The 72,089-nt window shown below is 40.0% G+C and overlaps 4 protein-coding genes across 8 annotated transcripts; 2 read left to right on the forward strand and 2 right to left on the reverse strand.

Annotated features, from left to right (window-relative positions):
- Positions 1-8,162: 8,162 nt before the first annotated feature.
- On the reverse strand, positions 8,163-16,285 carry LOC130424431 (uncharacterized). Its single transcript, XM_056750076.1, has 8 exons — positions 16,270-16,285; positions 15,925-16,128; positions 15,755-15,807; positions 15,270-15,366; positions 15,097-15,152; positions 14,612-14,777; positions 14,442-14,494; positions 8,163-14,015 (listed from the first exon to the last, which is right to left on the reverse strand). The coding sequence occupies exons 1-8, from the start codon at positions 16,283-16,285 to the stop codon at positions 14,013-14,015; spliced, it is 648 nt and encodes a 215-aa protein (XP_056606054.1). The 3' UTR covers positions 8,163-14,012.
- A 3,712-nt stretch (positions 16,286-19,997) lies between these two features.
- als2b (alsin Rho guanine nucleotide exchange factor ALS2 b) lies at positions 19,998-39,199 on the reverse strand. Its single transcript, XM_056750378.1, has 37 exons — positions 38,658-39,199; positions 37,513-37,583; positions 37,262-37,434; positions 35,805-36,664; positions 35,657-35,767; positions 35,196-35,372; positions 34,880-35,069; positions 32,559-32,727; positions 32,360-32,456; positions 32,197-32,274; positions 31,928-32,119; positions 31,492-31,663; positions 30,535-30,724; positions 30,207-30,272; positions 29,602-29,764; positions 29,337-29,468; positions 29,079-29,207; positions 28,900-28,923; positions 27,207-27,277; positions 27,062-27,128; positions 26,788-26,990; positions 26,640-26,705; positions 26,453-26,551; positions 26,191-26,355; positions 26,006-26,117; positions 24,580-24,657; positions 24,364-24,497; positions 24,120-24,284; positions 23,921-24,038; positions 23,688-23,845; positions 23,490-23,597; positions 23,233-23,409; positions 23,104-23,149; positions 22,938-22,999; positions 22,692-22,841; positions 21,444-21,540; positions 19,998-21,361 (listed from the first exon to the last, which is right to left on the reverse strand). The coding sequence occupies exons 2-37, from the start codon at positions 37,527-37,529 to the stop codon at positions 21,323-21,325; spliced, it is 5,055 nt and encodes a 1,684-aa protein (XP_056606356.1). The 5' UTR covers positions 37,530-37,583; positions 38,658-39,199; the 3' UTR covers positions 19,998-21,322.
- Positions 39,200-39,259: 60 nt separating this feature from the next.
- cdk15 (cyclin-dependent kinase 15) lies at positions 39,260-55,175 on the forward strand. Of its 5 annotated transcripts, none has more exons than XM_056750375.1 (15): positions 39,260-39,576; positions 39,703-40,073; positions 45,418-45,449; positions 47,963-48,100; positions 48,746-48,840; positions 48,962-49,041; positions 49,918-50,012; positions 50,086-50,148; positions 50,233-50,356; positions 50,429-50,549; positions 50,927-51,020; positions 51,370-51,433; positions 53,142-53,190; positions 53,397-53,539; positions 53,782-55,175. In XM_056750375.1, exons 2-15 carry the CDS (start codon positions 40,028-40,030, stop codon positions 53,892-53,894), a joined length of 1,257 nt encoding a protein of 418 aa, XP_056606353.1. In that variant the 5' UTR covers positions 39,260-39,576; positions 39,703-40,027; the 3' UTR covers positions 53,895-55,175. The 5 variants fall into 5 exon arrangements, with proteins under 5 accessions (XP_056606353.1, XP_056606352.1, XP_056606355.1 ...); XM_056750374.1 differs by having other exon boundaries at positions 39,725-40,073; XM_056750377.1 differs by having other exon boundaries at positions 39,895-40,073.
- Positions 55,176-64,406: 9,231 nt separating this feature from the next.
- Positions 64,407-68,310, forward strand: fzd7b (frizzled class receptor 7b). The gene is made up of 2 exons (XM_056751253.1): positions 64,407-64,982; positions 65,236-68,310. The coding sequence occupies exon 2, from the start codon at positions 65,243-65,245 to the stop codon at positions 66,908-66,910; it is 1,668 nt and encodes a 555-aa protein (XP_056607231.1). The 5' UTR covers positions 64,407-64,982; positions 65,236-65,242; the 3' UTR covers positions 66,911-68,310.
- Positions 68,311-72,089: the final 3,779 nt, after the last annotated feature.

Consider the following 72,089-nt stretch of genomic DNA (forward strand, 5'->3'; position numbering starts at 1 on the left):
AGCGTCACTAGATGTTATCGATCATTTATTTGCAGCTTACACTGAGATCAACACACCCAGAAAGTTCTGCAGAGTGAAAAAAGTACAAAAGTGTCTTAAACAGACTCAAGAGCAAACATTTCACCTCATGATTTTGTCAATCCTGTGAGAATAATCAACAAACTCACTCTTTGGCAGACACAGCTACAGGGGTAATTGCTAAAGCCAGACTTTTGTTTTTATAATGGAGTACAAATAGAGAGAAAAAACACATTTAAATGTATAAAGTAATATAATAATTATATTTAAAAAATCTACATGTCAAATTATTTTAAACACCTTTCCATTCCATTTTCTACCGCTTATCCGAACTACCTCGGGTCACGGGGAGCCTGCGCCTTCAAGTTGATCAAAATGTGTTTAAATGTCTTTGTTCTGATGAACACAGAGAAAGATATTTGGAAGAATGCTTATAACCAAACAGATCTCAACCCCCATTGACTCCCATAGTAGGAAAAATAACGTTATCATTTTTTTTCTGTTGAACACAAAAGATGACATTTTGAAGAATGCAAGTTCTTTAGAAGCAAATAAAACAAAAAACAAAAGAATGCTCTCTCCATTTGGTGTCAATACGTCACTGCAATTGAGTATAAAACAAAGATTTTATACACATGCAATACAACTTTTCATTATCGAACTCAGAAATAATGTGAACTCTAAGATCTGGAAAAAACCGAAGACATTTCCCCATTTTTAATAAAATTATTCACAAAGTTTAAGAAAGATTGAGGAAAAGACTTTTTGAGATCCTTCATTAATCTTTCAACATGTCTTTCTGATCAAAGCCAAACCTTATCGGCAATTGATCTAACCGTATACCACTGACCATTTACAGAATCAATTAGATCTTTTACAGCTACTATTCCTGTATTTAAAAACCTATCGATTACTGAACTTGAAAATATAAAACTGGCTTTAAAAAGTGATTACAGAACAATGGTTCTAAAACACCATAATGTTCATCCTCTTGTCTAGATTTTTTTGAAACAATTGCCAAGTTTTTAAGACAGTCACATAAAAATTAAAAAAGCAACTGTCACAGTGCAGCACTGATACGTACACATACACACATACAGTGTTATTGTGAATATGTTTTGTTAATATTGTTTGCTTTATGAAAATAACCACAGACATCTTTTCATCAAATATCATTTATTGCAAATACAATAACATAGATTGTATACACTTGCCAGTTTTGTTAGGCAGAGCCAAACCTGTTTAATGTTCAACCTGGACTTTAATAAAAACACTGGCAGCCGTCTTCGGTGTGACATCAGCAGGGCCACAAACATAATACCTGCCAATATTGTTTGTTTTAAAGTTTATATGTTGAATGTTAAGATGCAGTTATGGAATGTATGTTATTTATTTTTGTAATATGCATGTTTGTTTCATTTGTGGTTAACAACTATGTGTATTATTACTCATGGGTTTTACCTCCAACATGGTATGATCCGGAGGTGGAGCCTAGGATATAAAAAGGCTCCCAAATCACCATGAGGGGAGGTTAGAACCCGCTCAGAATAAAGAGTAAAATCGGTTGGATTAGAATGTTGAATTAAGATTGGATATGTGCAAACAGATGCTGTTCAGAACTTTGTGTTTTAGCTGAATGGGCCAGTATATTGTACATTTTATTTATTTTGTTAGTTTGATAATTTGCCGTTGATGCATTTTGGCTGACTTTCTCATATTTGAGAAGAGAAAACAATAAAACTCTTCATCATACCTACAAGTTCTTATGTGTCACTTACTAACCCATTGCTCGAGTCATCCTGTCAACAGAAAAATTTACTTTTGAACCAAAAGAGTTTTCAATTAAGAACAATTGCTTTTCCAAACTGATTCCCCCAATATTTTGTAGAACATACAAGCGTAATGCAATCCAGAGGATTTTGTCTGTGCAGTACAATAGCTTTTTTAAAGTTTGAAGCCCCTTAATCCCTGCCCTCCTTCCATTACTGGAAGATATAAAACTCCAAGAGGAAGCCAATGATACCCGTTCTGCAAAAAATATACAAATGCTTTTTGGATTACAATCAGTAGCTCATCAGGAGGATCTAACACCGTTAATATGTGTCATAACATTGAAGCTGCTAAATTATTGACAATTAAACAATTTGAATCTCCCTCTATAAGATAACTTTGGGAGAATCAACCTCCATTTCTGTAATCTCCGGACCACTTTGTCAACTAGACCTTCCCCATTCTTTTTCATATAAATATCAGTTCCTAAATGAATTCCAAGAACTTTAAAACCATTCTTGACCCATTTACATTGTTGTGGTAGTTGAGGAGGGTCGATGTTTCTCCACTCACCCAGTAACAGGGATGTACACTTCTCCCAATTAATTTGAGCAGATGTGGCTTTTTGAAAAGTTTTCAGACTAGAAGTCAAGGCAGTCATGTCCTCAATAAAACAGATATATCATCAGCATAAGCTGTATATTTAATAGGTGGAATTTCTGGAAAACCAGGAACACTGAGTCCATGTAGTCGTTTCCTTAAATAAAACAGCAAAGGCTCAATAGAAATTGAATACAAAAGTCCCGAACGTCTTGAAAGATGACATCCTTGCCGTATGCCTCTTTTTACTTTGTAAGGCCTGGTTAAACAACCATAAATCCTGAGCATACTAAATGTATCATTATTTAATTTTAACAAAACTTTTATTACAAATCACAGAACAATTTTAAATTCACAACTTACAGAGACAAAAAATAAAATAAAATAAATAAATAATAATTGGGAAATACTTTCACGTGAAAGTAAAAACAGATCGGCTGCAAACAAAGAAGACAGAACACCCTTATAGCACCAAATATCTTCAAAAGTATCGAGATCATCCATATACTTATAATAATGATAATCAGTCATATCCTAGCTTGTACCATATTTTAAAATAAAACAACTATGTCACTATGTTCAACTTTCTTCTTCCTGCTTATATAAACCGCCAGCTTAGCCTTTTGTACTGCAAAAAGGGCATTTAACACCAATCTCTGGGTTCAAGATTGAAATTAAAGAATTGACAGCAATGGCACCGTGAAGGATCCTCCACTGCAAGTCACCTGAAAAAAAGAGAGGAAGAGAGAGAGAGAGAGAGAGAGAGAGGAAGAGAGAGAGGAAGAGAGAGTGAGAAAGAGAGGGAGAGAGAGAGAGGAAGAGAGAGTGAGAAAGAGAGGGAGAGAGAGAGAGAGAGGAAGAGAGCGTGAGAAAGAAAGAGAGAGAGAGAGAGAGAGAGAGGAAGAGAGAGAGAGAGAGAGAGAGAGGAAGAGAGAGTGAGAAAGAGAGAGGAAGAGAGAGGGAGAGAGAGAGAGAGAGAGAGAGAGAGAGAGAGAGAGAGAGAGAGAGGAAGAGAGAGTGAGAAAGAGAGGGAGAGAGAGAGAGAGAGAGAGAGAGAGAGAGAGAGGAAGAGAGAGTGAGAAAGAGAGAGAGGAAGAGAGAGTGAGAGAGTGAGAGAGAGAAAAAGAAAGAGAGAGAAAGAGAGGGAGAGACAGAGAGAGAGAGGGAGACTTTTGACTTTTAAACCCCCTTTTAATCGCTTATTTCAGGGTCATTTTCATTTACTAATTAAAATAGTTTATGGTAAATAAAAATAAAATAAAAAATTTTGACATAACATACATTCAAAATCACATTCATAAACAAAATAAAATAAATTACAAAACCAATCAAACAAAATACTTCACCAATTCAAAACTAAACTTCCACATTCATTAACAATCACTAATTCTTCTCTCGTACACCATCTCCATTCAAATAATTCAACATTATCCATATGTCGTAAGTATGTATATTCAATTTTTACTCTATATTCTACCAATGATTTAAACATGGCTACCAGATCAGTTTCCTTTCCTTCATTTTTGCATTGATGGGATTTCAAAACAGCCAACTTTGCTTCACCATTTAAAAAATTGGCAAGAACACATTGTTGCTGCTATGATCTTTATAAAGTTTATAAAGTACTCTCCATGATGGATAAACCCCTTCACATATAGAGAGCTTATCTCTCCATTTAGTATCTGTCCGCCCCTGCAATTGGCCAGCATGTACAGATTTGACACAAATACAATACAGAGTTTTCTTCCCCACATCATGAAAAAACAATTCTCCATATCCCTTCAATAAAGTACTAGGACTTAACTCACTCCCACTGTGATGATGAGCACAGAGGTCATCACATGAACGTCAGTTCACAGTACTAAGGTACAGAGAGGTGTAGGTGCAACTGAATCAAAGATACACATTGTGTTAAAGCATGTTTATTGACCCCTAAAGATGGTACGATCCATTAGTTTTGGGCGGGAAGTGTAAATGTGTATAGGTGAGGGTGAGACAAAGGAAAGGAAGGTTGGTTGAGCATGGTTGGGGTTAGAGAAAGACCCAAGCCTGCAAATGTCTTTCTATCTGTCAAGGCTAGCGTGATGTCTGGATGTGCTGCTCACAGCAACATGTTGTTTCAAAACAAGTTTCAATGTTTGTACAGTCAGTTTAAACAAATTTTTTATGTATTTTTTTTCTTTTTATTCTTATTGTGGGTAAAGTCTACGGATTCATTCACGTGTGAAGAGACAGCTGTCCGAAATAAAATCACTTGGATTGAAACAAGTTCCCACCTTGTGGTATGTTTTTGTACTCTCCCAGGCCTTATGGCAGTAAGACTACTCCGATTGTTTGAAACAATGGACCGTCCGACTAAAAACGGCGGCAACAATCCTCCTTAACCCACCTCCTTCAACTCTAGTTATCACCGTTAATTCTGGGAAATTTGGAGATGTAAAACCATTTACAAAGCCTGTATCAACGCTAGATATTATTACAGGGGGAATACCATCTTTGATACATTTGATTATCTTCTCCACGGTTCTCAGAGATTTTATTTGAACCTGTGCAGCAATTGATTGCACAGAACGCCACTGAGACAAGGTTACATCAATTAAATCCATTATTTTACTCACCCCAGCCTTTAAAAAAATGGGGATGAAACAGGACAAGGCGGATGAGAATTTTATAATGGAATTAAAAAACAAGGGTTCTAAAATTCCATAGTTCTCATCATCTCTTCTTAACAAACTTAACCATTTCCAGGATTTAATTAGAGAAGTATAAAAATTTGATATAAATATATGTACCTTTTCCTCAAAGGGTTTTTCAACTAAAAACAACTGTTTGTCAAGAGCTATTCCACCCAGATCCGCCAATATAGATGTGCCAATTACAATCCACTGTGGTGGATCAGAGCAATACAAAAGTCTTTGCAATGTTTTCAGTCTCATTGCTGATACTTTAGATTCAATGTGTATTAATCCTTGACCACTTTCTGCCACAGGAAGGTAAAGGATCCCATGGATGAGCCAATGATGACCATTCCAAAAGAATTTTACAAAAGCTTTTTGAATTGTAGTAAGCATTCCTTAGGGGGGTTTAATACGGTTACTCTATGCCATAGCATTAAAACATCAAAACTCTACCCCTAACAGAAAGGTTTTGGAAGAAGCCATTTCCATTTATTTAATCTACCATTCACTCGGTTTGCTAGTCCCTCACAGTTCTTTTCAGAGTATTTATCCGTCCCAAAGTAAACACCTAGTAATTTAAATCCATCCCGAGTCCATTGACATTGTTGTGGTAAACAAGGTGGCCCTAAATCCTCCCAGTCTCCCAACAAAAAGGATTCACATTTATCCCAGTTTATGTAGCTTTCTGGAACTTGTTCAGACAAGAAATAAGTTTAGTAACATCCTCATTATTCTTGATTATGACAGTTACATCATCCGCATAAGCAGTAAATTTAACTGGCCTTATTTCTGGGAATCCTGTCGAACCAATACCACTAAGCTCCTTTCTTAGCATAAGAGGTTCAATAGCAATTGAATACAGAAGCCCAGACAGAGGACAACCTTGTTTTATCTCCCTTGAAACAGACTATAAATATTATTGTACAGCAACCTGACTGATGAAACAAAATGTGGACCAAAACCAAAAGCCTCCAAAGTTTTAAACAAATTTTGATAGTCCACCCTGTCAAATGCTTTTTCTTGATCAAGGGACAGAAAACCAATATCTAGATTGTGTTTTTTTGCAACTGTGATAAAATCTCTCACCAAAAAGAGATTATCAAAAATTGTACGTTTTGGGTCACAAAAAGACTGCTCCTCATGTATTACACTTGCCATGCATTTTTTTAAGTCTATTAGTTATTGCTTTAGATAAAATCTTGAAATCGACACAAATTAAGGAGACAGGTCGCCAGTTCTTAAGTAAGGCAAGATCTCCTTTTTTTGGGATCAATGTTAAAATAGCCCTCCGGCAACTCAATGGAAGTATCCCTTTTTTGACACTTTCAAGAAAAACTGCATACAAGTCCTCTCCAATCAGTTTCCAAACGGAACGATAAAATTCAGAAGAAAGCCCGTCTAATCCTGGTGACTTTCCAGGATTTAATTCCTGAACAGCCGAAGAAAGTTCATCAATGGAAATGAAATTCTCAAGGTCTTTACAATCTTCTTCTGATAGTTGTGGTAGGTCACACAAAACTTGTTCAATGGCTGTATCATCACATTGTTCAGTGCAGTAGAGGTCCTCCTAAAAGGAAAGTGCATGAGTACGAATTTCAACGCACCCTTAAAAGTTTTCGAGATGTATCACCTCAAAATGTCCCATAGGTGCAATGGCCCATTGAAGAGTACTGTAAGATATGCCAAGTTCATGAGTCCATAACTTAAAAATGCTATAGGAAAAAATGTCTGCTTTTTGGCTAGATGGTAGTCAATAGTACTGGGTATAACACCTATGTGGAACTTTCAACGCACCCTTAAAAGTTTTCGAGATGTATCACCTCAAAATGTCCCATAAGTGCGAAGGCCCATTGAGCAGTACTGTGAGATATGCCAAGTTCATGAGTCCATAACTTAAACATGCTACAGTAAAAATGTCTGCTTTTTGGCTAGGTGGTAGTCAAGGATATTGGGTATAACACCTATGTGGAACTTTCAACACACCCTCAAAGAAAGTCGAGATATGGCACCCCAAATTGTCCCAATAACCCCAAAATGCTACAGTAAAACTGTCTGTTTTCCTGCATGACAGTAGACATCAAGACTACTGATATAACCTAGCTGTGGAACTTTTAACGCACCATCAAAGACATAATTGTACAAAAACACAGTTCTGACAATAGACATTTTCTGTACATACAACAAGTGACAATGTTTACATAAATCTATATACATGTAACTACAAAGCAGTAATATAATGTGTGTTTAACGCACAGGCTAAGACCAACAAGAGTATAATAAATTGTATAAGAGCAATGGATCAGAAAAAAATTTGAATAAGCTTTATTTTCCAATTGTGCACACACAGAGAAGCAACGTGTTGTGGTTTGAGGAGCTCAGAGTGAAAAAATACAGTATAGACAAAACACAGGAAATGGAAACATAAATATATAGAATAAAAATAAAATACATCAATGATGAAAATAATTTAATTAATTAAATAATTTACATAAGAGGTAAGAGGGACAGTTAATTATAGATATGCAAAGTATAACAAAACTATATAAAAAAAAACGTAAATACCTTATGCATAAACCGTATTGCATGCTCTACACTAGAATATTGCACTTTCAAATATGTAGGAAGTTACGTTTGGATTTGATTAATATTCATGGTGGAGATAGGCTGCCTAAAAACTGTTCTATCAAAGTAATATATAGAATGGTAAGGGGAGTGGGTGATGGAGGTTCCACGTCAAGTTCACGGTCATCTCAAGGGGCATTCAGCATGTCATGACTTAGAAAAGCAAGCAGCAGCCCATCCTCTGTGCACTCACACACACACCTGCGCACACCTACACACACACAAACACACACACACACACGTGCACACACACACGCGCGCGCACACAAATACACAAAAAGTTTTTTTTAAAAAAACATTACGAGCTAATTCACATTGTTTAATCTTATTTTGGCATGACAGAGCCCTCCAGTAGTAAAGCATGAAACATCCAGGACTGTTGTTCTCTCCTAGTGGGGTCTCACACAATGCATGCTGGGAACTGGAACAAGGTGTTGAATTATCTTGTGTAAATAAGGTACATTGGACAAGGAGCACAATATAGTTCAAAAATAAGTTTATTTACACAAGAGATTTGACACATGAACTTAAGTAAAAACATTAAATAAAATTGTGTTTAGTACTCACTCAACTTAACTGAACTTAACTTTTATTAAAATAGCGCTTTTTATAATTTTCATGAAGCAGCTTTACATGAAAACATTTTAACTATAACCGATACATTAAACCAGGGGTCTTCAACGTTTTTAAGGGCAAGGACCCCTTAGATGAGAGATGTATGGAGCAGGGACCCCCTTATACTAAATGTGTGAATAGAGCTATTTAAATAGAAACAACTCTTATTGTCACAGGTATATTATGTTCAGACATTACATTAGCACTATTATACATGTTATTGTTGGACAACCATACGTTTCTGTCTATTATTTTTATTATTAAAATAGATTGTTTGATTATTTTAAGGCATTTACAGCATGGACAGTTTACTTGTCCTGAACATTAGTTTTTATTAAGGCTTCGGTGAGATGACTGACCCTGGTTAATGGCACAAAGACTATTCTAGTGGAGGTAGAGGTTGTGTCTGGATGAGAAAGAAATCAGTGCAGATGTTATGCATGCTGTTGTCAAAGCAGATCGTTTTATTGAGTTTCATTCTCTTTTTCTTCGCTTCTCTGTGTGTTGCAGAACACAACGCTTTTTTATCATTCTGAGCTACGTTGTCTTTCTTGTGGATCATTAATGTCGCAGCTGTTACACGAAAAACTGTTCTTTCTGCAGAGCATCATATCAGACTAAGGAGAGCAACATGCAACATTTGATAGGAACAAAATTCTAAAGCTGATGTCAGCAGCCCCCCGGCGGGCAAAACAAGTGCAGCAAGTGTGCAAACAGTGGCGAGGAACCCAAAACTCCAGTGGAGAAAAAAACCTCGGGAGAACCCAGACCCAGCCAGGGGAACCAGTTCTCCTCTGGCACTACTGCTGCATCTCTACAAGCTAAATCTAGATGATAGATTTAATATTATCTATATCTTTATACTTTATATCTAAAAGTCTAATAGCTTATTGCAATATAATATAATAATACTATGCTGATGTCAAAACATCTAATGACGCTGATGGTTGATTTTTGTGTCGATTTTGCTGATTTTTTTTGACTATTGATGAAACGAAGGCTGATCGAGATGTTTTTAGGGCTTTCCTCTAAGTTCAAATTTTATTCTTCCATGCTCTGCGAAAAACCACTAATTTTGTTTTTTTAAAGTTACGCTCCATTTTACGGGCTGCTCTCTTGAGAGCGTGCGTGTGCTCATTATACCGCGGTGTTGGACTGATATCCTGAATTTTCTTAAAATTAATCATTGGGTGGATAAATAACTAGTAATCAGACCATTATATTCAAAGTGTTATTAAATTATTGTATCAAAATTGAATGAGATGTAGACGAGCGTATTAGATCGACCGTGTCAACCTGAAGGCTCTCACTTGCTACAATGCTTTGAGAATTGCATCATATTATATAGAATAATAAGATAATTTACTGCTACTATTACATGTTTAGCCCATTTATCTATCATCTATTAAGCGAACCAGCTATTTGCAATACTATTAGTAGCTAAGTTTGAGAGAAAAGAGAAGATAGAGAAAAAACAGAGAAAGGTCATCAGGGGGACATCCTCAGGCCGAACCGGAGCTGGATCTGTCAATCTCAGGCGTCGCCGGAAACCCGGAGATAAAACATGGACACAAAAGAAGATGATATTACTGTAGAGGACGCTCACGCACACATCAAAATAACTAATAGGGCTGTCAAAAAACTAATATTATTGACTATAGAGAGACCTAAACAGAGAAGATTGTCTTTAGCACTTAAACTAGGTATGAGCAAGTCTGGAAACAAAACTAGTCAACAACAAAAAACACAACAAGCTAATACTGTTCGCCCACAATCCAATCCGCAAGCCTCTGTCTGAGACAGCCCTCCCCTGGTCCCGCTTCTGAACAGACAAGAGCTGCTCAGAGCTAATGCTCTGTGTGCGGTCCAAGTAGAGGCGCAGTGCGCTGGACACAACATGTAGGAGGTTGGGTCTTCTCTCCCGGGAGGGAGCGCCTGCAGGTTCACCACCTGGACCCGGAAGGGAGTGTGGGAACCTTGGGCACGTAACCAGGCCGGTATCTCAGAAGACTACCGCCCAATTTCCAGGCACCCATGGGACACGAAGAATACTGGAGGTCCCTACCCTCTTGCAGAGGCAAGCGCCATCAAGAGCGGCCTTCATCGTAATAAGGACGAGAGGCGTCTCCGAGGGGCTCACATGCCCGAAGGCCATGTAGGACCTACGGTCCTAAGAGGGTACGGAGCGCGGCCGGAGTCGCGCTCCTGAGAACCTGGTGACGAGGTTATGTTAACCAAGAAACTTACCCTCCAGGCGATTGTGATGAGCGAGATGGATCGTGCGTAACGGCAGGTGCCGTGTTGCGAAACCCGAGGATGATCTGCTTCACCGTGCCAGGGAGGCTGGTTAGTGGCTGACAGAGCGGTCACCTTACACAGGGTGGGACCCCGGAGAGGTTTGACTTCTCTGCCTACTTACCTGCTAAGTGTTACCGCCGGCCGACGCAACGTCACGAGAAGATTGTGGAAGGCAGCTATATCACTGTGGGAAGCCCGGAGAGAGTGTGTACTCTCCATCGCTACGGCTCTCCTGTCAGGGCCCCTCTGAGGCGGTTACCCAACAGGGTAGAGGCCTCCTCCTGCGTGACGGGACATCCTTGGAGGGCCCAGTATCAGTGGGGCCACCGCGGGGAGGCGGGGCTGATGGAGGGCAGGCTGTGCGTAGGACCTCAGCATCCATAGATGATCGGGTCACGGAACAGTCTGCTTCTTCACCATAGAATATCTCCACAGTGTCACCATCCAGCCCAGCCTGCGCGGTGTCCAAGAAGGCGGACCTTCCGAGCTTCATCGTGCAAGGTTGAGCTACAGATCCTTGGACCACTATCGTGGACATCGTCCAACCCAGGGCACACACCCTGACCTTCGTCGCTCGAGGCGCGAGGCCTGTGGCGGTGCACAGCCGGGTCGACCTTCCCATCAACCAGATCCAAACGCTCTGGCATATGACCCAATGGGTCCCCAAAACGTTATGGACCCTATTGAAAAGCAGCTTGGGAGACTTTGTCGACTCCTCCAAGTGGCAGCATCCGTGGAGCACCAGGGCCGCTAGACCACCTGGGTGGTCAACATTGCCCTTAGCAACCTCACTGTCCAGGAAAGTAATAGCTCCCTGAGCCCTTCAGACAGGAGCACGCCGCAGACGGCATACCCAACGTCTAATGAGCTCCACGTGGATCTCCGGGGAAGTCCGGGGAAGCACGGCCCTCACTTTTGCGTTGCCTCCTGAGCTCGACCGCCCAGAGGCAGGAGCTCTAAGGGGCTTCGCATCGGACAGTAGCAAGCCACGAACGGCATACTCCACGTCTAGTGAGCTCAACGTGCATCTCCGGCCCGGGGAAGCACGGCCGTCATCTCAGCGATGCCTCCTCTTGAGCTCGACCTCCCGAAGGCGGGAGCTCCAAGGGGCTTCGCATCTGATGACTGGAGGTAGCTATCAGATGTTATGACAGAGCACGTTGTCGAGTCTTGTCCGATATGGGACGGTCACCACCGCCCATCGGGGACGAGCCAGGTGAGTGTGTCGGGGCATGAATGACCCACGAGCCGAAGCTGGCGGAATAACAAACACGGGAATCCCCGATCACCCCCGACGTTCACTGAAGCGTTCAACCTCGCCATGGCGGCGGTCACGCACAGGGAACAGACGGGGTTGCGGCAACATTCCGGAGAACGTAGCCGCTGTGACCGCCACACCTGAGGACAAACCATACGTGCAGTATAGGCGTCGTGCCCGTCAGACTCGAAGATGGGTCTGTCATACCCAAGAACACAGCTTGCAACATCTCATCATCACCACACACCGTTTCCGGCGCGTGGTGTAGGAACAAGACTGTGGGACCGTCTCTTGGGTAACGGTCAGACGAGGCGAGGTGCGAACGATCCGCCAGCCAGTGGCTGACGAAAGACGTTCACATGCCCACATCACCCTCGCCAGTTACCCAACAGGGTAGAGGCCTCCTCCTGCGTGGCTCCACATCGCTGACGGGCCATCCTTGGAGGGCCCAGTATCAGAGGGGCCACCGCGGGGTGGCGGGGCTGATGGAGGGCAGGCTGTGCGCAGGACCTCAGCATCCATAGATGATCGGGTCACGGAACAGTCTGCTTCTTCACCATAGAATATCTCCACAGTGTCACCATCCAGCGCAGCCTGCGCGGTGTCCAAGAAGGCCGATCTTCCGAGCTTCATCGTGCAAGGTTGAGCTACGGATCCTTGGACCACTAACGTGGACATCGTCCAACCCAGGGCACACACCCTGACCTTCGTCGCTCGAGGCGCGAGGCCTGTGGCGGTGCACAGCCGGGTTGACCTTCCCATCAACCAGATCCAAACGCTCTGGCATATGACCCAATGGGTCCCCAAAACATTTGGACCCTATTGACCGCCATAGCGTGGAGGGTGAAGGCAGCTTGGTATACTTTGTCGACTCCTCCAAGTGGCAGCATCCGTGGTGCACCAGGGCCGCTAGACCACCTGGGTGGTCAACATTGCCCTTAGCTACCTCACTGTCCAGGAAAGTAATAGCTCCCTGAGCCCTTCAGACAGGAGCACGCCGCGGACGGCATACCCGACGTCTAATGAGCTCCACGTGGATCTCCGGGGAAGTCCGGGGAAGCACGGCCCTCACTTTTGCGTTGCCTCCCGAGCTCGACCGCCCAGAGGCAGGAGCTCTAAGGGGCTTCGCATCAGACAGGAGCAAGCCGCGAACGGCATACAGCACGTCTAGTGAGCTCAACGTGCATCTCCGGCCCGGGGAAGCACGGCCGTCATCTCTGCTATGCCTCCTCTTGAGCTCGACCTCCCGAAGGCGGGAGCTCCAAGGGGCTTCGCATCTGATGACCGGAGGTAGCTATCAGATGTTATGACAGAGCACGTTGTCGAGTCTTGTCCGATATGGGACGGTCACCACCGCCCATCGGGGACGAGCCAGGTGAGCGTGTCGGGGCATGAATGACCAGCGAGCCGAAGCTGGCGGAATAACAAACACGGGAATCCCCGATCACCCCCGACGTTCGCTGAAGCGTTCAACCTCGCCGTGGCGGCGGTCACGCACAGGGAACAGATGGGGTTGCGGCAACATTCCGGAGAACGTAGCCGCTGTGACCGCCACACCTGGTGCCCGTCAGACTCGAAGATGGGTCTGTCATACCCAAGAACACAGCTTGCAACATCTCATCATCACCACACACCGTTTCCGGCGCGTGGTGTAGGAACAAGACGGTGGGACCGTCTCTTGGGGAACGGTCAGACGAGGCGAGAACGATCCGCCAGCCAGTGGCTGACGAAAGACGTTCACATGCCAACATCACCCTCGCCCCTCCCCGCCGCGGACGGCAGGGCCGTAGCCAATGCCGTCACGAAACGGGAAGCAGCGAGTTGGCGGCTGAGTCCCGTGGGATCACAGCCGCCTGTGACGCAACGTCTGAATCATACACCGCCCGCAGTGCAGACAGAACTGATCCACAATGGCCGCCCCAGATGCCGGAAGCCCAACACCCGGGGTAGCCGTTGTGTCCGTCCTCCCTCCTGGATGAGAGTGGAAACTGTGAGAATATTTGTCCTGAAAAAGACCTGCTTTTCTAAATCTATAGCTCGCTGCCGAGACGCCCAGGAGAAGTCTGCGCTTCTGAGGAGAAATCCGCCACTGAGGAAGAGTCCACTCACCGAGGGGGATCCGCCATCAGAAGGGAGAAGTCCGCTGCTCTGCGTCACTGCAATTGTATAGACAGGTACACCACCTTACTTGAGAGTACATTTGGGTGGTCTTAGTCAAATCAGACCACCAGCTGACGTAGATTTGTGGGGGTGTGGTTGCACAAGACGTTTAAGGCTGGTCTGGGTGAGCATTTGCTTTCGAATGCATCTTTTGTTCCAACGCTTACATTTTTGCAATTTTACCTGTCTAATACATCCAAGGGCAACTTATTACACACCAAAACACAGAAAAGCACGTATTCCCACCATGTGACCCATTTAACAAATATTACTGTTTTACAGGCAATATTAATCATTTACAAGCTATTAAACAGCTCAATATTATCATGAAGGAACAAAAGCTCATCACAGCACTAGAATTTACAAAGCAAAGTTTTCTTGTGAATTTAATATTAATGAAAATAAAAAGAAAGACATTTTACCTCCTCGGTGTCTTGTGTGTTATCTTCAACAAGTGACGTCAAGCTTGTCTGTGCTATATTTGAAAACAAGAGTATTCACTTAATAAACAGACATCGTTCTTCATTTAAATGTATTTTATACATTACTGTGCAGAATTGACATTAGAGACATATAGAGAAAAAGTTTATACCTGTGACGTACACCTCAGATTCTTCATCAATAATCTTGGACTTGATCTCAGAAGATTCTTTTAGCTTACACTCCTCACATGAGCAGTCGAGGATAACTGGCTCACAAAAGAAATCTTTGACCACTTTTAGCCTCTTTTTCCACTTTCCCTTTTTACGGGGAACAATCTGATCAAAAAGAATTGGAGAAAAAAGACAAAACAAACTGTTGTACAGCTGTCAATACATTAAAATATACACATGTGTTATACAATGACAAAAATTACACTTTAGACAAACTTAAAAAATGACTTTTTATATTAGTACTTTGGTTAATATCAGTGATAACCGTTATAACTGTTTTACAGGCAATATTAATCATTTACAAGCTATTAAACAGCTCAATATTATCATGAAGGAACAAAAGCTCATCACAGCACTAGAATTTACAAAGCAATGTTTTCTTGTGAATTTGATATTAAAGGAAATCAATAGAAAGACATTTTACCTCCACGTTGTCTTGTGTGGCATTGACTTCGACAAGTTTGATCAAGCTTGTTTGCGCTATATTTGAAAACAAGAGTATTCACTTAATAAACAGACATCGTTCTTCATTTAAATGTATTTTATACATTACTGGGCAGAATTGACATTAGACACATATAGAGAAAAAGTTTATACCTGTGACGTACACCTCGGATTCTTCATCAATGCTCTGGGAGTCGAGCTCAGGAGATGCTTCAGGACTACACAACTCGCTTAAGCAGTCGAAGAAAACCTGCATAAAAAAAGACATTTTTGACCACTTTTTGCTCCTTTTCCATTTATCTTTTTTACGAGGAGCAATCTTATCAAAAGGAAATGGAGAAAAAAAGACAAAACAAACTTGTGTACAGCTGTCAATACATTAACATATATACACATGTGTTATACAATGACAAAAATGACACTTTAGACAAACTTACATGACTTTTTATATTAGTTTTTTGGTTAATATCAATGTTAACCATTATAACTGTTTTACAGGCAATATTAATCATTTACAAGCTATTAAACAGCTCAATATTATCATGAAGGAACAAAAGCTCATCACAGCACTAGAATTTACAAAGCAATGTTTTCTCGTGAATTTGATATTAAAGGAAATCAAAAGAAAGACATTTTACCTCCACGGTGTCTTGTGTGTTATCTTCAACAAGTGACGTCAAGCTGGTTAGCGCTAAATTTGAAAACAAGAGTATTCACTTAATAAACAGACATCGTTCTTCATTTTAATGTATTTTATACATTACTGTGCAGAATTGACATTAGAGACATATAGAGAAAAAGTTTATACCTGTGACGTACACCTCAGATTCTTCATCAATAATCTTGGACTTGATCTCAGAAGATTCTTTTAGCTTACACTCCTCACATGAGCAGTCGAGGATAACTGGCTCACAAAAGAAATCTTTGACCACTTTTAGCCTCTTTTTCCACTTTCCCTTTTTACGGGGAACAATCTGATCAAAAAGAATTGGAGGAAAAAAGACAAAACAAACTTGTGTACAGCTGTCAATACATTAATATATATACACATGTGTTATACAATGACAAAAATGAGCATTAGACAAACTTAAAAAATTACATTTTACATTAGTACTTTGGTTAATATCAATCTTAATGTTTATTACTGTTTTACAGGCAATATTAATCATTTACAAGCTATTAAACAGCTCAATATTATCATGAAGGAACAAAAGCTCATCACAGCACTAGAATTTACAAAGCAATGTTTTCTTGTGAATTTGATATTAAAGGAAATCAAAATAAAGACATTTTACCTCCACGTTGTCTTGTGTGGCATTGACTTCGACAAGTGAGATCAAGCTTGTCTGTGCTATATTTGAAAACAAGAGTATTCACTTAATCGTTCTTCATTTTAATGTATTTTATACATTACTGGGCAGAATTGACATTAGACACATATAGAGAAAAAGTTTATACCTGTGACGTACACCTCAGATTCTTCATCAATAATCTTGGACTTGATCTCAGAAGATTCTTTTAGCTTACACTCCTCACATGAGCAGTCGAGGATAACTGGCTCACAAAAGAAATCTTTGACCACTTTTAGCCTCTTTTTCCACTTTCCCTTTTTACGGGGAACAATCTGATCAAAAAGAATTGGAGAAAAAAAGACAAAACAAACTGTTGTACAGCTGTCAATACATTAAAATATATACACATGTGTTATACAATGACAAAAATGAGCATTAGACAAACTTAAAAAATGACTTTTTATATTAGTTTTTTGGTTAATATCAGTGATAACCGTTATAACTGTTTTACAGGCAATATTAATCATTTACAAGCTATTAAACAGCTCAATATTATCATGAAGGAACAAAAGCTCATCACAGCACTAGAATTTACAAAGCAATGTTTTCTTGTGAATTTGATATTAAAGGAAATCAATAGAAAGACATTTTACCTCCACGTTGTCTTGTGTGGCATTGACTTCGACAAGTTTGATCAAGCTTGTTTGCGCTATATTTGAAAACAAGAGTATTCACTTAATAAACAGACATCGTTCTTCATTTAAATGTATTTTATACATTACTGGGCAGAATTGACATTAGACACATATAGAGAAAAAGTTTATACCTGTAACGTACACCTCAGATTCTTCATCAATGCTCTGGGAGTCGAGCTCAGGAGATGCTTCAGGACTACACAACTCGCTTAAGCAGTCGAAGAAAACCTGCATAAAAAAAGACATTTTTGACCACTTTTTGCTCCTTTTCCATTTATCTTTTTTACGAGGAGCAATCTTATCAAAAGGAAATGGAGAAAAAAAGACAAAACAAACTTGTGTACAGCTGTCAATACATTAATATATATATACACATGTGTTATACAATGACAAAAATGACACTTTAGACAAACTTACATGACTTTTTATATTAGTTTTTTGGTTAATATCAATGTTAACCATTATAACTGTTTTACAGGCAATATTAATCATTTACAAGCTATTAAACAGCTCAATATTATCATGAAGGAACAAAAGCTCATGACAGCACTAGAATTTACAAAGCAATGTTTTCTTGTGAATTTGATATTAATTGAAATAAAAAGAAAGACATTTTACCTCCTCGGTGTCTTGTGTGTTATCTTCAACAAGTGACGTCAAGCTGGTTTGCGCTAAATTTGAAAACAAGAGTATTCACTTAATAAACAGACATCGTTCTTCATTTAAATGTATTTTATACATTACTGGGCAGAATTGACATTAGACACATATAGAGAAAAAGTTTATACCTGTGACGTACACCTCGGATTCTTCATCAATAATCTTGGACTTGATCTCAGAAGATTCTTTTAGCTTACACTCCTCACATGAGCAGTCGAGGATAACTGGCTCACAAAAGAAATCTTTGACCACTTTTAGCCTCTTTTTCCACTTTCCCTTTTTACGGGGAACAATCTGATCAAAAAGAATTGGAGAAAAAGAGACAAAACAAACTTGTGTACAGCTGTCAATACATTAAAATATACACATGTGTTATACAATGACAAAAATGACACTTTAGACAAACTTACATGACTTTTTATATTAGTTTTTTGGTTAATATCAGTGATAACCGTTATAACTGTTTTACAGGCAATATTAATCATTTACAAGCTATTAAACAGCTCAATATTATCATGAAGGAACAAAAGCTCATCACAGCACTAGAATTTACAAAGCAATGTTTTCTTGTGAATTTTATTAAATTGTGTTAAATTGTGAATATTAAAGGAAATCAAAAGAAAGACATTTTACCTCCACGTTGTCTTGTTTGTTATCTTCCATTAGTGAGATCAGGCTTGTTTGTGCTATACATGAAAACAAATTCATCAACTTACTAAACGGACATCGTTCGTCGATTAAATGTATTATACATTGATGAATTAAAGTGTACACATAGCAGAATTGACATTAGCCACAAATAACTTTAGAGAAACAAGTTTTTTACCTGTGACAAACAATTCAGATTCAGTTAAAACGCTCAAGATGTCGAGCTCAGGAGATCCTCTCGGTTCACACTCCTCGCAATGGCAGTCGAGAATAACAGGCAAACAAAATAATTCATAAAACACTTTTCCTAATCGAGATCGTTGAGTTTTCGCCATTTGCTCTGGATATCTGTTGGTCGCTGTTATATGTTGAATCGGTTGTGCTGTGAAGAGAAATGACAAATCTGTCTCTGCCTGTGGGTCTTAAAGACTTTCTGAGTGACGTAATAAAGGAGAACGCGTCATCTCTAGTAATTCATATAATAATAAGACGCCGTTTAAGTGTTTTGCCCGCGTTGCTATGGCACCGGGAACGTGACCTCTCTACATAATACAATCCAAATTGTTGGACAAAAGTTCAATTCATCTCAATAATCTCAACACTTTAAGAACTAATAGTATTTATACCATTTTATATATATTTATATTTTTATATATTTATATTTAATATTTATATATATTTATATTTATATATATTATTTAATATTTATATATTACTAATGGTAAATATAAAACAATGTCCCATTTAGAAAAAAGTTTAACACAATTTTAATAGTATTTTGTCCGCACACTGAGATCAACACACCCACAAAGTTCTTTAAAAACTTTAACTTTACATCTGCAGAGTGAAAAAAGTACAAAAGTGTCTTAAACAGACTCAAGAGCAAACATTTCACCTCATGATTTTGTCAATCCTGTGAGAATAATCAACAAACTCACTCTTTGGCAGACACAGCTACAGGGGTAATTGCTAAAGCCAGACTTTTGTTTTTATAATGGAGTACAAATAGAGAGAAAAAACACATTTAAATGTATAAAGTAATATAATAATTATATTTAAAAAATCTACATGTCAAATTTTTTAAAACCACTTACACAAAATAAAGTTGCTTATAACTTTGCAGACAGTGCCTGTTATGATACAAAGCAAGTTTTATTACACAAACGTGTGGCACAGATACAGCCAAATGACCGTTAAGTTATTTATTGGATATTTAATTACAATAATTGAGTTACATTCATCCTCACCCTCAACAACCACCCTGTTATCTTGACATTTACTGGTTTATAGAACCTGAAATCATAGGAAGCAGAACATCACTGTCCACAACAACACAGTTATAGTGGGAAAAATTACTTTATCTTTTATTTTTGTTCTGTTGAATATTGACATTTTGAAGAATGCAGGACAGCAGACAGTTCTGGGGCACTTTTGACTACCGTTATTTTTTTCCTACTATGGGAGTCAATCTGTCTGCTTATAAGCATTATTCCAAATATCTTTCTCTGTGTTCATCAGAACAAAGATCCCAACTACACATCATATCACTGTTGAATCCTGAAGCAAAACACTGAGACGCACAGATATAACATTCTGTCCAAACCATTATTTATTTAGACGTCAATGTCATGTTTAATCCAGAGCTTTATTGCCATTTATTAAAACGAATAAGTCAGTAAACAGTTTGAATATTCTTTGTATTCACCTCTTAGAAATAAAAATGACAGAAATCTCTCTCTGAGACACGGGTGAATGTACACGGCTTGACTCGGCAGAGTTAAACTGATCCGTATCTTCATGTTCAGATCCATGATATTCATGCAACATCTCACATGTCATCGTGTCAGTAAACAACAACAGTCCACAGCCATGACAGTTTCACAGAGTTTAAACACACAACAACACACAATCTGAAAGTCCTCATCTCTTATCCTCATTCAAACACACTTTGTTAATGTCACCGTCCTGTGAGTTATTCCACACATCATCCACATCACTCAGATCATCTTTGCTGCAAATACATAAAACAACATCAATAAAAGAAAACAAATCTCAACAGGCCGACAGCTTTGAAATGAGACTGGACGCTATTGCTGAATGATGATGTCATCATGATAAACATCCGTAACGCTTACAAGAGGCACTTTAAAATACTTCAGATGAGAAAAACATGACTTATGCTTATGTGTCACTATGAGCATCGACACCATTTCAAAAACACTTCAGGAACGTCTGAGCGAGTTCATAGAGAAACAACAACAAACAAACAAGCAGCATGAACCGTTTCTAAACTCAGATCAAAGTCTGTAAACAAACATTTCAATGGAATAAAGCAGAACTTCAACCCTGTCAGTCAGATCACAAATCTGTTTCTTATTCGAGAAGGACAACAGTCCAGATCTTGTGTTTATGAAACTCCATTATTGTGATAAATATTGTGTGTCTGAGGCAGTGTGCTGCTTGTGTTAAATGATGTAACACTATCAAGAAAAGTTGTTTAGTGTAGTGGTTTACTGTGAAGACGGAGGTAGATGGCTTACAGAACATTACAAATCAACTTCCCACATAAACGTTCAACATCAGAATGGCATCTGCTCTTAAATAAAAAAACACTGAATCGTTTAATACAGCGATGTAATGAAAGCATTTTAAAAAAACTCAATAAAGTGAATGAAGAAGACATGAAAACATCACAAGAAACAGATTCGTTTGAAACACAGAATAGAAATAAAACTCAAATCCACAGCCCTTGCACATGAACCGGAGCCTTTTCTGTGATGATGAGAGCTCAGCCAATAGCATCACCCCCCTCAGGACACGTGATCTGGACGCTGAACACGGCCGGTTCGCCACCCCGCTGTGATTGGCTGGGGTGTTTGTAAGTCAGATGGTTTTGGAGAGATTATGTGTATTATGTGACCTTCTCGTGCTGGATCTGATAGTAGCACGCCTGCGTGAAGAAGAGAGAGACTCGCTGCAGGTGTTGCTTATGGGTGTGTTCACAGTGCAGACGGTATAAATGCTTTATTTACCTTCAGTGTGGTAAACATGATTCCATGCTCTCCGTGTTGAACACAAGGATCCATCAGGTCCTCGATCAGACTGACCTCTGACCCCAGATTTCTGATCCTTAACAGAACAACAGCTGTGTCAAATATTATGTTCCCCAACATGTGTTTGTTTATTGAAGCTAAAGTACATACAGATAAGGACAGTTAAGTCATAACCATAAAAATACGTAAAGTTTAATGCTGTAAATTATGATTTTAAGAAGATATAGTTCTCAAATATTTATTTTTATATGCAAATTTCAACGCATCAATAAACTGTAAAAAGGTTTACATGAAAATTATTCTTATTTTTTTCTCTCTTTCGAATGTTTAAAGCAGAAAGTTTATTGATATTTATAAGTGCTGCATAAAAACGAATGGCGACTAATCGTTTGCAGAATAATAGGTTGTGTTTACATAAACTATGTTGGTGTACTGCGAGTAAAAACTATGTTTATACACTCACCTAAAGGATTATTAGGAACACCTGTTCAATTTCTCATTAATGCAATTATGGTGATGGTGTAATGGTGTGGGGGATGTTTTCTTGGCACACTTTAGGCCCCTTAGTGCCAATTGGGCATCGTTTAAATGCCACGGCCTACCTGAGCATTGTTTCTGACCATGTCCATCCCTTTATGACCACCATGTACCCAACCTCTGATGACTACTTCCAGCAGGATAATGCACCATGTCACAAAGCTCCAATCATTTCAAATTAATGTCTTGAACATGACAATAAGTTCACTGTACTAAAATGGCCCCCACAGTCACCAGATCTCAACCCTATAGAGCATCTTTGGGATGTGGTGGAACGGGAGCTTCGTGCATCCCACAAATCTCCATCAACTGCAAGATGCTATCCTATCAATATGGGCAAACATTTCTAAAGAATGGCTTCAGCACCTTGTTGAATCAATGCTACGTAGAATTAAGGCAGTTCTGAAGGTGAAAGGGGGTCAAACACAGTATTAGTATGGTGTTCCTAAAAATCCTTAGGTGAGTGTATAAATACAAATGCATGTACAATTTTAAGAAAAATATACTTTTGTAAATAATTCTTAAATATATACATGCATGTGTGTGTATTTATTTATACAAAATTATCATACTCTGTACACCAACAAAATTTATTTTGCAAACGATCCATCGCGAATAATCCTTTTGCGGCCCCAATATTAATTTAGCTTCCATACTGCTTTCTTAAATAGCCTGTGATCTTCGACTTACCGTGCACGCAAAACCACAAAGAGGAAGACAGGAAACAGGTCATCCATAGACCACAGGAAATCCTGTTTCAGGAGCGCGAGTACTTCCTGTGTGATCTCCTCAAAGGTCAGCTGGATGACCTGGAGCTTGTCTGAGGGGGTGAAAGTTGTGCTGGCAAAGACAAAGAAAACCCCATCGAAAGGTTTTACCAAAGAGAAATAACACAAAGAAGATCAGAGAAACATGATGTCAAGACAACTGTCAAACCTGATCTGCTGTATTGTCTCAACCGCCGCAGCAAAACAGGCGTCCTTAGTGCTTGAACAAACCTACACACACAAAAACAACTTCCTGTTTTAATATTAAATTAGGTTTTGTTCTGTCCTCCACTCAAGCTTGAGCAATACATCAATCACATTTGAGCTACGTTCACCTGCTGTTTTTCTCCATGTACAGTAACAGTCACAGGCCAGAATTTCCTACAAATGGAACAAATGTTAATAGATCATACAGGATGTGATGTGTGTCTGTGTGTGTGTTTCTGTTTGTGTGTCGGACTCACTGTTGCACACCGAGGAACGCGAGCAGCGCGAGGTCGGGCTGTTTGTTGAGTCTCAGGACACACTCCCAGTACACATCATCCTCCTTCTCTTTATCCAGTGCGTAGAGAGTGAAGAGAGGAGGATAGAGACGAGGCAGAAGAACCGGCAGCAGAAGAGCCGAGCTGCTCACCACACACCTGAAACACGACGGCAACACACGCTCGTCATGTCTCTACATCTCCCAACCAGCCATCTACCCATAATCCATCGCACATACCCAGGTTTAGGAGACTCCAGCTGTTTCCCAGCATTGCTTGGGCCGGTCTTCTCCTTTTTGGGCTCAGCCAGTGACCCTCCTTCATCCGGCAGATCGGGAAAGAGGAATCTAAACGCAAACACACAAATAAACCTTCATGGATCGATGGGAACGAAGTATCCGCCGTTGCCTCGCTGTGATGCGGACCGTCGCGCTTACCTGACCAGCTGGAAGATTTTGCTGAGATAAGACTTGATCTCATTGACGGCCTGGGGCAGTAATCTGCGATTGGCCCCGACACCAACGTACGTCATGCGGTATACCGAAACCAACGTTTCCACCAGACGACCCAGCGGATGAAGCGGGGTGTCGCACGCCTGAGGACAAACACGAGAAAAGAATCATATTAGAAATCAGCGACATCAGGAACTATACGGTGTATATTAACTCACCTTTACAAGATAGCGACGAATTGTGTTATAGACGTCTAAAGTCACAGGACCAACGTGTTGAGGGATGAACTCTAGACTCTCCAGCGTTTTGTGATGAGAGCGGGTCAGTAACTCTGGACTAAAACACACACACATATTCAAGCTTTAACAAAACTTCCTCTCTGCGAGTCCATCCCAGAATGCATTGCGACTCACGCACCTGTCTCTCTGCTGTCTTCTGTTAGCAGTGAGTGCTATTGCGATGTTATCCCACGCTGTACTGGTTTCAACCTGTCCGGGAGAATCACAACCCAGTCTGTGCCAGCACTCCACAAACACGGCCTTCCACTTCTCTTCCGAGTGAACCGCTAACCGTCCCAGTTTGCTGCCGACAAACACAATCATGTCGATCTTTCTGTGCACATTTAACATTCGAATGTGCTCAAAATAAGACGGAATCTTACAGTGAGTGAGTTTTGTCTTTGTCCGAGTCATACAAGCTGGGTTTGTAGTAAGAACCGGACATCTTCAGTCCGGTTCCCCAAACCCCGCTGAAGGAACCTTCAATGTAGTCTCCGTGAGGCATCGTCAACACGCCCTTCACAAAAAACAGACAATTAACTATTACTTATGTCCTGTGTGTAACAGTTTGTCAAAGTTGCATGAACATCAGTGATCACCTTTCCACTAAGAGTCCAATCCTCTGAGAACTCTCCCTCAAATGTGGTGTCGTCTTCTGAGAGCAACACACCGGTTCCCTTCAAGTGAAACACACTTACATCACGTTATCAATAATTTTGGTCTTAGGTTATAAGCCCTAAAAGAATTATCCATAAATGTGTTTATAGGATAGCCTCATGATACGATTATAATGAGATTTAGGCAATACTGCTACTAATTTTAACCTCTAAAACACAATACTTCAATCAATCATATTTCAGTTATAAATGTAGTAAAATATGATTTGAATCATAATAAGTAGACACATAAACATCGCACCTGATCAAAGTGTACATGTGACTCTCCATGAAAAACTCTCCACTAGCAGAACACAATATGTTTGTGTTTATCAGTGTCACATAACCTTGAAATATATCTATAGAAAGGTGTTCAAATAAAAGTATTCGTCATATGATTTACCCGCCCGCGGTAACTTGAGTATCTGCAGTGTTTACGAGCTTTACTATCTCAACCTTTCCATAGAATGACCAAATCCAGCGAAAGCTGCCCCTTATAGACCATTTCATCAGATGCAGTGTGTGTTTGACTGGTGTCTAATAATATATCAATTTATTTATATTTAATTAAATTTATGTTAATATTAATTGATTTTATTGTATAATTATTGTATTAAATGAACAACTTGTTGAATGGGTCCTGTAGTTATGTCGCATTTAAAGAAACAGCATGCTACATTAACATCTAGGGGTTGAGCTTGGTATCGCAGTCTAAATTCAAAATATTGGAGAGACAAGTTTAGCCAAGTAACGCTTCTTCTTGTTTTTTCTTTATTGTTATTAGAAATTATCTACAGCCACTCTATTGTTTGTGAATGTGTACTTGAAGTTAAGGGCGGCCCACACATGCGCCGTACTGTTTGTGTCGTCACTTCGAAACCGTCTATGGCCACAACACTATGTGACGTTCTCGACAATGAAACCACAGATATGTAAATTAGATTGGATTGCTTAGTACGTCATAACACCACGTGAAATATCTGTTTTCAATGCGAAAACAGGACCCAAGGCAAACATCCTGGTCAATAAAATGATTATTAAATTAAAGTTGTGAATTTCTTTGATGATTGAAGAGTAAGGCCGATTCACATTCCGCATCTTTTTCGCACATATCCGTTATTTTAAATGTAGACCCGCGCAAAAGGGGGCGTCGAGATGGAAATAGTTAAAACTTTTGGGAGTGTATAAAACAGCCTTTGTATTTGAAATGGAACTGGCAGCAGACTGACGGATGCTCCGCCCAAGCTGTCTAACATACGTCATTAAAGATGGATAGTCAGTACAGGACGGAAGTGCATTTTCAGATTTTAACTAAAGATTATGAGGGCACACAAATTTTAAAAAGGGAACATGTTTGTGTGAATCTCACCATCATCTTGTTGTTATTGAAAGCGCCTTCATAGTAGAGGCTGAACTGTGTAACAACGACTCCGTTTCCTTGACGCTGATCGTCAGCCCACATGCCCATGTATTTTTCTCCCCTAACACAACACACACGGTGACACTAATTACTGTGTATACGATATATTTAACCCATATAACCACAAGATATACCTGGTGATGTCATCAAATACTCCATAGCCAGACTTTTTGTCGTACTGCCATTGGCCGATGAAGACACTGGGGGAGGTGGAGTTTAACTTCCCGCTACGCAGCATCCCGTGACCGTGACGCATGTTGTCTTGAAACGAGCCCTCGTACACTTCACCTGAGGCGTACCTACGGCGAAAGCAATATAAAAGCATAAAATGTGATGTTACAACGAATAACAATGATACGGCTCAAGCCCATGCATAATTCTTATTATGAGAAACACCTGAATGTCCCAAAGCCGTGCATTTTGCCATCTTTCCACTGTCCCTGGTAATGATCACAGCTGTTCAGATTTTTGTTAGGTACAACATATTCTCCACAACTGCATGACAAGACAAACACGGTTTCAACATTTCCAGTTAACGAAAATCTGTAGTAAAAATAATCTCTCGAATAAACCTGCCACCAACCCGTCTTCAAGTCCGTTCTTGAACGTGCCGGTATACAGCCGTCCATCTGGCCACTTGACCACCCCCCTAGAACAAAGACAGCCAATCACCATCTTTACCTTTCGAGAAATTGTGAAAAGCTCTCAGAATTCCCTCGGTCACATCTCACCGCCCATGAGGTTTTCCGGAGACCCATCGGCCCTCGTACGTGGCCTCCTTGAGTCGACTGTCTTTGTAGAATGTATATGACGCTGTGCGGGAAATGGGCGGGTCTGCTCTCTGCGTCGCTCCTGTGGATGGAGGTATCCCATCATGCCCCAGTCCACTAAGAGCTTGCTCTACTGCCTGGTTTATGGAACGAAGCCACTTCGCCTGGAATCACGGGAAGAACGTCACTATTAAACCTGCGTTACAGGTCATTCAATGGAAAAAGTGAAAACTACCTTTTCAGCCTGAGATGAAGCCAGTAAAGCAAAACTCTCCTCAGGTGAGGTCAGCTTTAACCCATACCTGCACAACAACAACGTGTATTAATGCACAATCCAACGACACAGACAATTCATACACAAATGAACATGACACACTCACAGCCCAGCGTTATCCTCAGAAATAGGCTCCACCCACAGCGTAGCCAATGGGAAGACGTGATGAGTGGAAAACTGGGAGGAGTTAAAAAAGAAACGCAACTAATGCAAGAACATTAAATTGAAAAATGCATCACTTAATAAGTCAAGTTTTGTCTAAACACCTGTTCACACCAAGAATGAGATCTATAAAGATGAACTTGAATGTTTTGATTAGATTTTGATTGGCTGTCAGCCATTTTGTTAATTAGCTGGGAAAAATGACTCTAAAAGAGATGTTGTTACAGTTGTGGATACCCATATACTCTAAAATTTAGAACAACCTGTCCTTGGTATAAACGGGCCATGCTTAATCACAGTATCTCACAGAAGCGAGTACCCCTCAAATATCTCATTATATCCTATCATGCGACAACACTGAAGAAATAACACTTTGCTACAATGTAAAGAAGTGAGTGTACAGCTTGCATAACAGTGTTAATTGGCTGACCCCTCCAAATAACTCAACACACAGCCATTAATGTGTAAACCGCTAATGTGAGTACTGCCCAAAGTGAAAATGTCCAAATTGGGCCCAATTAGCAATTTTCCCTCCCCGGTGTCATGTGATTCGTTGGTGTTACAAGGTCTCAGGTGTGAATGGGGAGCAGGTGTGTTAATCTTGGTGTTATCGCTCAAATTCTCTCATACAGGTCAATAGAAGTTCAACATGGCAACTCATGGCATAGAGCTCTCTGAGGATCTGAAAATAAGAATTGTTGCTCAACATAAAAATGGATTTCATTTCTTCAGTGTTGTCACATGAAAAGATATAACAAAATATTTAGAAAACTGTGAGGGGTGTACTCACTTCCGTGAGATACTGTATATATATATATATATATGGAGTATATATATATATATATTTGAAATATTTAGAATAATTAAGTTAGAATATCAACTTAATTAAAAAATGCTTGTGACTTTGCATAAATATAACATGATTTCATAGGGCGTTTACATGTGTCATGTGTTGTAAAGCAACACAGACACACATGTAGCGACTAAAATTATATATCGATTGATGGTTTTTGCCCATGAAAGATGATCATCAGCATTGAAATTGTATTGCCTACAACACGAATGCATCGAAGGAATAAACCAACTGTGAATTGGTTTAATATAGTTATAAACATGAATTATTGTAGCATAAAATTGTAAACACTACATTTAAAATAAAAACATTCTTTCTCTTTTGGGAGAAAATGATGTTATACATTCATTTATGAACAGGGACAAACCAAACTCAAAGAGGGCAATAAGATTAACAAACATTGGCATAAATTAAAGGGATTATTATTTTGTTCACTGATACATTCATCAACACGAGATTCAGGATTAAACTAAACAACTACTGTTCAACATAACACCATCAAAATATATCTGATAAATGGTTTGCAAGCAGGAAGCCTTGGAATGTACCCGTCCAGATGTACTGTCACCACACAGAGACAAGCTTACAGAATCTCTTATCAACAATTACTTTCCTAGAGTAACTGACCACCGGCTACAGATGTTGACCATAAACCTCAAACTCTCTCTTTAACCACAAATATTCCTGCGGCTTTGGCCAAACATTACAGCTGCAGGGTTCATCCTCGGCACTAGGGGGCAGTATGCTATGGAAAATACTACACATTCGTACATCCCATACTTACAAAACTTTTATAGGGGACCATGCCCTACCAAAACAAACATAAACATCACTGTATCATCAGTCAGCGAATATATATATACAGCGAATAAAAAAGCAGATGTGAAATAATGATTTAAGAGCAGGTTATAAAAGCAAAAATGGACCTGAAATGGTGTTGTATGAAATAAATAGATCACAGACCTGTGCGTGCACGAGCGCGTCGTTGAAGAGGATGAACCAGTTGACTGAAAAACGGCCGGAGTTCTGAAGAGTCAAAGTTTTATTACTGCTCTCGCAGATAAGCCGACGAGACGGTTTGCGAAGAGAATCCTGAGGCGACAAAATGAGAAAAGAGGCTTTTTAACACACGAAACTGTGTTCACAATCACAGGACGGCCACGGAAATCAAAGTGTTTGCTCTGGACGTCTGAGCCGACTGCGAGACACAAGGTAACTCACGGTCATCTTCCCAGGAAAACTCTTCCAGAAGTGCAGCGTGAATTCTGCCTCCTTCCTCCTCCGATTTAGATGAAGATCCATCGACTCGTATTTCGAGTAGGAGTCTTGCAGCTTCTGATAATCCACAGAACCCTGCCATACACACAAAACCATGTCACATTAACAGTCCAGGACTAACAGTTAGCCACCGGACAGCGAAATAAAACAAAAAATCCCCTACTGCACCTTTAAATACATTTGTATGAGGATGATAAAAGGAACTCACCATCTCGTAGCAGGAAGACAGTTTGAGCAGCACTCGTCCGTATTCATGCAGGTGTTTGATGGGCAGGTAAAAGAGATGAGCCAGGACATCAGCTAAGGTCAAACCCTCTTCAGAACATTCAGTCAACCTCTGAACAACTTCTGCCCCCTTACCAAACACATCCCTGCAAACACAGATGAAGTAAAAAGTGTGCCAAAATTCAATCTTTAAACCTGCTAAAACTGAGATAGGATTGAAAATCATCCTGAAAGAATTTTGTGTTATGTTCACACTATTTTTATCCATACAATGAAGGTGGATGGGGACCAGAATCAAAACGGACAGACACAGGTCACCATTCACTTTCATTGTGTAGACAACAACAGCATAAACAACCAATTTTTTTCATCTTCTTTGTGCTCAACTGAAGAAAGACGATCACATCTGTTTAAAATCATATATCTTCAATATAGATATTATCAATATCTATCAATAGAATCAATATTTCACTAATCAAGTGCACCTGAACTCTTTATCTTTTAGCAAATAATCCTTTAGAATGGGGACGATTGTGCTTTGTGTCAGTTTATTGCCTATCAGAGGTACTTCACATACACAAAACTTACTGGCAGGGCTTAACAAGAGCCTGAAATCCTCCCATGACCAATAGATCACTCACCGCAGAGCAATACCTGCAAGAATGAAACAGGAGAGAATTATTACTCTGAGAAATAAACCAGCTGACTGTCAGAGGAGGTCCATACTTCAATTTATCCACTTTCACTACAAATATTCGTGGATGTAAAACAGTTCAACACTATACTTGAAAAATAAGAAATTGAGTTTTTACCTTCACTCTGAACCTCAGAATTAAATAAGCCATGTCTGTAACTGTCCCTTTAAGACTTCTATATAAAAATTGCTTTATGAAAAGTATGTATACTGTATACTTGCTCTGAATATGTGTCCAGGAACAGATGCGAGTCGTCAAGAAGTAAAAGACCTCGGACATCACGTGACCGCCTCACCAACGAAGTCAGAGACGCTGAGTTTTGTCCCGTGAGCTGTGACAGCCGACCTAATCGTCCAATCAGATTCTGCAGCAACCCTGCAGAGGACTGACCGAGGGCGGAGCTTAGCGAGTCTAAAGAGTAAAACAAATTTACGCATACTTTTTTTAAAGCTTTAGAAAAGATTACAATGCTTTTAAACATATGTGGGTGTTTATCCTAAACTGATAGCACATCTCTTTTATTTACTTTAAACGTTCTTCTTCTATTCTATCATGTCTAAAAATGGATGTAAGATGTAAACACTGATGCAGAGGTTTCATTTTCATTTATATTTTAATCTTACATTAATAATTAAATATTAAATGCAGTCATTAAACCTTTTGATTGGGTTATAAATGAAGAGTTTTGAAACTCTGTTTTAATGATAAATAGTAAACAGGATATTATAAAGACAATGTTTCTAAAGTCAGAAAAAAAAAAACTAAAGTGAGAAAAACTCACTAGAAAGATTCAAATATAAACAATTATTGAAACTATCAAGAGCAAAAAAAGCAGATAAACATTCTTTTTCTGGGGGACCACTTGCAACCTTCTGGAGGCCTCCTGTGGGTCCCTGGACCCCTGTTTGAAGACCCATGATATAAGCCATAATAATAACAAATTCTCTAAAACACAATACAAATATGATAATGTAATAAAAAACATGATTTAAAAAAAAATCAAACTCTTCAAATGTTTGTGTTACACTTGTTGTGTTCATGCAGGAAGTACTTCTGGACCAGCATTGAACCAGCGTTGTTTATGTCATCCAAAGAGGCTCATATGTGATATGCAGATGAAGGACTGAATGAAAGTTCAAAATGAAAGCAAATTAAACATCAGTAATATTATGTCTTACCCAGTTTAAGCAGAGGCTGAAGCAGAAGGTTCTTGATATTGCTGAGTTTGCAGTAGTATTTCCTCTCTGCGGCGGCCAGCTCGTGCAGACTGCTTTTAAAACCGATTACGTTACGATCTGCCAGCGCCGCGCATGTCTGTCCACCCGCGCACACGCTGCTCACGTAACCCAACTAGCACACACAGTGAATCTCATGTCAATATCAGTTATAGCGCAGTGATGATGATACACATCATTTATGACTGAGCGACTCGACTCCAGTTCTGGAGAAGAAGTTTGTAAAAAGGACTACAACATTACTTGAAAAAGGGTTTGATATAACATCTGCAGGACACCATTATTAATAATACATATTCAGTGTGAGACAACAGCACACGGCAGTACTGGAAATATATTTAGACTTCAGAAATGATGTTGATGATGAAGGTTTGCTCACATTCATACAGAAGGGAAGCAGCACAGGTTGTTGCGTGTATTTGCCCGTCTGCTCCTCCGATGTTTGCTCCGCCTCTTCTTTCACCTGCTGCCCACTGTAGTACAGGATTGGCTGGATGCAATCTCCATCAGCCAATAAGAGTGTGTGCTGTTGTCCCGCCCCTATGTCCCACACACGAATCCCTTCCGATAGCTGCGAACGGACAAAAAATGAAACATGAAACGTTTGAACTGGACATGGATGTTTAAAGAATAACTTTAAATGTGTGCCTTGGAATAATGAGGGAACGTGGTGGGTGATTCCATGTGTCCCAGTTGACCAGATGTGTTACAGCCCCAGGAAAGCACCTGTCCAACACAAAAACACACACATTACAGGGGAATCCGATGGAAATGACTCACATTTCTTCATAAAACTGCAAACATGTGTCACCTGTGATTGTGTGGTCAGAGCGAGAGAGTGATAAGCACCTGCGGCCACTCTCAACACCTCTTTACCATTTAAACCCTTAATGCAGACGGGCTGCGGTCTGGACAGGGAGAGAGAGAAAAGCATTTTGAGATTATAAGTATCTATGTCTTGAGCAGGACTGAGGTCCTCTCGCTTTTCTGTTAGTGGGAGGAGTCCAAACCTGGGGAGGACGTCTCCATGTCCAAGCTGGCCTTCTTGGCCCCGCCCCCAGCTCCACACTTCTGTCTGCAGGGAGGGCAGGTGGGCGTCGGCCTCAGGTATATCTCCTGATGTGAGCGCGACAGAACGGCCACGGGTACGACTCGTCCGCCGCAAAAGACGAGGAGACACTGAGAGAGAGATTCAGATAATGTATAAATCAGACATCACACACACGTACACAAAGGATTCACTATAATGTTCTCTCTGATGTAAGCAACGTGCACAGTTCAAACACAAAGATCTTTCACAAACTCACCACAAATCTATCGACAAAATCTATGCTTTTGTTGGGTAGCGACACATTTGTGTTTGAGTAACAAAATTGTATTTCATCTCAAATAGCACTCACATATAACCCTATGCTTTGGAAACCAAATATGTTTTTGAACCAGAACTGGAAAATGTTACGAATTCATTCAATTAGACATTCTGCACTCACACACACAGTCGCACCTTAAACAAAAACAGCTCAATAACAGATTCATTCTGAACTCAATGCAGGACGTTGTTGAATATCTATCTACTTGGTTATGCCACAAAAACAGACAGAAACATCAAAGAGAAGATTCAGATGAATGATTTAACAGCACAGTCAGAACCACAGTCGACAACGATCTCAACTTCAACACAAAGAGAAACACACACAGACCGCTGTCATGCTGAGTTATGGTCCATACCCACTGGGTCCATCTGTTACACAGGTGGAGGTGAAAAGAAGACGAGGAAAGGTGTGTGTGTGTTATCTTCAGCCTTCAGCTGATTTATGATTACAGACGTACACCCCAGCATGAGATGAGACCGGCACTCCCTGGATATCCCAGAGTCTCATAAACCAGAGAGACTTCAAACACACGAAACATCATCATCTCTAACCCAAAAAAGTGTAAAGAATTTATAAAACATGAAAAGCCCAGCAGCAGGTCTTCTGAGAAATCTGAGCAATTGACTATATTATATATTGAAAGGAAAAGTAAATGTGCTTATTAAAACAACATAACCATCTGACTGATTGTCTGTATAGGGGGATTTTCACATGTCGACAACAGCTACAGGTTATGTTTCCCATCAAAAAATCTAAGACATTTTACTTCTTATTCTACAGAAAATAATGTTTGTTTTAAGGAAATTGTTTTTGCATTTTAAAAGCGACAGTTCACCCCGAAAGTTATAAATCTGTCATCATTTACTCACCCTTTTCATTTTAAACCTTTATAGCTTTCTTTCTTCCGCAGAACACAAGAAGATATTTGGAAGAAAGTTGGTACCTGAACAGCACTGGATACCATTCACTTCTGTTGTACGAACACAAAACCAATGCAAGTGAAAGGGGGCCAGTTAGCAACATTCTTCATAATATCTTCTTTTCTGTTAGAGTAAACGATGACAGAATTTTCATTTTTGGGTGAACTATCCCTTTTACCACTAACTTTCCATACATTTAATAATGAACGTTATACAGATAATCTGATATTATTCATAGATTTTACCTTTAAAGAAACTTTTTAAATATCAAGAAAGTGTAATGCCTGTAGTTTTATGATATTCCTTAAATAGTTGTACACATAAGCTGTATATTAAAATATTTTATTATTAAAGTAATATTTAAAGTTTTGAGAAGAATCACTTTCCTTTATTTTTCTAGTATTACAATAATGAGACTTTGGGTGGAAAAACTAACATTAAAATGTCAAATGAAAACAGTTCCCTAATCTAAAATCAAAGCATTACACAGTGCGCAATGTCCCAGCACATACTGTATTTGGATTCTAGTTGCGACGTCACGCCATGAGATGGACAAGACATCCCTTTTTGTTGAAGTACGCAAAAACTTTCTTTAGTTGTTGGATTGGACGACAGCGAACTTCAGCCTCTACCTTATCTGTTACCATGGCAACAGCACTATGTGGAACGGAAGTCAACATGTGCCATCGACAAAAATCTGAGGAGCCACGGACTAACTGGCAAACGCTGGAGGTGTGGAGACCCTATTTGAACCGAATGAACCATGTCAGACCATGTGGTGCAGGATTATGTTTAAGCTCACACATCCATTCCTTTGTTTCTTAAAGCAAAATGACAGAACATACTCACTGCACTCTGCTAAGACCATTTCGTTTAAATATTGAGTTGAAAATTCACTAAAAGGATGAAGTTGTTAGTTATTAATACCCTCTCCAGCAGCACAACCCGTGCGTTAAAGTGACCAAGAAGAGAAACAAAGAAACTCTTTGACTTCATGCTAATGAGAACACAAGAACACAACATCACACGCCGACTTACAGAGATGGTACATCGAGTGCAAAAGAAGAACAGCATGTGTACCCTGAGAGAGCAAACCCGGCAGCGACAGGCGACGGCTAAGCTCCGCCTCTTCCTCTCGGATGTCCCCGAGGCTGGAGCTTTTCTTGCCATGCATGGGCTCTTCCAGACGGATTCTCTCTTCCGCTCGCTCGCGTCCTTCTCCGGGAGCCTGGAATTCAATGTCAGAACCCTGGTCATTGATCAAGTCCTGTCTGTCGTATCTCTTATTGATCTTTTTACTGATCCAAATGTCTCATTATGCAATTAATACAGGAACTGGAGAACGTCAACTTACCCAGTAACCAATCACTTTTCTCAGAGACATCGCCTCGTATGTAGATGCCACGCGCCCCCCCACTGCAGAGGCACACGACACAACCAAATTATTCAGTGCTGACCCCATCGGAGTCACGGACTGGGCGACGGGGATCAGGGGGTCAGGGGTGAAACACGCAGCGGGGTCACTGGAGACCTGAGATGAGACAGATATTAGCTGGACATTAGTGCCATCAGACAAAAAAAAACTTTTCTAAGAGAGTTGTACCAAACTATGATGCTACCAGTACATTACTATTTGGTTGCTAGAACATTGCCATGTGGTTGCTAGAATGTTTGGGATGGTGGCCAGCATTTTGTGAGCGTTCAAAGAGTGATATTCTGGTTATTTTCACTTCTTAAAATGACCACACTTGCCTCGTAAAACACAGCTATAAATGTCATCTCCGGTCAATCACAATTTGTGGCTGACAGACTGACCTGATCAGAGTAAACCGTGCTGGAGGTTTTGGGCGTGTGCTCTGCCAGAGTATGATCGGAAAGTCTCTTCAGATAAGCTCTGACTGCTTGCTCATCAGGGTAAGGGGAGGACTTCAACCCCATTCCTAAAATTGACCCGACTTGTGACCCTACAGCTATCCGACTCAAGGATGCCAGTTTCCGAGATTTCGACACAAACCTCTCCATTAGTGACCGGACCACCAAACTCATCCGAGTCCTTCACGGCCGGTTCTACAGGATCTTGATTAGACGCAGGAGAATGATTTTGAAGTTCAGTTGTAGGTGGAGTTGTAGATGAAGGAAAGGTGCCGGAAGTAGATTGTGGCATCTGGCTGGGATTGGAGGATACAGATTTGTTCTCTCCGCTCTCCGGTTCCACACCTAATGGACAGTGATGGCCGTCTGAGATGATGACATGGTCCTCCTTGTCCGTCATTGTGTAGAGCAGCTGATGGCAATGACCGCACTTGTCTACGGGGGGTTTCCGAAGTTCCTGCGGAGGAAGTGGACAGCGCACCAGAGCCAGGCTGTGAGAAGCCCCGCACGCCACCTGCAGCACGTGCTTTCCCGCCAGGCACTCCACCTTCTGAGGCTTCCAGACAGGAAAGGTTGATGTGTTCAAACCCAGCTGACACCCGCTGCCCCAGGCCCAGACTTCATGCTTGGCTGAAAGAGCAAGAGTGTGCTGGTCACCACACGCCACCTCCAGGATCTTGACCGGTGGAGAGGGTGTGGTCTCAGGCTCAACCACGCCCACAGGGGTGGGGTTAGGAATAACAGACAGACCGAACAGGCCACATTGGCCGTGAGCGTTATCTCCCCACATGTGTACGCCTCCATCTTCCGTTACGGCTCCACTGTGGGCGGAGCCAGCAGCTACAAAAATCACACGCTGTTCACTAAGCACCGCCTCCAATAGTGGCTCGGTCGACGCTGACGCTTGGTTTTGTTTCCATGGCAGTTCACCAAAGCTGTAGACCTGCCCTCCTATATAAAAATAAGAAAACATGTCAGAATGAAAAAGCATTTCTAAATAAACAAAATATCCAAAAACATCTAATGAAATTGAAATGGCTTAACGTTACAGTTCACTAAAAAATTCTCCCTCTTGTCATTTCCAAACCTGAATGATTGTTTTCATCTGTACAACACAAAAGAAGATATTTTGAAGAACGTTGATAACAACACTGGACTCTCTATTGACTTCAATTGAATACACACCAAAACCACATAGACATTTCTAAAAATATCTTCCTTTGGGTTCCACTGTAGAAAGAATAACATACAGGGTTTTGGGTTAGCTGTTTAACTTTTACTGTTGCCAAGATCTTATGAAAACTGAATTACCCATTTCAGTAGCCTATAACATTAGCTATTTGGCTATTAGTTAATATTAACCAATTTCTCAGAGCTAAGGAAAAAAATGAAAGCTTTATATTTTATACATTTTTCAACAAGGGAAACACCAGGAACGTACATTAAGAAAGTAAATATTATCAATCATTATATGTCAACCTTTAACATAGGGTTTATAAAATAGATAAGTACATTGTTTTGTTCTTGTGTAAATAATGAATGTATTACCCTCTACCAGCAGAACACCATGTTTAGACCCCAGGGCAGCCTGAAGCACCGGCCGGGAGAGCAGAGCTCTTTCTGGTGTGGTGCTGTAACAATATCCCCTCCATGTATGAAGCAAACCCGTCTCCAAAGATCCGTCCTCCTCACCAGAACTACAAACACACAACACACATACTCTAAGAGAACTCATGAGACAAAAAATACACAAACGCTGCACTGTTCTACATGTCCACAGGCCTCTCTCGGAGTCTCACCTCTTTTGTTTTTCCATCTTTAAACGTTCCCCATGTCACAGCTGGTGCATTTGGCACGTGTGATGTTAGACCTGCGAAAGAACAGGTGACATATGATTTTATACATTGAAATCAAATCAAACTGTAATACAAGACCCTTTTTATGAATACAGTACGCTGTGATGTCATGTGATTTTATATAAAAGAACAGCCCTGTGTTTTTAATTTGTTAGATTATATCTGATAAACCACTTTACCAAAACTAATCTAGCATGAAAAGTTTAAACAACATCAAAATGTCTGTCTGATGATGATCATGGTATTCATTAAAAATGTTAAAGGAATAGTTCACCAAAAAAAAGTAAACGCACCCTTATTATAAATCTGTATGATTTACGTTCTTCTTCAGAACACAGAAGAATGTTGGCATTCAAACAACACTGACCCCACTGACATTTCTCAAAATATCTTCCTTTTATGTTCCACAAAGAGTCAAATACAGGGTTTGAACAACATGAGGGTGATCAAATGATGACAGAATCTTTTTTTTGGCTATCCATCTAAAACACTATTTGTTCTTTTTTGAGGCCATGTTTGCTGTTTCCTAAAACTACAGTCAGTAAATGAGCTATAAGGTCATGTCAACTCCAGTATGTGTGGCATCATCTGAAATCTAACAGTGTAAACACACACACGTGTGTACACAACAGGGATCAAGGCCAAAGGTGATGTAAAGCTGTGATGAAATCATGAGCAGAACTCATAAACATAAAACATCATTTAAAAGAATCTGGGAGACTTTATAAGCACCTGCCATTGTATTATAATAGGTTAACATTATTGTAATCAATTATGTCTGATTTAAATAAACATGTGTGTGAAATGGGTTTGACTGGTCATGTTTATATGACTTGCATATATTAACAACGACATATATTTCTCGATGGATATAATCGATCTGATGTGAAACTGAAAACATATCTGATCAGCGATGACGAACCCAAAGAAACCGCCGGAAGCAAAAGACGGGAATTATTTGACAAAACCCACCACGCATTACGTTTCTTTAACGTGACCCGCACTGTACATTTTAGCTCTAATTCTCCTCATAAAATCTCGTTTCGTATCGTTCTGGGTGATGTCACCGATCCTTCATTCATTCTTACCTCAATGTCTCCGACGTAATACCTCACCAAGACGTCTCGGGAAATCATTTATTTCCAGATTTTAAAACACTTGATGGGAGATCTTACATATAGCAGATGGTCGCACACAGCAGATGATGATGGTACAGTAATAGCTGGTGTTGTTATGGTGTTGTCGATAAGCGCTTCGGTCGACGGAAAAGCAAGAGGGACAAACCAGAAGTCAATTTACGTATCCGCGTTTGCTATCCAGACAAGCAGGAGAGAATACTATAATTGTTTATGTTTATGACTGACTTTTTCCAAGAAAACGACTGATGACTAATCTCTTCACTTTTGGGACTCATCCCCCCCCCCCCACCAGGGACTCATCTAAAACCGCTGCTGTTCTTTCATTAGCGCCTAAAGTTTCAGGAGTCGCGTTCAGTTTCACACTCGTTCCGTTTTCTGACAACAGAAACTGAAATTATTTGAAATAGAACGTACTTTGGGGGTAAAATGCTGTACTTTTGGAAAGAAGCGAAACCGTTGTAAAATATCTAGTAAACTGCCGACCGACGCTAGGCGGAATCCAAATAGACGCGATGGCGTCATGAATATGCTAATTGACGTAAGGCGTCAACTGATGACATTTAGAATTCAATTACTTTCAAGTGAAAATAGTTTGCGATACTGTTTGCATTAAGCGTCGTTTAAATTTATTTGAATTATGATTTTTGATTTTATAAATGTTCTCGGCTGGATTAACTTGCCTGGCTGACAATGCACAAATTCCTTAATACGTATTTTGTCATCTCGTGTGTGCGCGCGCGCGTGATGGCTCCATAAACAAGACTGTCTTTTCTGGCTTCCCCTCACATGTCAAATATCTCTTTTTGCGGCACATAATACGATGACAGCTCTGAATCTGAAATCAAATGCTGGGTTCATGTGTGTGAAGGTAAGAGGAACAGAATGAACTCTATTTTAAATGCTCCTCTGTCTCTCTCACACGCCCCTCTGGCTCTCTAGACGCAGCAGGCTTTCAAAACAAACCAGCAATCCTTTACCTCTCTTTATGTCTCAGCCAATTGGGTGGTGTTTTGCAGAAGAATTCTGATTGGTCTGCGAGCACACAAGCACCAGGGCTTTTTCCAGCCTGCAGGAGAGAAGAGAGAGAGAGAGAGAGAGACAGACAGGAGGAGAGATCTCAGGGTGATCATAAGAAGACCTTACAGAAGAGTCAAGTTCTGTCTGTGTGTGCGCGGTCTCCCAAAAGCTGCTGGACGATGACATGTTGGAAAAAGAGCCAGTGATGGGGTCCAGAAGCACTCTCAACATGCCGGGGTCACAGTGAGATTCTCCAGTGGTGTCAACACTAGTTCCATCAGCGGCCGTCAGAACCAGACAGGATGCAGAACCTTCGGCATGCAGCCTCTGAGGCTTTCCAGCGTCTAGGTAAGTGCATTACACATTTTATTCGTGATTATAGCAGAAAACAAGATTCAGTTTTTTTTTAAAGTGTAAATAACTTGTTTCGGTTGCATGTCTATTTTATGTCGCACTACCGTTTTCTGTTCCGGTCAAAAATCTGATTTGTGGATCATCACTAAACCGCACATCTCTAGATGACAACCACAACAGCAGGAAGATCCGAGAAGGATCAAACAGATTGTTGCGGATAAGCAAAGTCTGGCGTGAACAGGGAAGACAAATAGCGTTCATCCACAAAAAGAGTGCGCGCAGCAGTTTGACCTGTGGATACACAACTACAGTTTGACTGACACGGGCGAGATGTTGTGCCTGCAGGGCAGAAGTGAGATTGTGAGGATGTTTGTGTTGTGATGGAGGAGAGAATGTTCCTGAAGGAAAATTCAGCTGCTTTCAGCATCCATGTCCGTCTTTTGATCGGCAGGACTCAGGAGGGAGAAAAACAGTGTGTTTTGTGTGAAATAAGAAGGTGCAGGCGAAAGATGTTCATTTGAAATATATTGCAATAGAAGTAAATCTTTCATCGGGTGTTTCTTGCACATTTTCATCAGCATGCAGAACAGGATCTCAACACAGTACACGATAAAGAGTCCTGCCGTCGAGCAGCAAAGAAAAAATGAAAAGACAAAGGTCTGAGACTTTATTGGTTGAATTTGTGGCCGTGAAAAAGATATAAGATGCCACCTAATAACATAAATGCAATAATTTAATGTCAAAATTATATAAAAGATTAAATATAGAGTTCAGAAGAGGATGTTTTTATGCTCTTTCATACTTCATGAGGTTTCTCAGTCTTGTTTCATTTAAAGCGACATTTCACCCACAAAATGTAAATTCTCTCATGAATTACTCTCAATCAAGTTGTTCTCAACCTGTTTACATTTCTTTGTTGGGTGAAATAAAATATCTCATATTGTTTTCAACAGAACAAAAAAATATGCACATTATATTTTCTATTGAAGTCAATGATGCCCCAGAACTGTCAGTTGCTATCATACTTCCAAATATCTTTCTTTGTGTTCAACCAAATTAAAAGAAAACTATACGGGTTTGAAACAAGGAAAAACAGGATTTTCATTTTTGGGTGAACCGTCCCTTTAACTATCAATTTAGTTGCAGATATTTCTCCTAAAATGGCTAAAACAGAATCAAATGAGAGTGTGATTGTAAATTGATTGATTGTAAACTGCCGGAAGACATCAGATCAGCACATTACCTTTAAAAAAGACACAATTGCTTTACTTCCTGAAGTTGTACAAATCCCACCAATCAATTGAAAGCTTGCCAGATATGCGTTGTGTTGTGGGTGCGACGTCTACGGCTTGACTCTGTAACCTGAAGTGATTTATTTGAATTACTTCCCCCTCATCCTACCAATCGCTCTACTTGTCCAAAACTTGAGTTATGGGTGACCGGCAACACACCGAACGTAATGTAAACACGACGCTTACTGAATAAAGATCAGCAGGAACTGCAGACTTACTTACAGAGACGGACAGAACGTGAGACAGAGCAGCACAGTCAGAACTCAGAAGATGATGTCAAGTGATGATGAAGGGCACAAAGATCAGGGACTTGATGGATTAAGGAAAGATAGTTGTGCAGAGAGTGTAGAGATGAAGAGAGAGAGAGAGAGAGAGAGAGAGAGAGCGCGGGCAGAGCTGATTCATCTGAGCATGAGTTATTATCACTTTGAATCTCTCGCTCTTCCTCTGCTTTGCCTCATAAATATCTGTGCAGTGGAGAGACAGACGAGGGAAAAAATGCTCAGGGGACAGTACAGATCAACAGCTGAATACACACTGAGATTACGAGCACATATAAGACTCTTTGCAAGGGTCTTTTCAGTCTTTCCAAATATGTGATTTAAATTTTTTGGGTAATCAATGCCATTATTAATCCTGATGTGATTTTTCCGTTTTCAAATTTTCTGTAAACATGCATACTATGACGTACCCCCCTATCGACCTTACACAATGTACTCCCCCTATCGACCATTAGAACAGTGCGTTCTATAAAGTATGTGTGCGGGGATAGTATAGGTGCATATCAAACTTCACACTTGTGCACTATTCTACGCCATTTTGTAGTGTTAATAGTGTGAGTGGTGTGTTCGATTCTCAAAAACGAAGTGCACTTTAAGTACCCGGATGGTGCACTTTTTCAACGGAAAATATGACGTGTGGAACTGTTGATGCTAAACACACTTAACGGTCGCAGTTTCGCTTACGTAGCAGAAGGGAGGTGAGGCCGTCGGACGAACAAAACGTTATCAACGTTACAAGACGTTACAATCTGATGATGACGCCTAATGTCATGCTGGGCAAAACTGATGAAAAAACATGAAGTGTACAATGTTTAAGTTGATTTTTATTCACACGCATTGTGCCGTACGATTGACTTCATACCGATATACTTCCAGTTAGTATAAAACCATTTTGTATTCCATTTGGGATACTAATCTTCTGAAATTCATACACTACATGGTTGAGTGCAGAGTGCATAGTATGTCATTTGGGACACAGATAGATTTTGGACGTACGGCATGTTTTATTGTCATGTGACCTGTATGCTCTTTGACCTATGACGTATAAACATCAACCTGTATCTAGGCGTAGATACGAAAATTATTTATTCACAAGAAATTCATTAATCTGTACTTGGATTTGAAAAACCGACACCCGCTTTTGAAGTTTTATTTGATTACATTTAGATATTTGACCGTTCCTCAGCATCCCGTTGCATCATGGGATGGAGAAGTGTCCATCTGATGCACACTCACAAATCTCAACTGAAAAAGTAGACCATCCGGGTATTTCTCGACAAGTTTTTGTGTAATTGCTGTAGTGTTTTTATTTCACTCTGTAGCACGTGAGCTACAGGTCATTGCAGTTTGTGTCTTTCTGTCCGTTTGGACTTTTGACCACATGCTGATCCATCTATTGACTTAGGTTCTGTTGTATTTTGCATATATTTTGTGTTATCATGTTTGTTTTGCTTGTTTTGGTCAATAGATCTTTTAGACTCAAGGCCCAACTAAGCAATAATGACCGGACAATATTTCAACTAGAGAATGTGATGAAGGCTTCTGAACACTTGTGACCTCATTGTGCAGTAATTTTGTTTGTTGTTGAACTCACGGTGTGGTCGACCTTATTTGTCTTTCACTGGTAAAAATAATTAGAATGATTGATAAAGTAATAATAACACTCTCTCAACAAACCAAATGATTTTTGTTATTAGTACTACACGTGAGGGTTTATGATTGTGATTCTGGTCTTTTTTTACTTTTTTAACTACTACTTACAATAACAAAATAGTTTGATTGTTAAGTTTCATGATTTAAAATCATGTTGTGTTTTGTCTGACCACTGAATGACCCTGTTGTGATGACCTCACTTCCTTCAGAACGACAATAATCTGATGGCGGAGGAGCTGCTCTCTGTGACATCCGCAGCACAGCCAAAATGTGTTTTTAATAAATGAGATCTGGAACTGTCCCAACAGAGACGCACAGATTTCTGGGTCCACGGCGAGGCTTTAGTCTCAATAATCTAATGTGCTGGTAGTAATAATTGAATTAATTTGATGAAACACAATTATGAATTATAGATTATTAGAGAAATGCCTTCTAAGTGAATTTGGGATAGTTCACCCAAAAATAAAAATTCTGTCATTATTTACTCTCATGTTATTTCATACCTGTATACATTTCTTTGTTCTGCTAAATGAAGAGAAATGTATTTGGAAGAATGTAAGCAATTTTCAGTTAAGGGGGAGTTAAAGGTGCCCAAGAACTGTTTGTTTCTTTAATCCTTCAAAATATAAAATTGTGTGTTCAACAGAAATATATGTTTTTCTACCATGGTAATGGATGATGTCCTGGAACTGAAAACTGCTTACATTCTACCAAATATCGTTCTTTGTGTTCAACAGAACAAATAAATGTGTACAGGTTTGAAACAATCTAAGGGTTAGGAAATGATGACAGAACATATTTTTTCGGGTCAACGTTCCTTACAGTGTGTTTGATATTGGTACACATTGTTTGGCAGTTTTAGGGCAGGTTGACTCTTTCATGAAGTTCCTGAAGTCACACGGGCCTTAAAGCTTACAAAGATGAGAATATTTTTACAATTCCTCTGATTCTTCTGCATGAAACGAGTTCATTTGAGTTTGGCTGGCTGTCAGAAGACATCTCTTCACTCATTACGCTGCTTTCTGATTGGTCTGAGTCTAGTGGATTGCTAATTTAGTGGTCATTATGTAAATTATTTATAGTTTCACATAAAAAAAGTTATGACTAATTACAGTTCTCATGTCAACCTGATTTTATTTTGTCCATTCAATCATGCAACGACGGTTTCATCTTAACAATATAAACAAACGTTACTGCGTTACATGCACAATTTTGTGACATTGTAAACATTCACAAACAATAGAGTACCTGTTGATTATTTTTGATTTCATTCAAAAGAAACCTAGGAGATCCTTGGCTAAACTTCTCTCCAATATTTTGAATTTAGACTGCGATGCCAAACTCAACCGCTAGATGTCACTGTACCATACGGATTCTTTAAATGCATGCAAACTACAGGACCCATTCAACAAATAGTTTATTTAATACAATTAATAGACAGTAAAATAGTAATACAAATTAACATCAATCAAATAAAATATAAATATAGTTATTTATAACTATAACTCTCTCTCACTCTCTAGTTGTGTTCAGTGTTGTATGATGAAGTTGAATGGCAAATAAAATGTGAAGGTGAAATCTCAGACCCCCTGTACACAAGCACCTGTCCTCTCCTCTGCCGTCAGGAGCTTTAACACAGAGCGTGACTCACCCACCTCATACCTGCTTCATCATAACACACAGACACACACAACAAACAAACTGCCTCTGAAGATGTGCTAGTGTGCACCTCTCAAAAATGCAGTGATTTTCATACTACACCCTAAACTAGAACGTCATAAAAACCCGTTCATCATGGGTTATAAAGCAAAACCAAAAGCTAAAAATACTGCTGTGCGTTTCAAATATTCATATTGACATGTCAAATCAGTGACATGTTTGAGAATCTTGTAAGTTTTGGCTCACGTTCAGTTTATAAATGTGTGACTTTGTATTTAGTTGCCCATGAAAAATGAGAGATTTACTGAATATTGCAATCTGAAGAAACCACATAACATAATCATGTTTATGATGGATTACTTTCATTATTTACGTCACTGTTTAAATGTCCTTATAAACCCATTAGATGGTGGCTGTGTGATCCATCTAAACGGCTCTGTTGTGTTTTCACAGGGATAAAGCAAAGACATCTGGGATATGAGGAGGTAAGAACATTCATGACATTACAGGACATTATGAGCACACAGGACAGCTAGAGAAGAGAGAGAAAAGCGTCTTGCGTTGCCCTCTTCTGGAGAAAGAGAAAGAGGCAATGTCTAAATATTTCAGGTTTAGGTTGGTCAAAATGGTCTCCCGGTATTGCTACACTTGTCTTAAATAGTTCAAGCTTACTATTTGATTAACTGTTTGTCCAAACAATAGAAAATGTGCAGTTTTTAGAGAACATGTTTGTTAACAGTACTTTGACAATTTGGTGACATTTCACACTTATTCAAGTGTTCCAATATTTTAAAGGGCAATCTTTTACTAAATGTGTATATGCATTTGTCAGACGGTTAGATGGTTTCACCGTCAACAGCATTTACGACAACACATGTAACTTTCAGAAGACATCCCCAAAGGATCCATAACTGTTTTAATATTAATTTATATTAATGTGTTTCTTCACATGTGAAATTCTTGTGGCTTTTCCATGAGGGTTCCTCCATCAGAATGTGAGCACCACATGAGATTCTAGTCACATTTTGACAGGAAAACTCATCCCTTAATCATCCATACTAAACACAGTCTGAAACTAGAAATACAGACACTGACCGATGTCTCTTAATGCACAGTATTGTGGGTACTCTCTCTCTCTTACAGAAATGTATTCATTTATTGTCTTAATTCTCTCACACTATTACCGTTCCTCACTGTTTATATCATCCCTCCCGTCTTTCCCGCAGTTGAATAGATGCATTTGTTCCCTTTAGCAAATTTAACATGGCTGTTTGTGTTTGGATGGGAGATGGAGTCATAAGACCTGCCTTTTAAACACACACACACACACAGTTCCCATGCAAGTCATCTGAGTTGTATCACAGACAGAGAGAGAGAGAGCGAGAGAGAGATGGAGGATTTAATGAGGAGGTTTAGGGTCTTGGGCTCGGTGTGTTTGAGATGCTGTTGGTGTTGTGGACATAAAACAGTCAGAGGAGAAAAAGACGACGTTTTTGAGTTGAGAATAGAAGAGATGAGAACTGACCAGAGGCCCAAAAAAACATGGAGCGTCGCCTCCCTCCCAGCTGCTGAGGTCAGTGTGTGTGTGTGTGAGAGATAGAGACAACAAGCAGGGAATGTGTGTTTTCTAAAATTCATTAAAACGTTCAATAAAGGAAATAAAGTTCATAAAAATATATATCTGGTCTCATCATTGAGGAATATGACTGAAATTGTTGGGCAAGTTACTCTGAAAAAGTACTGAATTACTAGTTACTAATAACATATTCAAAAGTGTCATTAGATTACTGTACAAATTATTCTCGACAAAAAATATTTAATTACTTTCTATATCCTACATCAACCTTAATTAGAATTGATTCAATCGGCTCAAATAAATAATAAATAACTAGATAAATTATTGTTAATAACTCACCAAAGGATTACAAATGTGAGAATTATACATTAAAGCATACATTTTAAAGTTAGACTTATAATTTTGATGTCATTTCCACTATTGAATATATTACAGTGTTTAGTTTAATTACTTCAGAAGTAATTGTAATTAAAGGACAGAAAAAAAATATTTTCAAGGGATAAAAAGTTATTAAATTACAGTAAATAATGACTTAGTCACTTGTTACACCCAACACTGATGACTGACTATTTGATTCACTGGGATTATTCATTCTAATAGCATATAGTGATTAAGGATTTTAGTGTCAAGCAAAATATGTGAGGAACTAGATAAATCTGATTTACTTCTTTTTACAATATTTGCTTTTTTGGCAATAACTTTGGAATCCAGTACGTACATACAACAATATTTTTAGTAGTTGAAATATGTATTTGTACCACGTAGTAGAAAACGTCCAGAGGATGTCACTTCCTGTGTGACATACAATATTATTCAACAAATAATTTTTTGCAATCGCGTAAAATCATGATGTGAAAAGATTGCTGTGGAACTTTAGTAAATGTCTTCATAATAAAAACGGGAATGATTAGGGACATAACAATATCAAAATCTCACTGTACAATAGTACCTCGATATACACGGTGCAATATTTTGATGCGATATTTACAATGTCAAATGATGAGTTGAAGACGTCCAATAATCATCCTCTTTATCCTCTTATCAGATATCAGTTATACTTATAGTAAGGGACGGGTCAAATGACCTAAAAATCCCTTTAGGAAACAAAAAATGCTCTAGATGGAGCGTGACAAAGGGAACAAACATCTATTATTTTTTCTAACATTTTAGGCCCAGAAGACCTATCGTTTCAAACAGTCATGTGACCACCATAATGTTGCATGATATCATGAAATCGATAATATTTTTACATCCCTAGTAGTGATTGATACAGTGAGTTATTAAAGTTAAACATCTTTTTGAATTCAAGCACACTTCATCTGTTTTACCTAAATGAGGTGTATTAACATCACCTGTCGTTCTCTCTCTCTCTCTCTCTCTCTCTCTCTCTCTCTCTCTCTCTCTCTCTCTCTGTCATTGTAGCTGGATGATGTGGATGGAGTGGAGAAACCACAGCCCCACCGGTTTCACACACTGCAGGTGAGACGGCTCAGGGTTCAGAGAGGTCGCAGTAACAGTGATCCGTTAGGAGGAAAGACCTTCCAACAGGAGTTTCAGTGGGTGAGACAGAACACACACACACATCTGCATACCTACTTAGTTACTAATGTCACTAAGTAATGAGTTACTGTAATTTAATTACTTTTCCCTTGAAAAACTAAAGTAAGGGATTATTCTTATTTTTCTGTAATGTAATTACAGTTACTTCTGATGTCATTGAACTAAATACTGTGTTTTATATTCAATAGTGGAAATGGCATCAAAGTCTAGTATCAAGTCTAACTTTAAAATGTATGCTTTAATGTATCCTTCTCACATTAATGAGAATAATTGATGTAGTTATTTATTATTTATTCAAATGAATTAAAAAAGTGCTTTCATGTCTATACTTGAATCAATTCTAATCTTTTTGGAGAGAGTCATTTGTACAGTAATCTAATGACACTATTGAATATGTTATTAGTAACTAGTAATGGATTACTTTTCTGGAGTAGCTTACCCAACACTGATAGCTACATACCCACCAAAAACAGAGCTTCTACTTTTAACTGTAATGCATAACATTATTGCTTTTCATACGAGAAAAATAAACCCATTTCTGTCTAATTGTTATTTCATGAAGAGCAATAACAATGCTTTATATATAAATGTTACATGTCATCCCACAATTTTGTGCAAGTGCAGAAAGAACTGTTTAATTCACAGAAAACAGGCCTAGAGTTTGGGAATGCGACGTCTTACCTGAACCTGGAGAAGCTCGGAGAGGGCTCGTACGCCACTGTATACAAAGGAATCAGCAGGTTAATAATCATAAACACACCTTCTTAGAATAGACTAGAATTTGTATTCTAGATGTTGTGTTGTTGTAAACTTCATACAGATGATGAGTTTTGTTGAGTTGTGGATGTCTCTCTCTGGTAGGATAAACGGTCATCTGGTGGCTTTGAAGGTGATTCACATGAAAACCGAGGAAGGGATTCCGTTCACAGCCATTAGAGAAGGTATCGAGACAGCACAACACAAACACAGCCCAGAAACTTTTAATGCAAATATAGGGGCCTATTGTACACCCGGCACAAGGCGCAGCCCAACTGTTTTTGCTAGTTTCAGGCCAACGCAGTTATCATTGTCACGTCCTGCGCCGCGTTATTCAAATAGCAAATGCACTTGCGCTCATTTGTGCGCCCATGGGCGTACTGGTCTAAAAAAGAGGTGTTTTCAGCCACAATATTGGCGTGTTGCTATTCTGAGGAACTGAAAATAGACTGCGCCACAGACAGTTTTTTGTTTAAAAAAGAACGCATTTGTAGAAAATGCGTTTCTGGGCGGGTCCACAGCGCACTTTTACTTTAAACGTATTACACAGAGGGAAGCGCAGAAGACAAACATGGCAAATATTAAAAAAAAAAGACCTTTAACCTCAAGCACGAGCAGATGCGTTTCCTCTCTGAAGAAGCGTCCAGTCTTTGCTCTTGCAATGAAAATGAAAATAGCGAATCCACCATGGTGCGAGCTCTTAAAGGGAATGAGAGATGACACACTGATCGGTTTGTTGCACGTTACGCCCAAAAAACCCTCATCACTCATTAAGAGAATCGGGACGACCCGTTTAGACCAGTCGCCCAGGCGCACCACCCGGTTTCCCGTCGTCAAACTAGCAAAAGTGGATTCGAACACGCCCTGAGTGCACTTGTGCCCTGTGCTTTACATCATGCGCTTATAGAAATAGAGCAAAGAGAGCACATAGACTGAAGAAATGCCTCAACCATACATTCAGAAGATGCCCGTCATGAGAGAACATCCTTCAGTAGATGGACTTTTATGCTTGTATTCTTGTTGATGTCTGGTACAGCTGTGCATGTTACGCTTGTTTTCAGCCTCCTTGTTAAAAGGCCTGAAACACGCCAACATCGTCCTGCTCCACGACATCATCCACACGCGAGAGTCTCTTACCTTTGTGTTTGAATACATGGTGAGTGAGATGCTGTCGACTGTCATTCACTGTGTGCGTTTGCGTTTATATCATCTGTCTGTCTTTCTCTCAGCAAACAGATTTGTCTCAGTACATGACTCAGCATCCCGGCGGCCTGCAATCATACAACATCAGGGTAAGAAACACTTCTCCACTTGTCTCTCTCTTTCTCTCTCTCTCTGTTTTTGTCACACCGGGTCTTGTCTGTGTGTTTTGTCAGCTCTTCATGTTTCAGTTGTTGCGAGGATTGTCTTACATTCACGGCCGCAGGATTTTGCATAGAGACCTCAAACCTCAGAATCTGCTCATCAGCTATCTCGGAGAACTCAAACTGGCTGATTTTGGTGGGTGTCACGCACGAGCACACACGTGAACGCACTCGCTCACACAGTCTTAAATAAGCTCTTGTGACTCAGGTCTGGCCCGATCGAAGTCCATACCGTGCCAGACGTACTCGGCGGAAGTCGTGACTTTATGGTATCGACCTCCTGATGTTCTCATGGGTTCCACTGATTACTCCACGGCCCTGGACATCTGGTGAGACCCTAAACTTTGCGATAGTCAGTCGTCATCAGTGTAAATGATCTCTTGACGATTTATCTGCTATTCTCTTTAAAGAGAATTGAGGAGCAATTTCAACCTCTTAAAAAGTCAAAGCTTATACATTACCATTCAAAGTCATACATTTTATTATTGTGTAATGAAAGAAAACTTGTTTTTTTGCACGATTGTATTTTGTCTACACTTGCAAACACTTCAGATTTGAGGTTAAGAGAAACGTTTTACTCAAGTGACTCTAAACTTTGATGAGTAGTGTAAGTAAAGTAAATGCATTTTTTTAACTAAGAAATTGTGAGGTTTTCTATAATGTTTTTTGTTACACATAGAAGATTATGGTGTGTGTGTGTGTTTAGGGGAGCTGGCTGCATTTTCATTGAGATGCTGCAGGGGTCACCAGCGTTTCCAGGAGTAGCAGATGTGTTTGAGCAGCTCTTGAAGATCTGGACTGTAAGTGTGTGTTTGTGTGGTCTTGTTTTTAATCCGGGTGGGGAACTAAACCTGAATACACAACAACTCATGGGGACTCGTGTCACCAAAATTGAGGTCCCCATGGGCAAAAAAGCTTATAAATCATACACAACGATATTTTTTGAAAATCGAAAAAGGCTAAGTTTTCAATGATTTTTAGTGGCAGGGGATAAAATATACAGTTTTATATACTGTATAAATATAATTTCCCTTATAGACTGTAATAAACCAGACTGTGTGTGTGTTTGCATGTGTGTGTGCGTGTCTTCTTCTTGTTATTTCTCCACATTCCGTTATTCATTTCTCGTCTCTCTTCTTCTCTTGTGAGGTTCTCGGGCTCCCGACTGAGGAGAGCTTGCCAGGTGTCGGTGATCTGCCAAACTATAAACCAGGTGTGTGCAAAATCCTCCTCTCGTCTGACTCTGTTATCCTACACATGCGTCTGCTTCGAACACAACACACATTCACTTTCTCAGAGTTCATCTGCATGTAAACACTGTACAAAAATGTAGTAGATATAGGTCCGGCTTCACAGACAAGGCTTTAGCCAGGACTAGACCTTAGTTAAATAAAGATATTTATCAAATTCATTTTAGTCGGGGACTGGACTTAAGCCTTGTCTGTGATACTGGGTTATAATGTACTTTTAATGAACAGGTTTTTATTTAAAATCAACAAAATCAACCTGACCATATCAGGAACAATGCTGAACGTTTGTCATCTTGGAATTGATAAGTATCTGTCTGCATTCTGAGCTATTTTGAGATAATACAAGTTGTTGCATTCTATCTGACATTGTTGATGAAAGCTTTCGGTTTTCTGAAAAATAACTGATAGGAACCTTATAGGACAATGGTTTATTTGGAGCATCAGATCAGAATTTGATCATTAAAGGGATAGTTCTCCCAAAAATGACATTTCTGTCATCATCTACTGTAGATTTTTTTAACATCCGATGTCATCTCACTTGTCTCGTGACTTTGGAGGACTTGAGGTACTGCTCAAGAGAATTTTAATGTGCTTTTTGTCCTGGTAAGGAAAAGATTTCTATGCTTTACTGCGACATTTCTATTAAATTATTTTTAGTTCAAAGAAAGAAAGTCGTTTGGAACAACATTAAAGTGAACAAGTTACGACAGGATTCATTTTTTTATTAACAATTCTAACAAAGTAACAACTACCCATGTATTCAATCTAATAGATTTTATTTTATTATATTTTAGTTGTTAAACAGTCACAGATACATGTGTGTGTGTGCGTGTGCGCTTGTTTGAGTGTGTGTGTGTGTGTGTGTGTGTGAGTATGTGTGTGTGTGTGTGTAATCTTGTTGCCATGGATGTGTCATTTTAGTAACATGCGCTCATGCAAACAGAAAAGTGCAAGGGCAAATTCACACAGTTGTGTTGAAACTGTGTTTCCAATATAAATCACTTTGTGTGTGTGTGTTCTGCTAGCGGTTTTGTTGGCCGTGAGTTGACTTCACACTCCTTGGTCAGACACAAACACACACACGTTCATGCAGAAAGTCTTTCGCTGGAAACACAGGTGCACAAATGCGACGTGACTGGAGTATGTGGACGTCATGTGCGTGTGTGTGGTAGATAAACATGAGTTTGTGTGTTTCTCCATGAGTTTGGGTTTACTCTGGATGTGTTGGAGAGGGGTTACCTGAGCCCAGCGTGGTCTCGCAGGTACATCCAGGTGTGCCGAAGTGAAATTGTGGCCTCAGGAACGAACGGGTGGGCCGTGACCACTGATGAAAGGACGCTCTCAGAAAATATGTTTTTCCTCACCTTATGGCTAAGACACAATCACGACTTTGTAAATGGGTAGAGAAAAATCTGGGCATCACACATGACGTGGCATGTGTGTTCAGCGGGACAGAACCCGTGACCTTTGCGTCGCCAGCATAATGCTGTACCAGTTGAGCTTCAGGAACACTTTAAGAAATCATATAATGCACAATGGCTCAACGTTTAGAGATGGTACAATGCTTGTGAAAGCTCATTGTCTTATCCTGATCTGAGTAAAGATACCTGATCATCTCTGGGTGTTTTGGTGGTCCGTTAAACTGAAAGAGGTTTCTTTGTGTTCCTGTAGAGTGGTTCCTGCCCTGCAAGCCCCAGCAGTTTCGAGATGTCTGGAAAAGGTAAGAGCAGTTCATGCATGCATGCTCATGTATATGTGTGTGTGTGTGTGTGTACGTGCATGTGTGTTGGTTCCGAGTGGGAACAGAAGGCTTTTTGTATACTAGCCCTCATCTTCCCTCCAGCACCCCCGTAATGGATGTCTGACCAATAGGTCTCTCTCTCTCTCTCTCTCTGTGTGTGTGTGTGCGTGCATACGTTGGCTCAGGCTTGCTCAGTTACCTTACAAGACGGAGGATCTAGCCAATCAGATGCTGATGATAAATCCAAAGGACAGGATTTCGGCCCAAGATGCATTGCTGCAACCATATTTCAACACTCTTCCACCTCCGTTAATGCATCTGAGAGACAGTAAGTGCTTGAGAATTTCATTCTCTGAGAGGAATGCACGCAATTCCACCTTCAAAGGTTAATCCGGTCCTGTTACCCAAAAGATCAAAGTGATATCCCTCTTACTTCCTGTCAACACTGCCAACTGTTTTCAACACGGGCTCCTTATGAAAAGAGATGACGCAATCTCAGAAACATCTTTTTCCTCATGGCTCTTTGTGTTTGTTGTAATTTCTCTTTTCCTATCTGTCTCTCTCTGTCAGCTGTGTCCATCTTTAAAGTGCCGGGCGTGAGGTTAGAGACGGAAGCGAGGGATATCTTCAGCCCCGGCAGACGATTTAAATCGCCCCTCGCTCCTTTGGCCAAGTGCTGGTGAAAGTCCAACCTTTGAATGTGGGGGAATGTTGAAATCCGTTTGCAATTCTGGATTGTCTGCTTTTGCCATCTACAGTATTTGCTAGTGTACTCATTATCAACAACGACCAGGGCTGGGTAATTTATATTGAATATGAAATAATATTGAGATATAAAGTATAAATGTCCAGAATATTGATTATTGATGAAAATTCTGATTTATGTGCCAAAACATCAGCTTTTATATCAGCTTTACATGTCACGATCGGCACAAAACACACACGTCTGGGTGATGAATGAATCCCCAAAAACAATGTTGGATCTCTGGTTTAGTTTTCAGAAAATATATACTAAATACAATCATTTGCAAGGCTTGGGAAAAAAACAATTGGGACAACACTTGGAATCACAAACATTGTGTTTCTCTGTTTGTGTAATAGAAATTAGACATTTTGAATGTTCTATCCAAATCACGTTTTCAATGAATTATATTCAAGTAGAAGAAAAAGAGTATATTCAAAATTATTTCAAGATCAGATGTTATAGGAATATATCACCCAGCCTGTTTGAGAATACAGATCTAAAGACTTCAATGAGTCATCCTGCACTCACTCGTTTCGTCCAATCAAACGCTCTGCAGGGCAAGACTGTCCCTTCCCCAGACCTACTTCTGTCTAATTCATGCCTGATATGTGAGCTAAAGGCAAATAAAAAGAGCTGGTCACAATTTACTTTCCCTTTTTTAAAATAAGATTTATGTCAGCATGTTAAAGAAAACTGCATTGGGATGTTTTTAAGCGAGACACTTAATTGAGATCGAATGTGTGTACTGGATCATACAAACAGCGGAGCACACTGGAATTTACTGAACAAACTGTCAATGTTTATTTATTTTGTATAAAGGAGCTGGAAAGACATTCTGACTCTATCAATCCCCGGCTGTAGCAAAGATGTTTACTGCAGACTTCGTTTGTAAATAAATGAAGTGAATAAATGACACGCACTTATTCATATATGCAATTGATATTTGTAAATAGTGCACAGAGATGGTAAAAGAGAGAGATGATGTATGAGATATGAATATGTGACAGAAAACGAATCCATCAAAGCCGCGATGTGCTGAAATCCGCAGGTGTAACATCTGTTCATGCATTAAAACACACCTGGTGATGATCTTAGTCACCTCATCTTCCCTTTCTATGTGTCAAAACTTGTAAAGCTGTGTTTTTACCTTCAGTTATGTATCTGATTTCTCATAAAAAAAAGCTGACATGTTTATGTATTAAAGGAGTAGTTCACCTTCAAGTGAAAATTCTGTCATTTTTACACGGCCGCTTGTCATGTCAAACCTGTATGACTTTCTTTCTTCTTCAGGACACAAAAGAAGATATTTTGAAAAATGTTGGTTCCAGAAAACCGTTGGTCTCCATTGATTCGCATTAGTTTTTTGCGTACAATAGCTACAGTGGGACCAACAGTTTTCTGTTACCAACATTTTTCAATCAAAGTTGTCATATGACATGGCTAAAACGAATATTATAGGGTTTTTTTTAGATGTAATGTAATGTGTGTACACGATTTAAGGTGATACATGTTTGTATCTCCTCTTCTCTGAAAAGTGAGGTGTGCTCTGATTGGCCACTTAACACGTGCGTAGTGATTGGTCCAATATTGTAAGCGTGTGACGGAAATGTAACGCCTCTTACCATATTTGGAACATCACGTTCCTCTTTAATTGTACTGACAGGTACGCCATCTTACTTGCGTGTATATTTGGGGGGTCTTAGTCAAATCATACCACCAACTGACGTAGATTTGTGGGGGTGTTGTTTCACGAGGTGTTTCAGGTCTGGGTGAGCAATCGCTTTTAGATAGAATACATATTTTGTTCCTACACATTAATTTTGGCAATTTTACGTGTCTAATACATGCATGAGCAACTTATAACGCACCAAAAACAAAGAAAAACACATATTCCCGCCCTAAGACCCCTTTAACATGACAACAGAATTTTGAAGGTGAGCTATTCCTTTAAGTCAACAATGTCGGAGTCATACAAAAATACAGAGACTCTGATGTGTGCTTGTTCTCAGTCAATGTTCACACATGTACAACAGTTCCGCTCACCGCTTTGTAGAGATTTGTTGTGTTAGTCAATAGCGGACGTTTTGCTTCATGCTAAAGATGCGTGGAATGATGTCGCCTGCTGGATCAATGCTGATGTCATACACGTCCACACTTGAACATGATGTTCAAAACTGTGACAGCTGTGAGTCTTTCTTAAATTGTTTAAAATCTAAATGTGTGTTCACAATAAAATAAATATTGTAAGAAAAAACACCAGTTGTAGCTCGTCTGAACTTTAAATTGAATGTGATGTTTATCCAAAACTGACCAGAGATACGTTTTTAAAACAGAAGATTCAAATGAGAGTGTTATTGTTGAAGCAAAACGAATGAAGATTGTAGACGTGAAATAATCTGTATTTGGGTCAATTTTATGAGAAATGTTTGAGTTTTTATTCATTCATTTTGACTTTTGATTGCAGACTGGACAAATCTGAGCTCAGTTTGACACATTGTTGACGTCTCCATTTCATCTCATTGATGTGCAGGAAAAATAAAGAGATCTCATCTGCCTCAGGGGTACAACCTTTGGGTCAGCAGCCCAGATATTTAACCTCTAAAACAAGAATAACCATCCGAGAGTCCATCATTGTTCTCAAATGCGATCAAGTGGATTTTACAGCCTATCATCATGGCACAATGTCAGCAAATACAAGGTTGTGTAAAAGGTGTGACAAAGAAATTAGGAGTGTCTTGAGCTGAATTAAATGAGTAATACAACATGTGGGCCGCTTTCACAGACAAGGCTTAAGGGCTAGTCCCTGACTTAAACGAATGTGTGACCTGTCTGAACTGAACAGAACTTGCCATGTTTTGTCACGAGAAGCACACACCAGTAATGTATTCTTGCAATGGATTTTGATAAAAACCACAATGTCTTAATTTAACTCAGGCATCGTCCTGACTCCTGGCTTGAGCTAAGATGTGTCTGTGAAACCGGGCCTTGGAGTTTTGTGCGGAAACTTTTAGTCATGTTATGAAATGTGTGAATCAGTGAAAGTGCGCGTGGTCAAGATATTGAGTTTCATTCAGACCTGCAGGCCTGTACAGTACATCCATACAGAAACATCAAACCTTTCCTCTAGTATTCCACCTCACCCTGTTATTAGAGGTGGTGCAGTTTTGAGATCAGCCGTGAGAGGGCGCTCTCATTTCCACATACACAATACATACGTGACCCTAAACGTGTGTGCACTCTTAAAAAAGAAACCAAATGTTATGCATGTGTGATGCTGCTTTAATATAATTGAATGAAATACATATCTAGCTTCAAACCCTCTCTTTTTTGTGACCTACACCTTTATCTGTCGAGCTGACTTCAGCGGATCTGTGAAGAGTGTGTGTTTGCTTTAGGAGTCGGCGGGTGGGTATAGTTTTGATGGAATGACTCAAGGCTGTGAGAGCTCTTGAAGGTTTCTCTCAGTTTGTATTTTTCTCTCACTGATGTGGTCTTGTGAAGCGTCTTCAGACCCGTCTGCCCTGCCAGCAGGAGTTTTATATGTGTTTGGTGATATTAATCGGGATATTAATTCACGTCAAAGCACAAGGTCATCGTGCCACCGGTACAGTAAGACTGATCCCTTGATGTTAGTGAAGCTCTGACAGATATAAAATAGTATAGGCTTTTATAAACACAAGACAAAGCCAAAAACATCATATTAACCAGGACCCTAATAAAAATACATAGAATAAAGGAGACAGAACATTAAACAAATCTGGTCTGACAGATTGAGGCTGCGGTTAAAACTAGACAGAAATCAGTTGTCAAGAAAGTGCAGAAAAGATCAGTGTTAAAACGGTCTCTTGGTCTCAGCAGAGTTTTATCGTAGCTATAGAAATAATGTGAGATTGTTATGTATCCATGCGGCTTAAACTTGCCAACCTTCCAAGATGTGTGTATTCAAATACACTGATGTGCAGTTTCAGTTCAAGTCTATTCCTGTACAAACTCATCACCAGATAAAACTGACGACAAAAGATCAAACTCAATCTGTCTCCGGCGTTCAGACATCTCATCCCATATCCTGATGAGTTGAGAATGCACGAGGACCTTCGTTTTAAGACATGGATGTGTCATCGCTCGCTCAATGCACACACAGACACACTGAATAACTGCTGCCGCACATCTCTTCTCAACTTTAAAACTCATTTTGACTCTGATATGATGGAGCTTCAAGAATACTTTAATCAGACATTTGATTTGAGAGAGAGATCTGTGTATCTGTGTCTTCTGAATGTCTGTCTGTCTGTCTGCTTGTGCGTCCTTATGTTGTCTGCCTGCTTGTGTATTTTTGTCCGTCTGTTGTCGGTTTATCAAACATTCTGTCTATATGTCTGTCTGTCTGTCCGTGTTTGTGTATCTGTCTGTGTTTCTTTTTTTCTTTATGTCTGTGTATCTGTCTGTCTGTCCATCCGTCCGTCCTTTCGTCTGACTTGAACTGAAAATGAATTTGTGAATTGTTCTGTCTCTTCTAATTTATGTGTTTTTTAATGTCTTTCTGTCCTTTTGTGTATATGTCTGTCTGTCTGTTTTCGTCTGTCTGTCCGTCGGTCTTTGAATCCGTCTGTCTTTTTGTCCGTCCATCCTTCCATCTGTCTATCTGTCTGTCCGCCCTTCTGTCTGTCTGTATTTCTATCCATTCGTCCGTATTTCTGTCTGTCTTTCTGTCTGTACGTCTGTCTGTCTGTTTATCTGTCTGTGTATCTGTGTGTCTGTCTTTGAGTGCTGGAATATGCAGTAACACATGACATGACACGACACAGGCAGTGAAACACGAGCGCAGTCTGTCAGGATTTGCATTACTCTTTCACACAGAGAATAAACACGAGAGAGAGGCATGTGGTCTGTCGGGTAACGTTTCAAGGTTGCAGTAGCATTTGTTTGGCAGTGGAGGATGGCGACTGTGAAGTGTGAGAGGGGTTTGGGTTGTGTGCCTGTGTGGTCTTCAGCCCTCACTCTGTTTATTCATGGCTTCTCAAACACATGCAGAAGACAGCTGTTCCACACGGCCTCTGTGCAGGCCTCACAGACCCGGGACTGAATTTACACACACGGCCGCCCGGGACCCTTCACTGGATTTGCAGTCATGTGAAAGGATTTGTGGGTGTGTTGGGGACGGTGTGAAATAAACGTTGTGCTGTTTGATAAGGTGAGGGATGGATATGCAGTTTCGGAATCAAACCCATCACATTGGTGTTGCTTCTTGCTTTAATTTTACTTCAGATTTTTTTCCCTCAAATCAAAGAGTCAAACGTTTAGAAACAATTCTTTATTCTGTTATTTAATCTCGACTCTCTTGAAACACAGAATCTTGGCCGGTTGAGAATATTTGTCCTTCCCCTCCTCCACAGCTCTCCTCTTTCACCGGTGTCTTCCTCTCCTCCTGCTCCATGTGAGGTCGAGTCTTTAAACAATGGCCTTCTCTGCCTGCTCATTTAATCTACATATCACTCTTCCATTCACCATTATCAACAAAATAGCCACCCGTACTTAGCATGCAAATTATGGAGTTATTTGAAGAAAGAGAGAGAAAGAGCGAGTCCCGGCGGGGGGTTTACTGGAGGAGTGTGGCTTTCCTTTAACATAATGGGATTTTAACTGGGGGAAGGGGGCTTATTGTCTTTTGTCAGCTCATTGAAACCCTTCAGGTTTGGGGCTTGTTGATAAGATGCAGATACCTGTGAAACCGGATCAACGTTTGTCTCCGGATGCCAGCAGTTGTTGAAGCTGCAACACAAAAAAACTCTGAAATGAATTGTGTGACTCGTTCTAAACTAGAATCAAGAAAAGTCCTAACGTTTAAATCTTTGTGTCTTTAAAAAGGTTAAAGGTACATTCATTCAAGTCAAAGAATATTTTTAAAGGACTGACTACATTTGGTTACACATAAAATATAAATTTATGAAGGAATGACCTCATTCCTAAAAAAAAAAAAGTGTAATAAAAACAACGTGAAAGATCCTCAATTACCTTATTCATAACGGTCATGAAAGCAGATAATTATAAATCGTACAAAAATGATTTGACACATATTAGCAACCGTTGACTTTACAGGTTACAACTTTTTAAAATGTTTAAAAGCCATATTTAATCGAACACAAATGAAAATGAGGCAAGGGAACAAACCTGAAATGCATTAAAAAACGACCTAAAGTACCCTCAAGAGTCATAAAATTGTATTGTAAAATCAGCCAATGGTGTGAGTTTGGGGGCGGGGGCTTTCTCTTTGATCATCAGATCATAAGTTTAGCATTTGTTTAGAAATAACCTATTTAAAATACTTGTTAATTTATTTTAATTGCAGTATCTACTGAAGTCTATGGCCTTATGAAATTGATTTCAAGTTTTGTTAAACAACATTGTAGCTCCGATGTGTCCAGACTTTCAGTGTTTCCTTGTACTGACCCATCGAGAACCTTTTTGTGAACATACTATCATTTACATCACACGCAAGTGGAGCAGGACACTGGGGACCAGAAGCCACCGCGACCATGAGATACATCACATGTGCTGCAATTACATGGCAGAATTCCTCAGCTATATAAAGACCACAGACGCAGGAGTCAGAGGAAAGACACACGGCCCAAACTTCACCGTCGGTGTTCACACGTTTGTAATTGAGATGAAATGAAAGAACGAGAGAGAGAGAGAAATCACAGAGAGATGAGCGAGGGAAGAGACCGTCGCCTGGTTTTCATTAGTTGCACTTTTTCTGAATGTCAAATGACAGGTTGGCATTTCAGGAAAGAACGAATGAAAGCTCGATGGAAACTTGTAGCAGTTGCCTTGGTTACCGGGTGGCAAAGATGCCAAGGCAAGTGATGCCAACACACTGCAAGCAATTTAAAATGCCTTAACGCACATATAAATACACAAAACCCATCATCACGCAACTGTGAAATGGAAAATCTTAATGCTGTTCGATGATTTTTCTCCATCCATATGGCCTATGATGCAGTTTTAGATTGTGTCTAAGCACTCGGATAAACCGTAGACAGATTCAGGCCAACTCTTTCCCACATTCCTTCTATCCCGACTCTGAGCCAGATTCTGAACACTACCACCCCTTCAGAATGAATCTTTCATGCCGTCGGTCTGCGGAGAGCCGGTGGTTAAGTGTTTCTGCGAGAGGGTGTGAATGCGCTCTTGCTCTGTTTGGAAATGGAGGTCATTACCGTTTGAGTCCGGACCAAGACGAATGTAAACCAGCCCATTAACAGCGCCGTGTACATCCACATCACATTCCACCAGACTTTAGCCTGAAAATAGATTCCTTGCAATCTGTGTTTGACTTTTTCTGTCCGTTCACACTTGGACTCACACACTTGGAGAGAGAGAGAGAGAGAGAGAGAGAGATTTAATCCCTCACACTTAATCTGTTACAATCAATGCACATTTACACGTTTACTTTTATTCCATTCTCATTTTTCTGCCTGACATGTACATTTGATGTATATATATATTTATTTCCTATATTTAATTTGTTAATTTACATCTCATACTTTTGTTTTATGTTTAATGCTTTGGCAATATTGTAAGAACATGCAATCATTTCCTGTCCTTTGGCAATGTACAATTTGTTTTATCATGCCAATAAAGCTTCTTTGAATCTTGAATCTTAAATCTTGAGTGAGAGAGAGAGAGAAGAGAGAGAGAGAGAGAGAGAGAGAGACTGAGAGAGAGACTGAGAGAGAGGAAATGAATTAAAGAGCTTAACAATGCAGCAAAACACTAGAGACACAGCTGCACATTATGAAACACCTATTAACATTCTTCAGTTTAATAAGTGAGTATCTGAGATAGATAGAGAGAGAGAGAGAGAGAGAGAGAGAGAGAGAGAGAGAGAGAGAAACAGAGGTATTATTCTATTTATTTTCAGCCATGTATTCACAGGTTGCTAAGATATCTGTACACAGACGAATGAAAAGTGAGATTATAGAGGATCAAGTGAGTTAATAAAATAATGAGCGTAATTCAGAGCGTTCTTACCGCGGTAATCATGGGAGGATTAAATCAGAACTGACTTTGAGGCTTTTCCACGGCCTCAAAAATAAAGAGTGAACAGTTCATTATGAAATAATCTATTTAAATTGCTTATGAGCAATACATACAGAAATGAAAGATCAAATTTGGAAAGAATTGTGCTGCTTCTAAGAAACTGGACTTTCTTATCTAATTTTGAAGACAAATGTGAAATATATGCCATCAGGAGAAGACTTCAGGATCAGGATAAAGGTCACTTTGGGGGGGAAAAGATGGAAACTTTGTGATACTTGAGCCAGCACTCAACACCACAACAACATGTTATTGCTTTTATGTCATGTCTCACGACATTTGATGGAGATCTCAATTATTTTTTTATCTAAGCGTCACTTAAATGCTTCTCCTTGAATTGAGAAATGTTTAAGTACATATTGAGATCTTAAACTATATTGATAATAAATCTTTTGATCGCAGACTTGACAAATCTTAGCTCAGTTTGAGACATTGTTGACATCTCTTCTCAAACTCTAATGATAGACACATTTGTCAGATCTCTTTTTCTCTGAGACACAGATGAGACGTGAGATGCTTCCATTAGCTCTCCATTTAATCTCATTAATGTCAAGGATACATAACTGAGATCTAATCAGTGATTTTTTCACCTTTTCTTCTAATGTAATTTGATTTTAAGAGTTCTCACATTCATTACTGGTTGTTTTATGTTAAAGACATGTGAATTGAAGACATTGTGTCACCTTTTTCTCTCACAGCCCAAGAAAACCAAATGTTTCCCTGGCACGGTGAAAGCCACAATAGAGTGTCAGAAATGACAAATCAGCGTCAGATCGTGTGTGAGAGTAATGAGATAGAAGAAGACAAACAATGAAATAAAGTGAGCATTAAACTCATCAGCAAATGTAATTTAGCTATCTGTCTTTTCTAATCAGAATCGATTGATGTGTGGTCTGGTGTAAGATCAAAGATTTTCTTTGTCAACTCAATGTGTTTCTAAACACTCTGTTGGAATTTCTTTCAGCTGTGAAACCTAAATCTAGAGATGACTTCAACATCATCTAGCTGCAATTTATGGGAACGCAGGAGATAAGGAATGTTGAAAGAATGATAAAAATCTGATGAATGTGAACGTTAGAGATAAACTTGTGTACAGCAGATATTGATCCTGACATCTATTTTGATGCTTAGCCACATGAGCAACTACATAAAAATGTTGAGATTAATACTGGTGATGTCTTTTGTTTGCTTTTGTAAGAGCAGTGATGAAGGACTCAGATATCAAAATGTTTAGAACAAAGCCATCTGTTTAAATACTTACACACACTTACAGGAGTTCATAAAAGTATATTGCGGTGTGCAATTTTATGGGTTTGTTCAGATCTTTCATCAGCAGAGGCGTTTCTGGCTGTATATAAATCTTCACCGCTCACATACTACAGGGATTTATCAACAATTCCGAGCCAAGAAATCTCCATTAATATCAACATTAAAACAGGACCGTGTCACTGGTTTGGCCTACGGGGTCCAACTCTTGGCTCAGTGATTTCTCATTTATCTTAAACGCACACAAACTCAGGCGTTCTGCCCGTTTTCAGGTTACAAATCATTCAATTTACCATTTTTTGGGTAAGTTGAATTTCCTGTTACACTTGTGTGGGAGTAATCATTCAGTCCCGCTCCCACAAATGAGCAAATGGCTTTATGATGTATGTGGCAGAAATCACATTTAACTGAAGAGTCACAATAAATCCATTAGCTTTACTGCACAGACTTATTCTAAAGTTCTCTCCATAGTGCATCCAAATATGACTACATCTTATATATGGTGAATTTCACAAATATATCAAGAACACTTTGGCGTTGAATTTGACCACAAAGGTTGAAATAAAACAATGTTTGCATTATTAAAGTAGTTTTATAAAAGAAGTATGATTTTTTATTGCAATTATGACATGTCAGTCTTACTTCTGTAGTATAAGAAAATAAAATATAGCCTATTATTTAAATTTTAATATATTTATGTTGTATTTGATGAATTGAAAATAATTGTACAATATATGTATTGCAGTGAAACTGCCAAAATTTCCTCACAATCAATTATGCATGTATCCATATATAAAACAAGAAATAACTATAGAATTAAATATGAATACGTTTTTAATGTATAGTGCAATGTATGTGAACTGTTTCTCTGAATGTGTTTGCTTAAATGTCCAAAATAAGTTATAGACAAAGTATAATTTTACAAACCTCTAAGTTTCCTTCATTAGAGAACCTAAATTATATTTAACAAAATAATTTGGACTAAACAATGAAGACAAATCAGGTCAACACGGGTTCAAAAGACGGTTTATAAAGCATCTCAGGGTTAATGACAAATGTCTGAAAGTTAAGACAAAGGGCGACTACAGTTAAGCTCCTGAATTCCCAAAATTACATTTGTACTATTACAAAGTTTAGTTGAGTAAAAGTAAGTGACACTAAACTTTCAGACAGTCGAGCGCATTCGTACATTTCTTAAGAAATTTGATAAAGATTCATTAAAGTGAAAAAGGCTGAAGTCCCGCCCCGTTTCCTGAAAAATTCCTTCCGATCCAATCAGGAACGTCGCGCTAAGAAAAACAGACATTTCCATTGGCCGCCAGAGAGCGGGTTTCAAGGCGCCCCGTGGAGAAGCGCCAGCGACTCTGAATGAAGGGCCGATTGAAACCGTTTCATCACTGAGGCAATGTGTAGTATCAACTTCACTCAGATACAGACGGAGAATCAACAGGAGGAAAGTTTCTTACATTGTGTCTGAGCGGAGAAGAGGCAGATGTTTGCGAGCTTCGCCGATGAAATATGCGGAGGAGTTTGGAAAAAACACTCACGAGGACGTGCACGCAAGTGAACTGCTGAAAAGTTTGTGATTCGCCTCGGACGAGTCATTCAGCGCGAGCTCGAGGGTCCTTCGAATCCTGCACGCTCCAAATCTACGCGAGATAAAGTGAGTTTATATTTACATTATTTGATCGTTGGGTTGTGTGAACGGGGCTGTTTCTCTTGCGTAATTAATTTTGGATAAAGCGAAGTAAAGTTTTAACAAAAAGTTTTGAAAGTGCTTAATCAGCATTTATCGTCCTTTAAATAGTCTGAGCGATCGTTTTAATCCTACGAGTGTTGTTTTTAGTATGATTTTAGTATGCTGTGAGACGTTTCTTGGCTCTAAAGTTTTCCCGAAACCCCCGTGTGTTTTTCAGGCGATCAATGATGGCGGTGATGGGAGGCGCGCCGCGCGGTGTGGTTGCGCGCTGCGCGTTCGTCTGCGCGCTTTTGTCGCTGTGTTCCGGTCAGTATCACGGAGAGAAGGGCATTTCCGTCCCCGAGCACGGCTTCTGCCAGCCCATATCCATCCCTCTGTGCACGGACATCCAGTATAACCAGACCATCATGCCAAACCTCCTGGGACACACCAACCAGGAGGACGCAGGGCTGGAGGTGCACCAGTTTTACCCGCTGGTCAAAGTTCAGTGTTCTCCGGATTTGAAGTTCTTCCTCTGTTCCATGTACGCGCCAGTGTGCACGGTTCTAGAACAGGCCATCCCGCCCTGCCGGTCACTGTGCGAGCGCGCCAGACAAGGATGCGAGGCACTCATGAACAAATTCGGCTTCCAGTGGCCGGAGCGCCTTCACTGTGAGAACTTCCCGGTGCACGGCGGAGATATCTGCGTGGGACAGAACAAGTCGGACCCTGGCGTCCCGACGACGGACCCCACGCCATACATACCGCACCCCTTCACCATGCGTTTCAATCCGGAACGGCCGAGCCAGGCGTTCGCTTGTCCTCTTCAACTCACGGTTCCTTCCTACCTCAACTACCAGTTCCTGGGTGCGAAAAACTGCGGTGCCCCCTGCGAGCACAAGCAGCCGCATGGGCTCATGTACTTCAAGGAGGAGGAGGTCCGATTCGGACGCCTCTGGGTGGGAATCTGGGCCATCCTGTGCTGCGTGAGTACTCTGTTCACGGTTCTCACCTACCTCGTGGATATGCGCCGGTTCTGCTACCCGGAGCGCCCCATCATTTTTCTCTCCGGGTGTTACTTCATGGTGGCGCTGGCGTACGCCGCCGGCTTCCTTCTGGAGGATAAAGTGGTCTGCATCGATAAGTTCAAGGAAGATGCGTACAGGACTGTGGCACAGGGGACGAAAAAAGAAGGCTGCACCATTCTCTTCATGATTTTGTATTTCTTTGGCATGGCCAGCTCCATTTGGTGGGTCATCCTGTCTCTCACCTGGTTCCTCTCCGCAGGAATGAAATGGGGCCACGAGGCGATCGAAGCCAATTCCCAATATTTCCACCTGGCTGCGTGGGCCGTCCCTGCCGTTAAAACCATCACCATCCTCGCTTTGGGACAGGTGGATGGCGACCTCCTGACCGGCGTATGCTACGTTGGCATCTACAACGTCGACGCCCTGCGTGGATTTGTTCTTGCCCCTCTGTTTGTTTACCTCTTCATCGGAACCTCCTTCCTACTGGCCGGATTCGTCTCTCTGTTCCGAATCCGCACCATCATGAAGCACGATGGAACCAAGACGGAGAAACTGGAGAAGCTCATGGTGCGGATTGGGGTTTTCAGCGTCCTCTACACCGTCCCGGCCACCATAGTCATCGCGTGTTACTTCTACGAGCAGGCGTTTCGCGAGCAGTGGGAGAAGACCTGGCACATGCAGACGTGTAAGCGTTTCGCCGTTCCGTGTCCGCCTAACAACTTCGCGCCGATGACGCCAGATTTCACCGTGTTTATGATCAAGTACCTCATGACTATGATTGTAGGAATCACATCAGGATTTTGGATCTGGTCTGGAAAAACGCTACAGTCGTGGCGCAGGTTTTACAAGCGTCTTGGCAACAATCAGGGCGAGACAACGGTGTAAACTGGTCTTTAAAGGATCAAAAACTGTAACGTGCTGATGGTGAAAGACACTGCTGTGTGAGCCCAGCGTGATGCTTTTCTCATTCAAGAAATATGACCAATGAAAGTGCCCAGATTTTGCCAACACTTATAAAATAATTTGTTGATTTTTTTCAGCTCCAAAGAACATGCGTTTCTCAGATGGACTACATTTGAAAAGATGTCTTTTAAAGCCTTTCTGAGAAGTGCAAATCGTGTTAATGATGATTTACTACCCGTTTCTTTTGCATGGTTGAACGTTAGTGCTCAGTTTTGCTATTTTAGTTTAAGACAGACTTTTTTACGTCCCACAGCGGCCAAAAATGTGTGCGATTTTAGTCTTGTGCCTTGCGGTACCTATCAATTCCCATTGTTGAATGTTTTCTTCTCATAGATGACATATTTTAGCATCTCTGCACAGATGGCCATTTATTTAGATTTGTGTTCAATTGAATGTTCTCTGGTCACAAGTTTCTTATTCATCCATTTTGTCCGTACCAAGTCAGGTCTCATGAAGTGTCTCAATACCTTTTAAAGCTTTATAAATGTTTAGTGGAGATGTGTGCGTACAGGAGGAAACGGTACCTGATTTCATTATTTGTAAATATCACATTACTGTCAAAAGATGTATGATGTATTTAAGCAGATTGATTGCAGGTTTATGGCCCTTTCCACAGTTTCACTTAATAAAGTGATTAGATTTGTAAAGACTGGCTTGATTTCATTTCCACAAATGGTGACAGACTTTGATCTTTCCCCTAAAAAAGTTAGCAAGTAGCCGATAGCGGGGTCATTTACTACACAAACAGTCCTCCATGTGTCTCGAGTACATGATTGAGTTGTGTCTCCAGAACAAATCAGAGTGAGGAAAGCTAAGAAAACAAAAGAATCAAAGTGAGGAAAGAGTAAACATTGCTCAGACAAAAGAGAGGAGTAAAGGAAGAATAACAGGATATAATCATGAGAGTTGGTGTGAGGTTTGACACCCTGCCTCTGGGACAACAGAAGATCTCTTCCTCTCCTGAAGAAACCGGATAGCGGTTCATTCTTTAGGTGAGGGAAACGCCCCGTGTCAGGGTATGGGGGGATGTTTTTCAGTAAGGACGTTTGGGAGGTGCGGAGTGGGGGTTACAGTATACTGTAGCAGGAATCTAGGCCGTCTTGTTGGTTTGGTGTCCAAACATTGCAGGAGACGGATATGCCAACCAGCCACGCTACAACAAAAATACCCCGGTGAAATTATACACAATGTTCATGATTCACAAACAATAAAGATAACAGATTTTTTTCTGCCGTAATGCCATTATTTTGTGCAGGTACATGTCTGTCTGTTATTGGATGTGTTTGCACAAGTGCCTCTGGGAATGTGAAGTGTAAATTTCACAGCGTGTGCAGCCAAGAAATGTCCATCATTTGCTTAGACGGTTGAGTTTATGGAATTTTTTTATGAGTGTTAACCGCCCACACACATTTATAACATAACAGATTTACCTATAGGGTCATGTTGCTATATGTGTTTATTATTTATCACTGATACAATAACCAGGATTTAGGATTTACCCCCTCAAACACAGAAATCATTTCTGAAACAGAGCTGTTGATGTTGATGAATACTTTCAATGTTACTAAATCCATATGTTGTATTTGGGTTTGAGCTGGAAAATATTCTAAACCTGTGGTGTCTGGAACACAGCCTCGGTCAAAAACATTTTATTTGAAAATTGCATTTGAGCAATTCCAGCGTTGTGGATGTGACACTTAACCTCTCTTAGAATGCATTTGTTACCAATATACGGAACTATTTGTTTGTATTTTACTAAAGCCTTGTTGATATAGTTTAAACATTAGAAAAATCAGTCTATGGACAAATTTTAAAAAGGGGAAAATAAACGTGTTGTGGATGTGACAAAAAATGGCCGCACAGTTTTTGGGAGACGATAACTTTGGGATTATCATGAATTAAAATGCACAAATCTGAAGCAATTGTACCCAACAAATGGAGAAGGGATTCCTCTTCATAAGACACATGCTTAATTTAAATTTTATTTAAGTGAAAATGGCACTTAAGTACACTTACCTGACTATGAAAAATCATGCACTCAAATTAGAACCAATGCGTTCAAAACTTCAAGAGAGACCTTACAGGGGTATTTGAACCACCAAATGTTAATATATGTGGTAATATATCAAAACCCTTTTTCATAGTCTGCTTGGCATTTTCATGGCATTGCCCTTTTTTTGTGAGGCGTTGTATGGCCTTTGTCTTTGCTGGTGTTACTGTCAGCCTGGGATGAGAACCATATCTTTAGTTTAGTGTCGGTAACTACACAAAATGAAAGAATTTCCAAAAGTAAATTAAATTTCAAGGCACAACAACCTGTTTTTTCAGCACATGGTTCGGTTAATAATTCATAATAATCAAATCTAACTCTTTGTACATAAACAACCCAACACTGTTTAATGTCTACGTAGTAAACGTTTCCATTTCAGACATAAGAATTCACAAAATGTACGAGTTCCGCCGTCTCTGTTTACGTACCCACAGCGGTTAACAAAAGAATCCGTGGGTCCACTGAACACCGCCACACCTTCACAATTTATGATTTATGGGTAGCCAGTCAAAATCCTACGGGTACATTTATCTTTTTGTGCACATTTCTGTGGAACTGTTCCTCATTGTGTGTCCAGGTGTCTTTAACTTACTGAAAACAACATGTTTTCCCAGGTAACAGCACACCGCTTTCACTGTCCGTTTACAGATATGATTACCAGAATTTGTATCGATACTCAGTGCACAAACAAAGCTTTAACCTACAGTAGATGTTTTTCCGGGTGTTAACATTGTTTATTCGTGTAAAGAGCTGTTTCAGCACATCCCTGGTGGTGTGGGTATCTGGTGTCTATTCTGTTCTCTATCATTGACCGAAATATAAAAAGGAAGTTGACGCCGGCGTTGCCCAAGGAAACATTCCTTCCTGATATGTAATATTTCCCCCGTGATTCTAGCAGTACACATCACGGCCAAATATCACATTGAGCGGCAACACTTTCTCCTGTTCTCTCTTTCTGTCTAGTTTTTTTTATTTTAGATGTTCCCTGGTTGTAAATACAGTGTTGACCTGACCTCTCATCATGTCATTTCGAACCTGAGTTTCTAACTTCTGCAGAACACAATCGAAGACATTTCTGAAAATATCTTCCGCTGAAGATAGAGTCTAAATCAGAGAATTTGTTTTTTCGGTTGTCCTATCCCATCAGCCCATTATTTAACGGCTGTGCCTTTAGGACTTCTATGTAAATGCCCTCTTTGCGTATACAGTCAATAACAGCGATGACCCCTCGTGACCTCTTTCGAAAAATGAACGTCTTCAATCTGGATACATGGCTGAAGATATGAGCTCATAGGTGATCCGAAACCCCATCCCCCCTTAAAAACACACGCCGGCCCCTCCTCCACTCATCTGGTTGTGGTTAGGGCTTTTGGAGGTGCAGTATCCCAGGCACAGAAACTGGATCGTCCCACTGGGGTTCGGTTATAGAAGAGGCCCCTACAGGAAGAAAGCCTTAAAAACTAGCATATAGAATGTAAGTTAACACACGTTAATGATGTGCATTGTGTCTGACGCCAAACACAAACCCTCACTGTTTCAGCTAACATCCAACGTTCTCTAAAGGTTCCCTTAAAGATATTAGAAAATGTTCTTTCAGTCACATCAAGAGAGCATTACATTTATATTGCTAAACATATTAAAAATGTAATTCTTTCATTGTAGAGGAAGTGGAACTTAAATGGAATGTGAATAGAACGTTTTGTTAGCTGGGGTGGTTTTACACGCCTTTCACATACAGACCCCAAACGCTCCTTGAAAACGCTTTGATGTGAGGGTGAAACTCTGAAAATCACTAAATCTCAAAGGGGGAAACAAAACCTTGTTTGGAAAAGATCCCCGAGGTCTTTGTACGGCTCATATAGCATCACGCGGACACACAGAGTTCGTCACAAAGTTTTCCCCTTCTTCTCAAGAACTCGATTCCATTCCTCTCCTATTCGTGTCGCAGCATTTTATCCATCTGCTGTTTTTCCCAAACCATGTTTCGGACCCCGGGCTCGACACAGACACACAAAAGCCGCTCTCTTTTTCCCCTGCCGTAATAGTGGGCCCTTCCTGGCACCAGACACTTAAAATAAACAATCTCTCTCTGGACAGCCCCTCTCTCTCTCCACGATGACGTTCAGCAGAACGAGAGTCGTAACATTTGTGTCTTTCACTGTAGCGCTGCAAACACACTGAATCACAGCAGATTTATTCAGTTTGGATGAAATATTTGTGTTCTTTGATCCCTGGGACTCGAAGGAGAATCGTGACACACAATGTACAAGTATTTGCAAGGCATTTTGGTAATCACATACAGGTCAGGATTTGGCACCGGATGTCATCGGCCAGTGGATGAATTCAATCCCATAATTACACAGAGATTCCTGAAGTAATCGCTTCGGAAAATGGTGTTGCTGTAGAGCAGTGGATAGTCACAATGTTTTCTCAGGTTTTTGCAGAATTCAGCGAGCAGTTTGAATACAGTTTTAGTTTGTTGGAAGACCCTCGTTCATTTTTTTAAGCGATAGTTTAACCAAAAATACAAATTCTGTCCTTTTCTATTCCCCACCACGTTGTTCAAAACCTGTGATTGACCCTTTCTTACGTGGAACACAAAAGAAGATATTTTGAGAAATGTCTGAGTGGTTTTGTGTTCATAAAGTGAAAGTCAATGGGGGTTCATTTTGTTTGGTTATCAATGTTCTTAAAAAGATCTTCTTTTGTGTTCTGCAGAAGAAAGCCATACATGTTTAAAACAACCTGAGGGTGAGTAAATGATGTGAGAATTTTTGGGTGAAAGTGCACATTTTCTTTGTGGACTAACAAAAACGTTCACTTGTCCATTACAGGTTTAGTTTCATTTCCACACCCTCAGGTAGTTTTAAACCAGCTTACATGTCTTTATTCTGTTAAACACAAATAAAGGTATTGGAAGAATGTTGGCAGTTTACATTTCTGTGACATCGTCCACCATAGTAGGAAAAAAATGTTGTTTCTTTTTTTGTTCCGCGGAACTCCAAGTGAGATATTTTGAAGAATTTCTGAACACAACAGTTTTGGGCCAGC

The sequence above is a fragment of the Triplophysa dalaica genome, chromosome 6, assembly GCF_015846415.1.
Source record: "Triplophysa dalaica isolate WHDGS20190420 chromosome 6, ASM1584641v1, whole genome shotgun sequence".
Taxonomy (NCBI): domain Eukaryota; kingdom Metazoa; phylum Chordata; class Actinopteri; order Cypriniformes; family Nemacheilidae; genus Triplophysa; species Triplophysa dalaica.

Bases quoted from the DNA above. Each gene is read 5' to 3' on its own strand.
- fzd7b (XM_056751253.1), top strand. From the start codon at position 65,243: ATGATGGCGGTGATGGGAGGCGCGCCGCGCGGTGTGGTTGCGCGCTGC.
- als2b (XM_056750378.1), bottom strand. The intron at 30,725-31,491 runs GTAAGACATAAT...TTTACTCTTTAG, and splicing joins TCAGCCTCTGCTTAAACTGG to ACTCGCTAAGCTCCGCCCTC. The intron at 29,469-29,601 runs GTGAGTTCCTTT...TGTGTATGGCAG, and splicing joins TGTCTTCCTGCTACGAGATG to GGTTCTGTGGATTATCAGAA.
- cdk15 (XM_056750373.1), top strand. From the start codon at position 46,355: ATGGAGGATTTAATGAGGAGGTTTAGGGTCTTGGGCTCGGTGTGTTTG. The intron at 50,149-50,232 runs GTAAGAAACACT...GTGTTTTGTCAG, and splicing joins TGCAATCATACAACATCAGG to CTCTTCATGTTTCAGTTGTT. The intron at 53,540-53,781 runs GTAAGTGCTTGA...TCTCTCTGTCAG, and splicing joins GTTAATGCATCTGAGAGACA to CTGTGTCCATCTTTAAAGTG.
- LOC130424431 (XM_056750076.1), bottom strand. The intron at 15,367-15,754 runs GTAAAATGTCTT...TTTTTTATGCAG, and splicing joins ACACACAAGACACCGTGGAG to GTTTTCTTCGACTGCTTAAG. The intron at 14,495-14,611 runs GTATAAACTTTT...TTTCAAATATAG, and splicing joins ATCTGAGGTGTACGTCACAG to CACAGACAAGCTTGACGTCA.